The 72089-nt window shown below is 38.9% G+C and overlaps 4 protein-coding genes across 4 annotated transcripts in view; all 4 read left to right on the top strand.

Annotated features, from left to right (window-relative positions):
- Window positions 1-30225, top strand: part of LOC139727933 (sushi, von Willebrand factor type A, EGF and pentraxin domain-containing protein 1-like) — a 31545-nt gene extending 1320 nt beyond the window's left edge. Inside the window, exons 2-15 of the mRNA XM_071638904.1 lie at window positions 3341-3502; window positions 5321-5512; window positions 5973-6173; window positions 13331-13531; window positions 13934-14176; window positions 15745-15984; window positions 19700-19903; window positions 23999-24297; window positions 25270-25474; window positions 25866-26027; window positions 27151-27312; window positions 29033-29194; window positions 29621-29881; window positions 30212-30225. Of these exons, the coding sequence (XP_071495005.1) occupies window positions 3439-3502; window positions 5321-5512; window positions 5973-6173; window positions 13331-13531; window positions 13934-14176; window positions 15745-15984; window positions 19700-19903; window positions 23999-24297; window positions 25270-25474; window positions 25866-26027; window positions 27151-27312; window positions 29033-29194; window positions 29621-29881; window positions 30212-30225 (2610 nt within the window). The 5' untranslated portion in view covers window positions 3341-3438. The remainder of the gene's footprint in view (window positions 1-3340; window positions 3503-5320; window positions 5513-5972; window positions 6174-13330; window positions 13532-13933; window positions 14177-15744; window positions 15985-19699; window positions 19904-23998; window positions 24298-25269; window positions 25475-25865; window positions 26028-27150; window positions 27313-29032; window positions 29195-29620; window positions 29882-30211) is intronic.
- A 2266-nt stretch (window positions 30226-32491) lies between these two features.
- Window positions 32492-38813, top strand: LOC139727932 (uncharacterized). Its single transcript, XM_071638903.1, has 5 exons — window positions 32492-32748; window positions 33095-33305; window positions 34696-34846; window positions 35573-35785; window positions 38326-38813. The coding sequence occupies exons 1-5, from the start codon at window positions 32585-32587 to the stop codon at window positions 38811-38813; spliced, it is 1227 nt and encodes a 408-aa protein (XP_071495004.1). The 5' UTR covers window positions 32492-32584.
- Window positions 38814-54600: 15787 nt separating this feature from the next.
- Window positions 54601-64387, top strand: LOC139727931 (kielin/chordin-like protein). Its single transcript, XM_071638902.1, has 8 exons — window positions 54601-54607; window positions 56280-56408; window positions 58062-58184; window positions 58687-58724; window positions 61622-61720; window positions 63605-63656; window positions 64136-64307; window positions 64384-64387. The coding sequence occupies exons 1-8, from the start codon at window positions 54601-54603 to the stop codon at window positions 64385-64387; spliced, it is 624 nt and encodes a 207-aa protein (XP_071495003.1).
- Window positions 64388-65495: 1108 nt separating this feature from the next.
- LOC139727929 (BMP-binding endothelial regulator protein-like) lies at window positions 65496-67023 on the top strand. Its single transcript, XM_071638901.1, has 2 exons — window positions 65496-65730; window positions 66267-67023. Exons 1-2 carry the CDS (start codon window positions 65496-65498, stop codon window positions 66461-66463), a joined length of 432 nt encoding a protein of 143 aa, XP_071495002.1. The 3' UTR covers window positions 66464-67023.
- The last annotated feature ends 5066 nt before the right edge of the window (window positions 67024-72089 follow it).

Raw genomic sequence — 72089 nt, 5'->3', positions numbered from 1 at the left:
TATCGTAGGCAGGAATTTATTTAGCTGTTGCTGGGGAGGGTAAGCCTCCTGCAAGCTTTGTGGTTGTTAAGTTCAGATTTTGTGAACACACGCTACAAAGCATGCACAAGATGTGGATGCGTCACAGAACCGGTCTACTGTTTTAAGAGCTCACAGACACGCTTGGGTTTGTAATGCTCCAGTCACACAGTGCTTTGCGATGGGTTACGTCCGCCGCGGATAGATTCGGATGAGTGAACGCAGGGGGACGCAGCGTGGACGCAGGCATCCGCAGGGACGTATGTAGACGTATCTGTCCGTAACTCATCCGTAAAGAAACGAACAATGACGGCGCCAAGCCTGCGAAATTTTGAAATGTTCAAAATTTCGCAGAGGGATTCTACGGATGCAGACTTTCGCAAGTAACCGTAACCAAACGTAATTATCCGTAACTGAACGTAATTATCCGTAGCCTGGACGCAGACCATCCGCAAGAAATTTTACCTCCCGTCCGTTTTCGTTCCTTTACGTCCACCGTAAGTATCCGAAAGTAACCGCAAGTTAGCGTATCTCAACACTTTCGTCCGCTTACGGATATTTGTGGACAGTTACGGATGCTGCGGCCGATTACGTCCTTCGACGTTTTCCGTTTTCCACTCACATGGGAACACAGAGACTCGTGGGAAGCCACACAACTCGTGTTGCCAAGCTGCAGCGCAATTACCTGAAAGAATGCCACAACACAGTCGGAGCAGTGGAGAGGCAGAACCGCATGGTCAAATTATGACATTTCTCCCACAAAATGGTCATTTTAGGTGGCACCCATATACTCATGACATCGGTTGACAATTGGTGCTAAACTTTTTTCTTGCACTCTTTGAATGTATACTGTTTTCGAAAAGGCAATATTTTGGGTAGGGGATGGGGTGACAGCATTTCATTCACTTTTCTGGCCGGGAAAGGTGTGTGACAGCGATAACTATATACGATTCTCTATGTCAATGACATGTCAAATTCTTCAAACATCCTATCTTTCTTTTGCGGACGATAATAATGTGTTTTATCTGATTCTGATTCTGATCGATTATTGACACTTTAAACGGTGAATGAACGAAGTTACTCCATTGGATAAGAGCAAACAAACTGTCAATTAATTTGCAAAATACTGCAAAAAAATGCATGCTGTTCAGTAATTCGCCGGAAAATTTAGCAAGAAATGTTTTCCTGGAATGTTTTCCTAGAAGAAGTCTCTTCCATCAAATTTTTAGGTTTGATTCTGGATAATAAACTTACCTGGGGTTTGCATATTGATTCTGTATGTCGTGTTATTTCAAGGAATACAGGTATTATAAACAAAGTTAGATTTTATCTTCCCAAAAATGTACTTTTCATGTTATATTCTACTTTGATACTACCTTACTTAAACTATGGTATACTCCCATGGGGAAATACCTTTTCTACTTATACAGACAGAACATTATTATGACAGAAAAAAAGCTCTTCGTATCATTTGTCACGAATCGTGGAGAAGTCATACTAATAATTCATTTCACGAAAATAATATTTTGAAAATTTTTGACCTTTATCATTTGCAATTAGGACAATTCATGTATAAACTCACTAACCATCGTCTCCCCCTTGTGTTTGATTCCATTTTCTTAAAGAATGAAACTGTTCATGCATATCCAACCCGTCAATCCCATGAATATCATTTGCCTTTGACTAAGACGGTTTTTGCAAAATCTTTATTCTCCTTTTCTGGACCAAAATTCTGGAATTCTCTTGACAATAATATTAAAGAAGCCTGAAGTTTTGATACATTTTCTTTAAACTTATAGAATTATCTAAAAACTTCGTATGCAGCAAAATAATTCTTTTTTTTTTTTACTTTTGATTTTCAAAATCGTTGTTGCGTCGGTAACCTCACTACTCTTTGTTTATCAGCGAGCCCGTGCTTCTGTGCCTCCAGTGCCCTGGTTATGACCCACCATTTCCCTCTCCTCTCCCCCACCCCCCTTTCCACCTCGGACTTCCTACCTTCCTTACTATCTTTCTATCCTCTCATCAATCTTTCCTCATAAGAGAGCCGCTTTGTGTTTGTTAATGTGCGTTGGTATGTGTGCATGTATGTGTGTATTACTCTGTCTGTCTTTTTCTTTACTACCGTTTAGGGAAATTGTTGTTGTTGTTTTTTTTTTTTGCAATCATATCTTTTTCTGTGTGAGGGGACTGCATTCTACAAGCCCTGCTTTTTAGCAGTCCCCTCCATTTCCAGCAATATTGTTTCTGCATTCACAACAGTGACGTAACAGATATTTGTATCTCTGTTGAAAATTTACCTGTATCTCTTTTACAATGTTATTCTGTTCATCGCATTGTGGTACTGATTTCCTGACATCTGTGTATTCGAGTGTTTCATTGTATGTCTAATTATTTTGTTTGTTGGAAGTGAAATAAACCAACTTGAAAACTGAGAACGAATTTAGTATTTCTCTATAGTCTTACCCACTTTGCGCTCCATGGAATGTGCATTACATTTTTGGTATATATATTGTACTTAGATGTGGGAGGGGTGTTTGAAAGTCTTGATGTCTTTTTTTCTCTGGAAATTTGATAAGCATTGTTTTATTATAAAAATCGCCTTAACATAACCCAATAAGTCATGAATATCGCTGCACAACGACAATAACGTAACCACAGTTTGTCTATTCCATGACTGTGAGTAATAGTTTTCTTACTCTAATTCTTAACTTATCGATCTATATTGTATTATATTTGTGGTTTAATTATCTTATGTATTCTTTACATTTATGAAGTTTATTCATATTTGAGTTGCACAAATAAGATTTAAACCTCAAGTTCAAAATTTCATGTATCTTTTATCACTGTAAAGCAAATTAAAGGATTACGAATTTACTCACAACTTGTACGTAATTCAATTTCAGTTTTCCCCAGTCTTGCCAGTGCACAATATAAGACAGTCCACTATAAGATAACCTTGCTGTCATAATACACTGACTTGGCAGGGATCGTCACAGAAAACAAGACTGTCCATAATTATTTACAACAATCTGTAACTATCCGTAACTATCCGAAAATATCCGCAACTCTCCGAAAGTCTTCAGAACTATAATGTGCCAATTCGTAAGAATATCCGCAAGTGGACGCAAGTATTCGCATTTGGTCGTATTTGTCCGTATCGCCCGCATTTTTCCCGGTATGTTTCGAATAAATTTGCTAGTGACGGCAAAGGATCCGCGGGAGTCCGCAGAAAAAATGACTTTTTTGGACGTAACGCCGGACGCAGAGCATTATGTGACTGGGGCATAAGATTGATAACAAATGGTGGTGCTCTCTTTAGTTTGCCCGCAGGGTACGTATAAGTCGTCGTATGGCAACCATCCGTGTACCCCGTGCCCACCCCTCTCCTCAACAGTCTCCACAGCCAGTACGGACAGCATGGACTGCGAGTGTGACCCGGGTTACGTAGAGAACACCGGTATTAACGGAAGCAGCTGCCAACGTGAGTTTTTTTTTTTTAATTCATTGTAGAAACTGTAATTATACAAATCGATGGTTTAGATTTGGAAACTCTTTTTCATCATGATCAAACATGTTAGGGCATGGTCAACGTTCGCATAGACTTGTCGCCGACCTCAAGCAACCAAACATTTCTGGCGATTATCGACAACCAATCGGGGACCACACCCCAATATTTTTGATCGGTTAACTGGTTACCGACAGGCTGCTTACCGGTTGCCTACCATTTGCAAAGTCTTTGACGACCGGTTGGAGAGCGCTTTGCGAACGGTTTTCCAACAAAAACAAATTGACGATGAATGGGCGACTGCTAACAGAAAGGTTTATAAATGGTTGGCAACTGGTCGGCGACTGAAGGGGAAAAATGGTCGCCGATTAATTGCTAAAATTAGTTTGGGGCTAGGCAACCATTACTAATGGAATTCAAATTTGTAGGCACGTGGACACAGACTCTCTAAAGAAAATTTCAGGAGTAATTGTTATAAATTTTGCATGTAACCTGGTAGGCAACCACTTGACAAATTTTTTTTGGTTGCCGGCCAAATTTCTTCATGATAAGGGCCAGAAATTACTGCAGACCAGTCATAACGAGGTTAGCAACCAGTCGGCATCTGGTTGCAGATCTTTTAACTACCAATTAAAGATTTAAAAAAGACGTTTTGCCCTCCGGTTTCGTAGGCAGAAAGTTTTCAATGCGGCAAAAACCTCAAGCCGACCAAAAACCGTTCGCTGACAACCATTTTGTTACCTTAAAGGAGGAAAACAGGTATTTTATGACATGTGACAACCAACTGCCAACCAATGATTGCAGAGGCCGTAGAATGGTCGGAGACAGGTCTTGGCTTATTTGTGATCGTAGCTCTAAGTAACCCTTTCTGTGCTGGGGACTTTGAACAGTGAGCACAACGCCATGTGGTTTTCCGTGTCAATCGACACTTAGAGTACGCAGAGGGTTAAACCGTGAGCAACAAGATTGAATTGCAAATCGATACCATGTTTAAATTTACTTGATCATGGGGACTAAAATTACACAAAGAAAACTATGTGAAATTTTATCGATACCGGATAAAGAATGTCAGAAAGTGGTCGAGTTTCAAGTTTTCTTTTTTTTTTTTTTTTTGCATGTTAATGAAATGACACTGGTTGCAGCAGTGTATACTGATTCGATGAGGTGATTCAGTCAAAGCTCCTTTAGTCTTCTATTGGCTTTCACACAAATATTTCAAAAGTGTCCACAGTAATGTACTGTTTTCACAGTAATAACTTGTGTGGATGAGTAGGAGTGACTCTACTTGCTAAATTATTTCATAGAGGCGTGGCTTTGTTTAACCAATGACTTTATATCATTTGCATCATGTTATTAAAAGATGGGAAACTTTTCAGGATTTAGACCTTCTATTTCTTTGCCCGACTTTGCTGATATCTTTACTCAGTAAAAAAAAAAAAAACTCCAAAATTCATTGAGATGCAAACTCATGACACTGCTACTTTGCCTGAGGCCTTTCATCATCTAAATCACAAATAATGTCACATTTAGTGAAAGAGATACCCGATTAGGAAAGAAAAAAAAATGAAAGCATGATAACATTAAATACTTGCCTATCTGCTTTGAAATAAACCAATTTCATTCTTGCATTGTAATCTGTGCATAGATATTGCACACACAGATCATAAGCATATGACCACACTTGTAAGCAACACTTAGGAGTGAATTAGTCAGATGTTGTAATAATTATGCCTAGTATGATGGGAGATTTGTAAGACGATATTTTTTTTTCTTATCAAAATGTTTTCTACGTAGCTGTTGAGTGCCCAGCGTTCAATATTACCATCAACGACACATCCATAATGATGATACCTCCCGACTGCCAGAACACATTCGACAGCATCTGCTCGTTTCAGTGCAAACAGGGATACCGGATCGTGGGTGCAGACACGAGTTCCCGTTGCCTGGAAACTGGGGATTGGTCGGCCACGCCCCCGACGTGTGAGAGTGAGTGCACTTTTGAAGATGATTCTTTACGAAAGTTATGGCATACTAAAGATGAAATTAACTTGTCATTATGCCACATTTTGTTTTTTGTTTTGTTATTTTCGTTGACCACTAACTATAAATACATGAGATTGTTGAATCTAGCGTCAGGTAGTAATATCATAATATAAGAGGTCAGATAGGATCCCGATTGGCAGGTGTTTATTCATTTGTGTTCACGTTAGAAATTCTCACACCTTAGAATAATCTAAAAACTGTCCCGACACTCTAAATTTCGACTTCAAGTGGGAAGAATCAACATTCAGTTGGCATTCCTTGCCAGCATTTCGAGCAAATGTGCGTCCTTTTGTACTATATTTTCAAAATTTCCCATGAGTGCGGTATCAAAGAACAGACCTTTATTATTCAATTCGTTCATTTTATCTTCGGCAACTATTTTTGTGTGGTAAAACGTGAGCAGAAGTTACTTGCAGCGATTTGCCCGAGCCGGAGGACGGTGGAAGTGACTGCAACACGAATGATAATAGCATCGGGACAGTGTGTACCCTGAGGTGTGACGAGGGGTATCAGCTGGAGGCTTCAGGAGTCAATACCACCACCTGTCGGGAGACGGTCCCTTCTACCACTGCCGAATGGGACAGCCAGCTTGGTGCTTGCCAAAGTGAGAAGCGTTACTTATGATCTCTGTTGGTAGTAGTTGTCGTATTAAAGAGGAAATCCACCCCAAATGTGACAAAACTTCAAAAGAAAGAACAAAATACCCTACAGAATGTTCCCTAAATCGCAAAAATCGGATAAAAATAGGGAAGATGATATTATGACATTGTGAAATTTCATTTTTTTTAATATTTCTTGACCAGTCCTCATGAATGCTCACAGGAGCTAGTTGATGATGATGATGATTTTTTTATGTATGTTATATATGAAATTCAGAAAAAATGTTGGTTTTAGCTGATTTTTAGCTGATACATGTGAAAGCATATTCCCATACTAAAATATACCAGAGGTAACATTTGTTCCTTTTTTATTTTGTGTGGTTTTAAGGAAAGTTTAAATTCATACAGCAGAAATATGAGATTTTTGTCATTTCTGTATACGAAATAAATAAGAAACTGTGAGAACATGACATCATCAACTTGCTGATTTGAATATTCATAACAATTGGTCAAGAAGTGCTTTTTGAAAAAAAAATGAAATTTCAGAATGTCAATCACTTCCTTATTTCTTATCTGATTTTGTTCATTTTTATGCACTGCTCTGCAGGGATTTTTTTTTTCTCTTTCTCGTGAAATCGATGCAATTTGGGAATGGACTTCTTCTTTAGCAATGATTGTCTTCACAAATTGAAAGAAAAAAAAAATTTTTCTACAAGTCAAACGTCTTCACATTGCATTCAGGCCATGTCTTCTTTTTTTTTTGTTCTCCATATGTTAGAGTTCATGGCTGATGCAGTACTTATTAACAGAATTTAAACGACCCTTTTAAAGAAATGGCGATTGCTAATATTATGCTTTGTGCATCTATTGTTCGATGACCACTGGACTTGAGTTTGAATCTACACCAGGTCTAGTGTCCAGTAGACATGTAATTTATTCACACATATCTTTTTAGCCAGGAGTACAAATTTGCTGGATAATATAGTTCGATTGTCAGCAGAATAAATGATACATTTCAATGTAAAATGTGAAAATAAAATTGAGAAAAAAAAATAAAGATGTGAAAATGATACATAAGTATGCAAGGAGTAAAACACCATGGCAGAGTAGGTAAGGGTCTAGCCACCCTTTTTTCAGTTCTCTAAGACCAGGCGTCCACTAGGGCGCGGACAAGACGCGGACAAGCCCCGGAATGCAAATTTGGTATTCCGCACTCCTTCGGGAACCTGTCCGCACGTTCCTGAACGTGTCCGCTCACTGTCCTAAACATGTCCGGGCGTTTCCGCACCTTCGGGAGAGAGAAAAATTTCCGCGTCCAAATTTTGATCGAGACCAAAATTTGGACGCGGAAATGAACTTCCTGACACCTTCGGCGACTTGTCCTGACGATGTCCTGAGGATGTCCCGCTTGTCCGGAACCCTTCCGCTCCTTCCGCACACGCTCCGGAAAGGATCCCGCGGTGTGGGGAAGCTTCCCGAATGAAAGCGGAAGACACCAGGAATGTTTTAGGACAGCGCGGAGCCGATGCGGATCTATATATGCAAGTGTCCGGAACCGATGCGGAAATTTTGTGATCCAGACACGAAAATGTCGACACTTTCCGCGAGCGTCATGCCAATGAAACGCAAAATGAGCAAGAAGGGAGGCGAGGCCCCCATGCAAATATCCCCATCACAGGCACACCTTTCGTCTAGTGATGAAGAACAGGTAAATCTAAGGAATTTCCGGTCCCAGAAGGCAAAGAAGAAGGTAGTAGAGACTGTGCCAAAAGCAACCAGAAAGAAGTGAAATCAGCCCCCTAACTTCCTTGTAAGTTTATGTTGATTTGATCTTCAGAAATTATTTTTCATCTGAGTGACTTTCCTGGTTCCTATTACTTACTATGGTACATTTTCCTTTATGTTGTATTTTATTTGCAAACAAACTAGGTTGTCCCATGTGACAGCCCAGCTGAAAAATCACAAAAGTAGGTGGTGTACACTCAGAAAAAAAACACCATAGAATTTTTGGCTAAATGTTAATGTACTATATAAACATGATCAAGTTGTTATTCATACGTAAATGCTTTCTAATGATACAACATATTAGAACAAAACACAAATTCATCACACTAAAAAGCATGAATTCAATTCCAAAGATAAACCTGTGGTCTCATTACAATGTAATATCTTTGAAGCCCAAAATAACAATGAAAGATAAAGATGATGGGGGAAATGAAGAATTTTCTGTCACTTCAAAATTCAAGTGAAATGAGAGAAAAAGCAATAAATTATGAACTCGAAAAAGTGTTAAATTTCTGTCTTTCTTTTGTTTGCTTGTTTGTTTGTTTGCTTTTTGCTGAGTGTATATATTTAAATACACATTAACCATCACAAATCATTTCAGAAATATTCTTTACCTGAATGATTTCCGTAGTTGTTATTACCTAATAATTTTATCTTCTCTTTTTGTTTTAGTTGCAAATAATCTCAATTGTCCAATTTGACAGCCCAGTTGAACCCCCCCCCAAAAAAAAAGTAAATTAAAGTAGGTTAAAATATTTCCCCATTTTTACACTTCATTGACAATAGGCTAGTAAGCTCTAAGCATGAGAAAAAAAAAACTTCTCGGACTTGAATCATTGCAAAATGTTCAAAAGTGATCAAAATAAGAGAGAGTTAGAGATGTACAAGGGTAAAAATGAGAGAAAGAAGAACAAATTTAATGATTAGGATCATTTTGGCATGCTCTGCAGAAGTATCAGACAAAACATGTATATACTTCACGATGGATAAAGCACAGGTCTAAAAAAAGGGGATAAAGAATATAACAAAACTGCAACAAAGTTCATGCTGTATCAACCAACGGTTTATTTCTTGTGAAGAAATAAACCGTTGGTGAATACAGCATGGACTTTGTTGCAGTTTTGTTACTTATCTTTTTATCTTGCCAACACGTGGACTACCTTATCAACATTTAAATATATATATATATATATATATGTATATATATATATGTATATACATCTACATTTTATGTATATTATATATACATATATATATATATACATACATCTACATTTTTATGTATATTATATATACATATATATATATATATATACATATACATTTACATTTTTATGTATATATATATATATATATATATATATATATATATATATAATATATATATATATGGTTCAAAAAGTTTGCGAATATCATCCATGTAACTGTAGGCAGAGAAAAGATTGTTCTGCCAGATGAGAGAAATTAAAAAAAAAAATGAGTCGTCACCCGACATGCAGACAGTCCTATTCTTCGACTTTTTGGTGGTCACATTTATAAAATAATATTGACCAATCATATAATATAATATCAGCAGCTACTGCGGAAACACAACAAGGAGCATCAATGACGGCTAGCAGTCAAATGAGAAAAAGTGAAAGTCAGCGCCAAATTTATACCTTTCCATTTTCCTGGTATTGTCCGCAGTTTGTCCGCATGCCTAACTTGTGTTGTCCGGAAGGCATCCTGATTGTCCGCGTTCATTCCTGGTGTAATCCTAGATGTTTCCGCGCTGCCTGGCTACGATTAGCATATTCCGAGGTATTTCGCGCTCTTCCGGAGTGATTCCTAGGAATGTCCGCAGTCAGTCCGCGGACAGTCCGCGGACAGTCCTAGGAATGTCCCAGGACAAGCCGATTCACAAAGTTATTCCGCGTCTGTCGCGGACAGGATGCCGAAATGACAAAATTTGCTTCCGCAACCCTTCCGGAGCTTGTCCGCGCCCAAGTGGACGTCCGCCCTAAGGGAACTTGCTATCCAGGTTATAATCAGTACTTGCGTCATTGTTCAAGTTCAAATTTATTCGTTTTTCCACTATATATAAACATAAATCTCACTTTCTTGGGTGACAGAAACAATGCATGTAAATTTGTATAGAGAAAACAACAATAATAGAAAAAACTAACAGTAGCGATACATTGCAATAGTTTGCTGAGGTAACGAAAGTGAAATAATTGTCAATAGCAGTATATGCACTGTGTGGAAAAAAACGGAGGGACCCACTAAAAAGACAATGTTTGTAGAGCGTGGGCCCCTCTTAAAGCTCGATGCAAATATTGAATTGAAAACAGCAACAAAGGAGCTCAAAAAGTTGGGCACAAAAAGTTGGGCAGCCCACTAAGAGACAGACGAACAAACAGTTACACAAAACACAACAACAAACAAAGTAATGATCATGAGACAAGTCCGGGACAGCAACAAGACTAATTGTAGGAAAAAAAACCTGAATTGACGACACGAGAGGAAACAAGACTATAGCGTGACAAAGAGGTAACAGAATAGGAATATGGAACAGGGACAACGATCTTCGGAGGTTTGAGGAAGAAAGAAGAAGAAAAAAGAATATACAGCAAACCCTTTAACTGCGAAGTATAGGTTAAAGAAGATCTTATCGTAGTCAAAGCTTAGGCAACAGTAACAATAATTAAAAAGAACGGTAGCGCAGATTTTGCGGACGGGTAACAAAATAAGCCTATAAACTAATCTGATTCTGGGGTCGTCTCTATAAGATTGTAAAAGAAAAAACCTTAATCTCCTCTTAAATGAGTATATAGAAGGAGCAGAATTTATATCGTGATTCAGGGAATTCCAATAATTTGGTCCAGTGTAAATAAGTGTATTCTTTCCTAATTAGAATCGTTCGAAGAAGTGGTAAGTGAAACTCGTTAGAGCGTCGGGTGGGGTAATTATGGAATGATTGATTTTTTTTTTAAACAAAGAACCAAAAATAGGTGGGAGTAAACTGTTATCATACATATACATAAATTGGCCTAAGTTGAATAAAAATAATTCATTGATTTTTAATAAGTTATTACAGTCAAACAATGCATTTGTATGTGAACGTATGGGAGAATTGGAAATGATACGGAGGGCTTTCTTTTGCAATAATAACACTCTATTCAGCAGCGTCTGATGAGTATTGCCCCAAGCTAAAATTCCATAATTAAGGTAAGGGAGGATCAAAGAGGAGTATAACACAAGTAATGTCTTTTCAGAAATATTAAATTTCAGTCTGTTCATAACACCTATATTGAGAGAAATAATTTTGCAGATAATATGATCAATATGTATTTTCCAAGGAACTTTATTATCTACAAAAATACAAAGAAATTTAAAATATGACACACTTTCTAAATTACAATCATCCAGAGCTATTTCTGAATTCAAAGAATCAACAGTATTGCTGAAAAGCATATATTTTGTTTTTTGAACATTCAATAATAGCTTATTAGCTCTGACCCAGTTGGTCAATTTTTTCAATTCTGTATTCACTTGTTGAACAAGAACATCAATATCGTTATGGGCAAGAAAAACACTGGTGTCATCAGCAAAGTGTATAAAGGAAAGTACCTCTGAAACAGAGGAAAATCATTGATATATGTTATGAATGATAGCGGCCCTAAAAAATTCCCCGTGGAACGCCACATTTAACATCTCTTATAACTGAATTATTATCTTTAATTGAAACAAACTGTTTTCTGTTAGCTGAATAACTCTTGAACCACTCCAAGGCCTTCCCGCGTATTCCATAGTGCGATAACTTGTCGAGTAAAATGTTGTGATTAATTGTATCGAAGGCCTTTGAGAAGTTTATACTAATTAAATGAGAATGATTGTCAGTTGCATTAACAACTTTATCAATAAAATGAAGAACTGCGTGGATGGTACTATGTTTTTCTCGGAAACGAAACTGGGAATTTGTGAATATTTTGTGCACATTAAAAAATTTAATAATTCTGGTGTATATCATTTCTTCTAAAACTTTCGACAATGAAGATAATAAAGAGATTTGACGATAATTGCTGACATACAGATTACTTTAGCCAATTTCATTTTATCAGGAAACATACCATTAGAAATTGACAGATGAAAAATGTGAGCCAAGGGATCTGCAACTGATGATATAACACCTTTAAGGATACAATTATATATGTCATCATAACCGGAACTACTTTTGTTTTTTAAAGAGGATACAATATCGATAATCTCATGTCTATTTGTTGGAATTAAAAAAATAGAATTGGGGTTACACTGGCCTAAGAATTCAGTAAAATTCTGTTCTGTAGCCGGAATACCATGAGCAAGCGCTTCACCTGTTTTTGAAAATTAAGAATTAAAAACATTTGCAATATCAACAGGGTCATTAATTATTTCATCATCCCACTTTATTTCACCAATTTCTGCATTTTTTTGTTCGGAATATTCATAGCCTGCTTTAAAACATTCCATGTATTCTTGATATCAAACTTGAATCTCGACAGCTGCTGGGAATGATACCTTTTCTTTTCCAAACGTAAAATCCTGGTCAATGTGTTTTTTATATGATGTATATCTGTTCTTTGATCGTTCAGTTTTTTCCATTTTGTATTTATAATACAATCGTTTTTCTATTGATTGAACGAAGAATTGATTTTGAAATCCGTGGTAACCTAGTTGTCTTTTTATAATCAATTTAACTTTTTTTTTGCTTTGGAATAATATCATCCAAAAGAAAATTAAACATTTCCGTAAAGTTTTCAAATGACAGATTAACATCATCAGTTTCATATACTCGTGACCAATCAGTATTATCAAGAGCGGCATCAAAACTGGCTAACTTTTCACATGAGACTCTACGTTTGAATAAAGAAGATGAAGGTTTTGCATCATTAACTAAAGTTTTCAGGGTAAAATGAGTCATGATTGGGAAATGGTCAGTCACACCTGAAAGAATTATAAAATAATCGGGAAGAGGTAAGATATTGCAAACAAGTTGTCAATTAGAGTAGCAGAGTGATCCGTGACGCTATTCGGTTTGGAAATGAGTGGCAGAAAGGATGAAGACAAAAGTGTTTCAAGAAACTCGATTGGGATATAATCATTTCCAGATTTCAGTAAATCAATATTAAAGTCACCAAGTAGAAAGCAATCCTTATTTCGAAAAAGTGGGTTTTTTTACCAGGTCTGAAAGATAAGTAAAAGAATCTAAAGTATTTGAATTAGGAGGTCTGTATAATATACCCAATAACACATTGTCTAGACTTGTATATAAAGGATTTAGCCCGCCCTTTCACCCTATATCCACCAGGCAATACATGCCTTATTCCATCTTCTCTACCCTGCCGACTCTCTCTATCAGAGATATCCTGCCAAGGGCTCACCGTTACATATCCAATGACCATTAGACCAGTGGTCTGCCAGAGCTCTCCCAAGTACGGTCAAGTTTGCTCCTATGGTTGTCAGACCGGTTACACACTGAACAGCACTGAAGAGGCCTTCATCAACACGACGTGTCTTGCGGATGGAACTTGGACCAGCATTCCTCCGATGTCCTGTGAAGGTAATACTTTCGAGATAATGATTGATTGATTGATTGATTGATTGATTGATTGATTGATTGATTGATTGATTGATTGATTGATTAACCAACATACATAATATGTTGATTGATTTAATAATTGATTCATTGATGAAATGATGGATTGATTGATTGATTGATCGATCGATCGATCGATCGGTCAGTTGATTGATTGATGATTGATGGATGGATGGATGGATGAATAGAATTTTTTTATTCGTTCCCTCATTGTTTTTAATGTCATTCGACGTATTTATTGACAGGAACTTTTTTGCACATCCCTATACAAGCGACGTTGATTACGACAGGGATTTTTTTTAACGCGTGTCTTTCTGCCAATTGCGAGCTCATATTGTGTTTCCATCATTTTGTTTTCATCGATAGATAACTTGCCCCCTGAAGTGACGTGCCCTAGCAGTATCAATGACACCACCGATGATTTCATGCCAACACGAGAAGTAAACTGGATGGTACCAGTGCCGACTGACAATAGCGGCATAAGGCCGGATCTTGTCGGGAGCCACAACCCGCCGCACCACTTCCATATCGGGCTTACTGTCGTAACGTACGTTGCGACTGACATGGCGGGGCACACCGCCCAGTGCAACTTCACAGTGGAGATTACAGGTGACGAGTTCTCACTCAACGTGTGTATTTGCGATCAGAATTCTATTCTTCTGAATCAAGTAATCCATTGTAGCTTAAAGATTGTAACAGAAACTCCTATGGGAGCGCTGTGGCATAGTGAATAAGCTCCAGACTCCCAATCGGAGGACGCGAGTTCGATTCCCGCCCAGTGCTTACGTCCTTGGACGAGTTGTTTTTACCCACCATGTCCCTCTTGCTTGACCTAAGTGTATTTAACGGGTACCTGGCAACACTAGGGTAATAATAATGAAAGGGCCCTCTTCTAGAGCAGTGGCAACACTAAAGAGGCCTACCCTGGATAAAGAAGTTCTCTATTATTAGTGGTATTTTTATTTAGTATGATATAAAATGATATCGATGAGATAGCTTTTGTTCTTGCAAGGACACGTACGTACAGCAGAATTAGTGAAAAATACCCAGGTCATGACATTTATTGTTCAGGTGACTCTGTAGGCTCCCTTTGCACGGCTGACTAGGCAGGGGTTGTATGTGGAGAATGGATTCCCACTTCAAGTAGAATCCCAAGAAGGCCAAGATTAAAAATCATTTTCACAAAATGTGGCACAACCAGGTCACAATTTCCAAGGAAATTTGTCCAGGAAGGTCAGTGTAGTATATCACATAATTTGGTAACAAGATGAACTGAAGAAGTTGGCCTAAAGCAGCAGATAAAGGTATAGTAGAGGAGAGGAGTCAAGCAGCTGCCTGGCGCTGCGGCTCGACATGTAAGAAGCAAAACATTTCCATGTAACGGTAAACCAAATGGCCAGTCCTACGAGCTATCCCAACGAATTGTTTTCAAAGATATTCATCAGGTGATGAGCTATACCAACGAACTGTTTTTCAAAGATATTCATTAGGTGATATGCTATCAGCGTATCACCTATTGTGCTTGTCAAAATCTTCCTTTTTTTAGAATTGTTTTCTGCCAGTAATGACTGACAGATACCAAACAATGGAGCTTCCAGAAAAAAAAAAGTCTGCAGAGAAAGCCGCCGTTATCGGTGAAACCCAGTAGTTACGAATTATTCATTCCGATGTCAGTTGTTCTAAAGACTTTCAATAGTTCGTCTAAGCTAGGAACAAGTAAAATCTACTGATCAAAAATTATTCCAGTAGAGATACAGGTTTACAAAATCATTCTGCTCTGATTGGGTTATAATTTATGTAAACCAGAATTATGTTAATGCAGCCTACAGCGTTTGTAATCTAGGCCGAATTCCAGGTTCAATGAAATATTTCCTTCGCGCAACAACGCTGTGTAAACACATTAGTGGAATTATCTTTATATAAGACAATGTAGCAAATGGTTACCAGGTTACGATCATTGAAATTGCATGTACAGTGTACCTTTTTAGCGAAAATCACGTGATGAGCAGTTGACCAATCGGGTAGCAAGAATCCGTTTAGACAGAGTTAGATGTCGTATCAATTGCTATCTCATGTATATAGCCAATGGCGTTGTCGTCGTAGTTGTTCCGTTGTTTTATATTCATCCTAAGTAGAGGGGTAACTTCGTAATCTTTCCCGTAACCATGGTAACACAGATCAAGAAAACCCCAGAGTCCAGAACTGTTCAGATGACATCAACGAGCAGACTGCGTTGCCCACTGCCATCGTCACTTGGAATGACCCAGTGTTTGAAGACAATTCTGGTAACGTGATCATCACCCCTCCTGAGAACGCTTCCGGTTCAGCGTTTCCGATTGGCGAGCATGAGATCATATACACTGCAACTGATCCGTCCCAAAACGAGGAGACGTGTGAGTTTACCGTGAGAGTCACTGGTAAATGAAATTTATTGCATTTCTTATCAACCTTTTGACCAATGTAATGTCTTTACAGTTGAATATCATGTAAAAACCCATATGGCTTAAAGGGGATGGCTAGTAACTGATCAGTGGGAATCAGTGGGAATGCTGGGGAATGATTGTTTCAATCCTTGTGGGATTCATTTAAGAGTACATTATATATCTACTGTTGTGTGAAAATTGTTTTCTTCAGAACAGTCTCATATTCAACTAATGTGCAGTTTAATGCCCCGTCACTGTACAGGCATGCTAATCTGGAAACATTAAACTGAACTACGTTGGGTTCAGGCTGCAGTTCCTTAGAAAAGCAAAAAAGAGTACATGTACTGAAAATATAAAAGTTGATGACAATTAAGACTGCTGTTTGCAAGCGATAGCAACAGATATTATTTTCTAGAAATCGGATCACAGGCACTCCACAGGATATCAAGACAATTTACATTATGATATGCTATAGTCCAGTTTACAAATTTCTAATGGAGGGATTTAAGTATAGCTACCGTTCGTAGACCATTCGTAAGTTCGAAACCTGGTCGATTGTCTTGTCCAAGATTTTTTTTTTAAACTTAAGCTACGGTCACAAAGGTTCATACGAACGATGCGTTCGTACGAATGTCACTCTTCGTACGAATTCTGGAGTTCGTAGAGATTCGTAGATGGGGCACAGATTTTTAAACGACCTTATTACGAATTTCGCACGAACGCTGTTAAATTCGCAAGAACAACTTAAGACCTTTTAGAGAAACGAAATGATTTATGGTCCTAGAATTCTTACGTTTTTCGTGAGAATGTCTTGAGTTACTCTTTCGTCAGACCTACTGCCATTTTACGATTTCTTTTTGTCGTAAGATGGTAGTACGTGCAACTCACGGCGCTTTCAAATCATTTGTAAAAAGATTTACGATTTTTTTGTATATATAATTGTCGGGTTGTGAAAAAGACGTTGCCTTGTTCTGTCGAAAATTCTGTAACAGTTGAAAGTTTTATACTCCAAGATGTCAGTAGTGCCAAGGAGACTACAACTGCAGCTGCATCTACAAGTAGAGGAGGAGGAGGTTGTTACTCCAACTCTCCCCCTCTCACTCCTTCCTCCTCATCTCCCTCTTTACTATTATTCCCTTTCCTCTTTTCCATTTGATTGCCTTCTCTTTTGGTCCCATATTCAACGGAAATGCTCTCTGGTCGAACACCTAAAACAAAGTGAGGATTTGAACTTCGCACGATTGGCTTTATACCCCTAAAACTCAACAGTTGCACAAATATTGTGTACTACTCCTTACGAGTCCCCTACGAACGCCTTACAAACTGGAAGAGGTGTCCGTAAGAACGCCGTACGAATCTCCGTTCGTAAGGCATTCAGACTTAAGAGCCCTCTATGAACGACTTAAGGCGTTATTACAATCATCGTAAGAATTTAAGACTTCTACAAGTTGTCTCTCGACCCTGCAATATCTTGCGCAGTTCTTACGATGTTCGCACGACGTTCGTACATCCGACTTGCGAAGAGAGGGTTTTGTACTAAAGGCTCGGTCACAAATGCCTTTACGAACTGCTACGAACGCCGTACGAACAATTTTTAGACAATTTCGTAAGATCTTCTTAGGAAGGCCGTAAGAAACCAGCGTTCGTAGACCGTTCGTAGACCGTAAGTTCGTAGCCTGGTCGATGGTCTTGTCCAAGATTTTTTTTTTAACTTCGTACGAAACACTCTCTTCGCAAGGCGGATGTACGAACGTCGTGCGAACATCGTAAGAACTACGCAAGATTTTGCAGGGTGGATGGACAATTCTAGAAGCCTTAAATTCTTACGATGATTGTAAGAACGCCTTAAGTCGTTCATAGAGGCCTCTTACGTCTTTCGTAAGAATGCCTTACAAACGGAGATTCGAACGGCGTTCTTACGAACAACTCTTCGAGTTTGTAAGGCGTTCGTAAGGGACTCATAATGCGTAGGGACACAATATTTTTGTAACTGTTGAGTTTAGGGGTATAAAGCCAAACGTGGGAAGTTGTAATCCTCATTTTGTTCTAGATAGGTGTTCGAACAGAAAGCATTTCTGTTAAATATGGGACCAAAAAGGGAAGGCAATAAAAGGGAAAAGGGAAGGGGATGAAAAGAAAGAAGGGAGATGAGGAGGAAGGAGTGATAGAGGGAAAGCTACTTGAAGATACAGCTGCAGCTGTAGTCTCCTTTGAACTACTGCCATCTTGAAGTATAAAACTTTAAACTGTTACAGAATTTTCGACAGGACACGGCAGTGTCATTTTAACAACCCGACAAAAGATTATATAAAAAAAGATCGTAAATCTTCTTCGAATGACTTGAGAGTACCGTGAGTTGCACGTACGACCATCTTACGACCAAAAAAAAAAAAAAAAAAAAAAAAATCGTGAGATGGCCGTAAGTCTGACGAAAGAATAACTCAAGGCATTCTCACGGAAAACATAAGAATTCTAGGACCATAAATCATTTCTCTAGAAGGTCTTAAGTCATTCTTGCGAATCGAAAACAGCGTTCGTACGAAATTCGTAAGAAGACCGTAAGAATCGGTGCCCCATCTACGAATCTCTACGAACTCCAGAATTCGTACGAACAGTGACATTCGTACGAACGCATCGTTCGTACGAACCTTTGTGACCAAATCTTGGACAAGACAATCGACCAGGCTATGAACTCACGAACGATCTACGAACGGTCTATGAACACTGATTTCGTACGGCCTTCCTATTAAAAGAAGATCTTACGAAGTTGACTTAAAATCGTTTGTACGGCGTTCGTAGCAGTTCGTAAATGCATTTGTGACCGAGCCTTAATTATGCCTAACCAAAAAAACAAAAAGTATTGTAATGATTTAAGCACTGACATAGCAACGCACCTGGCTAATTTCGTAAGCCATTGAAAGTGCTTTTGTTCTTCTTTGCAATTCCTCCCCCCCCCCCCCCATTATGACCGCCAGGCCATTAAACAGTGCTCTGAAGTCGAATTCATCTGTAGTTATTAGAGGATTCTTCTCTACTCTGAAATGACACACACACACACACACACACACACACATACACATACACACAAAAGCTGCATGTGTACTTGATCATAAGTAGTACGCCTACCCATGCCTACTTATCATTAAATTTTATATAACGCCTGAAGAGGTCCTTTTCATTTGATTGGTTGTTTAACATTGATCATTCGGGCTATTTCACTATGACGTGCAATTGTGGCTCCATTTACCGTGCAATTTTTGATCCATGCGATTTTTCCATTGCACGCTTGCTGAGAGCCCGACACACGACGCGTGTAAAAACGCTTGCGTTTGCAGTGTGTATGCGACAGTGCGCTAGAGTCAAGCGCTCATATTAGTGAGAACCCTCGCAATCTCAGATTCTCTCTTGTTTCTAAATTAACAAAACATCAAAAGAAAATGACAAGGATCAACTTTAGGCGTTTATATAAAACAAATAATAAATGTTTTTTTTTTTCATTCGTGCAATGAACAGAATATTTCTTTCGATGAAAAATGAAATGTTTGATCCATTCAACAAGGATGCGCCTCGTTGAAGGGATCATCATTTCATCTTTCACCTCATGAAATTTTTTGTCCATTACACTCATGAACATTCATTATTTGTATACTAGTCGTTTGTGTTGGACTTTGAGATCCATCTCCCAGGCTCTTGTTCTTTGCAACCTCAGAGTATTCATGCCCGCCCTTTCCTCCACCACTCAACGGAGCCGTAGCCTGCACCCAGCAACTCGGAGGACAAATTTGCAAGATGTTCTGCAACAGGAAGTACAGATTTGTGGAGTTACCGGAACGATATTACAACTGTAGCCAGGGGAAGTGGCTCTCCGCATCAACCAGTACACCAGCTCAGATGCCGTGGCCAGACTGTTCACGTAAGATATTTCTGGTACAGTCTAAGAATTAATCTTGGGGGTGTACCACCCAAGAGTTTTAGATAGAGCATTACCAGACTTTCTATCTTATTATATGATTTTTAACAATAAAAGGACTCTTGCACTTTACAGAGAATGAGACGTCGACCGTACAGTTCAGTGCAATTTTGTGGTGACACCTGGACACAGTTTTTTTTTTCCCCTTCCACAGGGTTCCTTTATTGAATAATATCATACACACAAATATATACAAAAAGAGATATGTATGTACATGCAGATTTAACACATGATATTCTTGGCCATTCTAAATACAATAAGAACAGCAAACAGTTACAAAAATCAATTATAAATTGCAAATTCTTTTCAAAGTGTCAGAAAATTACCTGACAAATCATTTCATAAGAAAACACAATCAGAAACATTTAGTAAAATGTAACCACTTTTTCATAAATTCCTTTTCTTTCAGATTTGTTTTACATATATACTTTTCCATATCATAATAACTTTTTATCGCTGACATGATTTGTTCAAAAACTGGCAAACAATTTTTGCATTTGGCTGTAAAAATTTCTTTCCTTACTATAATCATAATGCAATTGAGGGCACTGTTATTACGTCCATAAAAACCAAATAATTTATTTTGATTTGTAAGCTTAATATGAATAGCATTACGGGACAGCCAAAGCTCAAGCCTTGACCATATCTCGTTTGAATATATACAAGAACAAAATATATGCATAATTGTTTCTTCGCTGTTATTACAAAAAGTACATAAGTTATCTGTTACTAATTTAAATCTCAATAAAGCGTCTTTCATATAAAGAATTCTATTTAGCATCTTGAACTGAAACCATCTCATGTTTACATCAACAGTTGAATAAAAGGGAATTTGGTAATAAAAACTCCAAATGATATTGTCAAAATCAAACTCCTGTTTCCATTTTATAAGACTTTTACATTCCTTTGTCTTATGTTTCAAGAAAGCCTGGTAGATATGTGCACAACCTTTTTTCACTTTCAGTATTAAAAGCAATGTTTTAGGGATAATACATGTAGGTTCCATAATCTTAGGTATGACATTTTTATTATAACCAAATCGAATAGCATTACACAAACCATAATATTGAAGAAAGTTTACTTGTACATTGTATTTACGTTGAAAATCAAAATATGAAAGAAATTTTCCATCTGTTTCTAGAACATCGTTAACAAAACGTACCCCCTTAGCACACCTGGACACAGTTATCATAATTCTTCGGATCCACAACTGCCGTGTCTAACAATGCAAGTAATGGGTTGCATTTTCCTTGGGCCAGGTAAAAATACGGTCATTGACCTTCTGATAACAGCGAGCTTTAGACTTGCGACGCGGATGTTCATAGATATATATTAAAAAAAAACTGTTCTGCGCATGCGCAAGATCGCTTTTGAAAATCGATCTTGCGTCGTCTGAGTTTTCACGACGGTTCTGCACCAAATTCACGACGCAGAGAGCTACTGGCAGCAATTCTCGCTATCGCCAATGACGTAAAAAGTACCCGGATGTTGATTTAAGCGTCATTTACGGTGCATTATGGGATAGTCCGGTAGCAAAGTCACTTCCGTTCGTACGCGCGTGATACGTGACTAATGCTATTTACACACACAACCGACTGTATTCTACGTGTACTTCCGGTTTTCTCGACTTGAATTACAGCTTTAATATGATTTGAAATTTCTCCATTCTTAAGAAATTGCTGTTAATACGACTATTGGTTGTTGCTGCGAAGCTGCCATGTGTTGTTCGCACGACAATAAATGAAAAAAATCTGCAGATATAGGACCCTTACTGGCATGCGAGACGTGACGTGGCCGCGTGGGTGAAGTTTGCGGGTGACTCCACAGCGCAGTACGTGCACGCGCGACTTACTAGTAGTGGTAGTACATGTATTATAGTAGCACTAGGTAGTAGGCCTAGTGCCTACGCTTCATTGTACGTACTTACTTGGAAGAAATTGCTTCGGAGACAGGATAAGTTCGAGATCACTGTTCGTTCCCGATTGCGTTCGCGACATTTCGACAGAGAACAAATGAAAAAAAAAAGATGGGCATTCCATGACGATAATTATACTGTATATCCAGGTGGGTGAATATTTTCCAGCATATTTTCAGCGTATGCAGAGATGACTGATCTGTGATGTGCACATCGATCGCATGATCAAGCAGTACGCCGTACCGGTATGTGTTATGTACAATGTAATTAGCTTACTAGTATGCGCTGCGTGCAGTGGTGCATGTTGACCGAAATATCGGTCTGTATCTGTCCGTCGGGGAATGTTCCGCGGAGACTGCGTCTGGCTTCACCGATCCCCTCCGATCTCCGATCTCCGATCTCCACTCTTTTAGGAGTCCTCCGGACAGACGGATCTTTCTGTCTATGGTGCATGCTAATGCAAGGCCGGCCACCGACGGGGACTACAGTGTACGAGTATGACAGGCCTGGCCAGCGCCACTCGCTGGGGATGGCTCGGGCGGTACACATGCAGCGGCCTACAAGCTACTGTACTACTATCCGTGGTCGGCGCTGCGCTATAGGTAAGGTACACGTACGCGCACGCTAGCGTTGTGCAAATTATGCCCCGCGCCGGAAGTGCCCTTGCTACCAAGTGCACTAAATCTTGACGAAAAAGCCACATCCGGGTACTTTTTACGTCATTGGCGATAGCGAGAATTATCATGTATTGGAGCGCCATTTTACTTTGTGTAGGCTGCACCTATACATGACGCAGGGATAGAGGAGAACGGCCAACGCAATCGTCGTCTCAAACGTCTTCGTCGCAAATCTAAAGCTCCCTGTTCGAAAGTTAAACTCCAAGTGTCACTGAACTGTAATGATAAAAAAAAATGTCCTTCATCCTAATGGACAGACAACAGAAAAGCATTTCTTTACTCATGCACAAGCACATCACGTCTATACGAAAACACAAGATAGGTAACTGACTTTTCACACATACACACATACACACACACACACACACACACACACACACACAAACACTTATAACCATCATGAATAGAAAACCCCAAGGTATTATCTAAGTGATGTATCGACTGTAGACACAAATGCCCGAATTCACGAAGGTGGTACAAATGAAACCATGGTTTATTAAACCATGGACAAAAACTACGGAGCGCCAAGTGTCGCTTGGAATATTTCGTTACGAAATCAGTCATTTCGTTGATGAAATGATTATTTTGTAACGAAATGAAAACATTTTGTAACTAAATGAACATTTCGTCCACGAAATGATAATTTCGTCCACGAAATGATAATTTCGTCAACGAAACGGTCATTTTGTCGACGAAATGACCACTTTCGTAACGAAATATTCCTTGCGACACTTGGCGCTCCATAGTTTTTGTCCATGGTTTATATCATGGTTTCAGTTGTACCACCTTCGTGAATTCGGGCCATAATGTTAAGACAAATAAGGTATGTTGTCATGCCAACAATAACTCATAGTAATACTTCCCTTGACTCAATTATTTAACCAGTATTTGATTTAAAGTTTTTCATAACAAGTAATCTCACACAAGATGTAAAGATAAATGAATACATTGTTTTAATCTTTTCCTTTTTTCTTTCTAGTAGATAAAGATGTACATTAGCAAATGACATGTATTAATAATTTATAGCGGGTTTTACGAATACCTGTCTCAAGTGGTTGTAGGATTTCATTTCACCTACCAACACGTGACCAGTATACATTTCAATTTTTAATGAACTCTCATCAACATAGAATAAATACTTAGTCAGGCCAGGGAGGTAAGACGAGGCCTGTGAATACAAATAGTACTGCATGCGTGCGGTATTTTTTCTATAATACCATGAAAATTCGAAGATTTGACTATTCAAAATATTTTTTTTTAATTGATCAAAAGCAAAATTGCCAAAAAAATACGATGTAAAAAAATTCTCGTAAACCTATGAAATCCTGATATCAGAAAATAATGACTTTCAATCCTCTCTTACTTTCAAAAGAGAGAAAATCTAGTACAAAAACAAATAAAAACCAAGTTGAGTTTGACAGTGCTCTTGCGCTTTATTTCTACCAGAACCGCAAGCTAGAACAGCGGAAGTTAGACTGTCGGTCCAGTTTTACCGTGGCAAATGTAAGCGGACGTCTTTGGATCAAATTACGGATAAATTCGGGAAATACTTCCGCAGTTTGTTGTCGGAACTTGGAACAACTAGCACGTCCTGTGGTCCTCACTCCGTCTGCAATTTTCAGGATCTCAATATCACGTGTGGTCAACGCAATCGACGCAAACGACAGGCGATTACTGATGACATATTAACACTGACTTTCACGTCATCCGTGACGTCAAACACAAACTTCGCAGACGTGGACGAGGTACTTCAACAGGTTTTTATAAATTAAAGTGTTTGCAGGACTGGGGACAATCGTTATAAATTGAAACATGTCACGGACAAGAAAATGCAACAATCTACTTTATTTAGTCTCTATGTGATCTATTGGATTTATATGAAAAAAAAAAAGTTTCCTAAAGAAATCCTGTTTTACCAAAGTTCTTTGTACATTGTATTCTTGCAAAGAAATAAGTTGCTGAGTATATAAATTGCACTGAAATTCGTATATATATATATATATATATATAATATATAATTAAAGATATATTCAAGATATGTTATCGAGGAGAGAATGTTGGTTACTCGCTAAAGGGATCATTGGATTTCATTACAATACTATTGTACTATTGATTCAATCATCATGATGATTCCAGGGCACAAATCGGGTTCAAGGCTCTTCGTAAATGACGTAATTATGCCAGCAGTATCATACCACCAATCTTCTTTTCTTTTGCTCAAAATTTGTTACAGTCATAGCAATAGCATTTTGAATTGCCTAGTAAAACTTCGATGCTTGGCTGACAGTGATGTTTTATGCTCTAAGTGCAATAATTACTGTCAAGATCGTAGAGTTAGGGACTTGCGTGATTTGACAACTGGTGACAGATGCTTATAAAGTGTGCTATACCTTATCTTCAATAATTTTCTTATAGGAGTGCGAGTTGAACGGAAGATCGCAATTAACTATGCGTTAGGAAATAACGAATGTACCTTTCAGCCGAGAGAAGACAAGAGTCTAAAGTTTCCATTTCATTCCCTGTACTACTGTGCATTTATATTTTTCAAAGGAAATTGTACAGATAAGTTCCGGGTAAATAGTCATTTGGAAGAACTACTTGCCAAAATAGGTTTGACATGTCGACTATTATTAAGTACTTAGTAGTTGACTGCCGAATGTTACAGAAGTAGACGAAGACCTAACACAGTGGTTGGTATTAAACATCTGTCTATCTAGGGCGCACCCACAGCACCGCCGATCTTCGATACTCGAGCTACTTTGGACTTCCTCGTTACGTCGATACAAGACTTGGTGACATCCGGGAACTTCACTGTTACGGTGGACGACGTTCCGTTATTGCCTGCCGCAGAAACATTCACCGTCGGCGAATATTACTCAGCCCCTTGTGATCCTGGCTTGGTTTTATCGAATGACTCGTGCTGTAAGACCAGAATCTTCTTCTATTACTTTTACAAGCAGGGGGTATGGTCTGTCCAAGTCTATTTTTTTTTTAAATGCAGTGGCAAATTAATTTTAACTCAAACTCAATTTTTAGAAATCATGGACGATATCATGCATGCATGACACAATAATGTACGCAGTATTGTGATGAAAATGCATTTTGCCATAAGAATACTGACATGCGTGATACAGATGCGTCATAAAAAAGTCCTAACTGTGTGAAAATAAGTTAACATGAGTCATCTGTTTTCCTGTTCTCTTTTGTTTGTGTGTGTATGTCTTTGTGTTTGTGTGCTGTTGTTTATTGTGTGGGTGTGTGCTTGTGTGTGTGTGTGTGTGTGTGTGTGTGTGTGTGTGTATGTGTTATACAGTGCCATGCGCACCGGGAACAAGACACAACCAGACATCTGATACCTGCGAGAGATGTCCCGAGGGAACTTATCAAGACGAGTACGGCCGGACAGTGTGCCTCAGCTGTCCCGAGGGAACTTCAACGGCCGCAGCGGGAAGCAGAACGGCTAAAAAGTGCAAAGGTTGGAAAGAAATTAGAGTTAATTCAGCCAAATATCCACTCAACACAAATTAAAGACTGCATTTCCACAAAATGCAATAGCAGCTAATTCCATATTGATGTAAACACTGGAATGCGCGAAACTGCTGTGCACATTGGTCACTCTGTAGGTATCATATTCAAAAATCTATTTCCATGTTTTCCAAATACGATCATCATAAGAATAATGCTGAGAGGTCAAACTAGACAAAGACAAAAGAATAACCAATGCCAAAAACCAAGACATATGAATCTTGATGCCCTCCTCATAACAGAGACTTGAACATGACTGCAATGTACGTGATGCATGGCGTTTTCTTATCTTTTTTTTTTCGCAGGACGAGTCCCCAGGTTGCGAAGATAATGTTGATATCGTAATAAATATATTCATCAAACTATTCATCATTACCAGTGTCCATGTCGAAAACTCCCCATTCCATGACAACCCTTTACAATCATGCGTAATGTTCCAAAATTAAGTATCTCGATTGTTGTCCAGCTCAGTAGAAAAGGGAACACTAGGTCGTTATCATTCTATCAGCGTCCGTTTGCAGAGTAGTTCAATATAAGGAAAATGAAAAATGAAAAAGAAGAAACAGAATATTTTTAGAGCGGTACACCAAAACACAAGTAGTGATTTACATAGTTAAATGCAAACATCTGAACATACACTCAATGAGAAATCCACGGCATTATTCATTTCTGTGAATTAGGAATGATAATAGGCCAGGTCTTAATGGACTGAATATGGGTATTATTTCTTCTTCTCATAAGTATCCTTTCAATGTTCATTGTCCCATTGAATGCGTGTCAATACTTGGAATTTAGTTTTGATGCAGAGCTGGTAGTTGTATTATAATATTATATCGTGACAGGCTTCTGAAAAACGTTTCCTGCTTTCAGTAACAAATTTTGGTCTAAATAATATTTGTCTACATAATGGTTGGCCTGAATATATCAAATGCTTATATTCAAATGTGTTGACCAAGTCTGTCTCTCAAAGAGGACTGTCAAAGTACACTTGGTACCACCATATTGGCCACTCTGTCTGCGAAATGAAATCATTATTTTCCTGTCCAATATCTCCCCCACATTATATCCCGCAGCCATGTGTCAGCCAGGTACCTTTTCGAGGACGGGAATCAAATCGTGCACTGCGTGTCCCAAGGGCTCGTACCAGCCGCATCGCGGTAGCACGTCTTGCATGGCCTGCCCGGATGGCCTGACCACCTGGACAGTCGGCGCCTCTTCCACAGATCACTGTACAGGTAGTTTGTTCATGGAGCTGCTACCTATGGTTGTCTCTTTTTAGTTCGGCGTGACCTAAGCCCCATCAGAGCCAGTCCCGTGTCCAGCCGGGCTGGGCTATCTACATATGTGGCAAAATGCGTATTTTTTTTTGTTGTTGTTTTAAATAGAAAAGAAAATAAGAGAGAAAAAATGGGACCCTATAAAAACTAATAATTTGCCCCAGGCAATACTGACATACAAGACTATCGTACTTACATCTTAATCAATTCAAACATTATTATTAGATATACAGTACAATGTCTCGACGAGGGAGCTCATTTGGGATGTCTCCACGAGGGAGGTCATATTGGATGTCTCCAAGGGGGAGCTCGGAATATCTCCACACAGGAACTTATGCAAATTTTAATCATTACGGCAATATTTAACAATAAAAATAGTCATATCTCCAAGAAAGATCTCTGATAAGTGGATACTATAAGGGGAGAGTATCTACGCTGATGAATTACCTCACTTCCATCACACACACACACACACACACACACACACACACACACGTAACCACAAACACATATACATAGGGATCAGTCCAGAGTGATGTTGAGAATATGGCATGATAAAGTTTTACCGAAAATACACACATTTACAAATATGTTTTACAAGATAGAGGAAAAATAAAATACAATACTGCGTATTCTAACAAAATCTAATCATTTTGATTTTAAGTAGCGATCCCTTGATCATTTTTGCTGTGGTGTTTAGATCTGCCTTCAAAATCATGTCCCGGCCCTAAGGAATATCGAATCAGATCCGAAGTTTTCTTTCCCTTTTTTACCCTCTGCCTGTCAGATTTTTTTTTTTCAGATCCTTCAAAGGTATTTTTATTCTTTGTTATCGATATAGATCTACATGTAGTAATCATTAATATTTCAAGATCAGAGAAATCTATACACTTCAGTCACACCGTCCTGCCGTACAATGTGTTCGTGTGCCTTCGGGTATTTAGTTGTAGATATACTCATATTTTTGTCTTATTACGGCGTACAATCGACGCCGACAAGAAAAGCAAAAGGTGAACGTCATAAAGCAGCCGTCTTTTCTGTATTTGTTTTTCAATAAAAGTGAAAGCAGCATCTATAGAAAAACCACTCAATAATAGTGATGCTCATGATAATGATGATAAGAATGGAAATGATGACAATAATGATGACACTGATAGTAGTATTTATGAGAGTAATACATTATGTTTGTTTCCAAGAACAAAAACAATTTGGGGAAAAGAAGAAAGGAAAGGAGGTAATGAGAGTAACCAAAGAAAGAAATGAAATTGCACTTAACTAGACAAAAATATGACATACGGTCAAAGCTGCCTTAGCTGCCACCTGTCTATAGCGGTCACCTGCCGTAAACAGTCACTTAAAACAATTCCTTCGAGAGAAAAAGCCGTGTTGAAAACTCTGTGTATAAGGCCAATACAACAATACTCCCGGGAAAAAAGCCAATGTTCGAGACCCTGTGTATAGCGGTCACCTGTTTATAAAGGCTACTCTTTTTCAGTCCCCATTGGATAGCCGCTATGGGCGGGTTTGACTTTGCATCAGAATGTAACATTAAACGGATAGGTTTCATATAAAGGCATTTTGCTCAATACAAAAACTGGCGGGTGATTGATTATAAAAAAGGACGGGTTTTTAGAAGTAACTTATTACGCTGTTTTTCTCCAACTTTTTGCGTCATCAGAAATCTGTCCACGAGGTTCTACGTCTCTCACCGGCTTTGCCCCTTGCACGCCGTGCCCTCGGGGCTCGTACCAACCAGCTTCCCAGCAGACTGAGTGCATACCTTGCCCTGATGGCACATTCACTCACGAAGCTGGAGCACATGCTATCCAGTATTGCCAAGGTTTGAAGAAAACGATACTGCTTGCTAGCCTCGCTAGCCTCTTTGATTCATACGTCAGATTTTAAAGATTTAAATTCTGCTTGGTTTCTTTTATTTTTCTTTTGTCGATTTACTTTTCGTTTCTTCTAATTTGTAAATGCCGATACAGTTTAAATATCGCTTGACATCGATCTGAGATGAAGTTAAACTGCGTATGTGATGAAGTAATATTTATTTTTCTCTTGTCAAGTATAGGGGTTATCTATTAGGAACGACTGGAGATGTATTGCGTTGATATGATGTGAAAGTAGATAATTTCGTTGATTATGAACCCACTTCCCAAAATATCAGACTGAGGACTCGTGAGTTACACCATCGCACTCACATACACTTATCCCGTCGTGCTGAAATGCTTCATTTTTCAATGAATTTATCCGCCGTGTCCAGCCATCAACGAGTGCGACTTCAACGGACGCAACCCCTGTCTTAATGGAGCGACGTGTGAGGATCTTCCACGGGGGTATCACTGCGCCTGCCTGCCCGGCTACACCGGCCAGAACTGCGAGGTAAATATCGACGAGTGCTACAACAACGATGCGTGTTTAAATGGAGGCACTTGCGTGGACCTAGTCAACGGCTACCAGTGTAGTTGCCCTCCGGGATTCCATGGCGTCAACTGTCAGAACGATGCCGATGACTGCCTTGGAGGTGAGAGCCACTTTCATTCACAAGTCATATCGCAACATTTCGACCTCATCTGCTCTATTTATCCACATATCACAATCTTACACAGTAACACACACAAATGCAAGTCGACACAAGCACAAATCGACACTAATACCTTGCCCAACATATTGCGTAAAGGCATCTCATTTCTTGAATATTGAAGTTTCACATTTATCCCAGGAATGAGATTGGTGTTTGGTGTTTTTTGCAAACATGTTTACAGATTTCCTATTTCTTTCCCTTCTCTGCTGAGGTCGCCAATCAACTCTAATTCAGTATGTTATGGTGGCAGTCTCCTTTATTTTTTCTCAGGCGCAGTGCAATAGCTATTATTATATCAATTCTTTCTGTGGCAGTGAAAGAATATTATAATTTCTTTCCTCACATTCATGACATACTGTGTGGACATTCTCTGTTATCCGGCCAAGTCGAGAACGCACCCGTCCGGATAACTAATCTGGTCCGATATTCGAGAAACAATGTTTATATAGGCCTACCTTTGCCTGTAACTGCCGACCCAGGGGTATAGCTATACATGCTATTGGTTCGTAGCGTGGTGTGATCTCTGCTATCCTATTAAGATGGTCACGGAAATCAAAACATTTTGAAATATAAAATTCACGCAAGGGTTTTTTTTTTACATTATAGGTAAATCATGTGATTTTTTTAGGAGTTTTAATTGAGTGTGAAATTACTTTTGTTTCTTTTTCGTTTTCACTGCGTGTGAACAAGTCCGGATGATAAAGAAGTTCGGACAAGAGATAGCTGGGTAATCAAGGTCGGGCTGTTCATGGGAGAAAGCGTCTGCATCATTTTTTTTTTCGCATTTGTTTACTGATTTGGTCAGCTGATTGCCGTTTTGGTGGAAAGTGTGTCGATGGGATCAACTCCTACACGTGCCGTTGCCAGGACGGTTTCACCGGCGAACACTGCCAGATTAATCTCTTTGATTGTGCATCGGATCCTTGCCAGAATGGGGCCTCCTGCATAGACCTCAAGTCGGTAAGCATTGCTCTCAAATCAGGAGGCTTCACATTCTCATCTTCAAAAAAAATATATATTTCTCACTTTGATATTCAGATGTCGTCTGTGTTACATTAGTAGAAGAATAGGGCCAATCTGTACTACAGACTTACAGTATCTTCATTGTTGTATTTGTAATATGCATTTATACGATGAATTGCGCTAATTGCATGTACACCGGGCATATTCAATTTTGCGTTAATAAGTTAATACAAATGTAATGGTAAAAGTTTAATCCTATTCAATGAAGTAAATTCAGACATAATGTGGGATATCGCATATTAAATACTTTTGCCTATAAAAGTTAAGTTCTTTCGTTCAATCACGCATTTCATTCTAAAAGACGGGCTTATCTGAAGAGAACGATGCATTTTAGCCCAATTGATTACAGATTTTTGATAGGTTGTAAACCGTTGTGGTACTGTAAGCCAAATGGGCATAGTCATGATAATAACAATTAGACTTTGTACTTCGCCGAAGCTTTTTGTCTTTGCTGCACGTGTCAGTGGCACCTCAGTTTAGTGAAATTAATTACTTTATATTTTGTGTCGAAATCGCAGAACTTCACGTGCTGCTGCCCGCTCGGATACACTGGCCGTTATTGCGAGTTAATAAGGGATTACTGTTTGTCATCACCGTGCTACGGCAACGCTACCTGCTCCTCATCAAACACCGGCTACGCATGCGCATGCCCCCCTGGGTTCGAAGGTCACGACTGTGACGTGAATATTGACGAATGCCACACAAGAAATGTCACCTGTGAAAATGGCGGAATTTGCACTGATGCCATCAGCGACTATTATTGCATCTGCCCACTTGGTTTCGATGGCGTCCATTGCCAAACAGGTACAGTTGAAAAAAGTATAGAGCCGAAAAGTATTCATGTGGAGGACAAGGTGACAGTCAGCCGTAATTAGCATATGTATACATTTTATACCCGATACCAATTATAGTTAAGTGCCATAATGTATGTTGTATCACAGTTTACTGAAGACAAATAGCAGAGTAGGCCCTATAGTTTCGTCCTCTCTGACTTCTAAGTGAATATTGTGATCTGTATATATATACAGTGTATGTGTTTCTATCAAACACAGAGAAGTCTATACCCACTGATTCAGTTTCTTTTCTCGATTACGTTGACATCGATGGGAACATGCTGTTTTAAAGTATATGCAACAAATGATCAGATACCGCGACAGTCTATAGACTTCGAGATATTGATAACCATACATTTGTGTGCCGTAACCCGCATGTTATCACCATCTATTCCTCTTTAATTTTCTGTTACATGTACAGTACAGGGTATCACTGTGTGATGCTCACCCTAACTTTTGTTTCATGTTTGTAATGTTTATGATATCTATGCTATGGTCATTACCTTCTCGAATAAGTAGTAGTAGTAGTAGTAGTAATAATAATAATGATAATGATAATAATAATAATGATAACAAGCCAGTTTTATTCTTCGTGATTTAGTTCATTACTAAAAACTTTATTTCAAAACAAGTATTATAGGCTGACCCATAATGTTTTATATCACAATTGATAATTTCAGAACTTTCGTCAGATTACGATCTTCATTTTGACATCGTGAGAACTGTGAATAGAGCAGAATTAGAGGGCGTCCTCCCAGACCTCTTCGAATTCACATTGGCCTTCTGGATGCGCACGTCGGACCGGGTCAATTTTGGTACACCAATTTCCTATGCAGTGAGAGGGGCGGAAGGTGAAGAGGATGTTGACAACGCCCTCACGCTGCAAGATTACAACAACTTCGTCCTCTCCGTGAACGGGGAAAGTGTGGCGACCTATGTGTCGGCGAATCAGTAAGCTGCATGCTTGCCATGTCAAGAATAATTTTAAATTGAAGTCAATCACATCATAGGTTGTTTCAAAATCGTATTATGCACGGATACATTAGGTAAGACCGTTTGACACAAATACATATATACTTACATGTAAAATCGTGTGCTGCTATGTTAATTATGTTTCGTATTTTTCAGTTTCAAGGGTCTTAAGTTTTCGTACACATGTTTGCAGTGCATTAAGATTGTAGAGACATCTTGCTTTGACATCCAAATAAGCCTGCATGGAAATACATTTTTGGTGTTTGAGATTATTTTTCTGTAAAAATTGGTCAGAGTCGTGTTATCTCTTGAATATCTCTCTCAGAGATGACCGCTGGTATTTCATCACCGTCACCTGGTCGAATCATAAAGGGGCGTGGTCGCTTTATCTGGACGGGAGACTAGAGACATCTGGTAAGAGGCTCTCCAGTAAAAGACCTATCAGGGGGCGTGGCATGTTTGTCGTCGGGCAGGAGCAGGACAGTTACAACGGGTCGTACGTCCCAAAAGAGTCATTCCTTGGAGCGATTACACAGGTGAATATATTCACATAGGAAATATTCGTTATTCCTCAAAACATCCCTTGGGATCATATCTTACTTCTATGGCAAGCCAAATGTCCCGTAATGGAGAAAAACAAAGCTTATCGGCAATAATTTATCGCTCAAAAACTGAGTTTATAGATCGATAAACTTAACTAATTGACGGAAAACTCGGTTTATCGGTCGACAATACCATGTACATAATATATATATATCGTGATAGAACTGAGTTTATCATGATAAAGTTTTATATCGAAAACCTAATATATCTACAAAATTTGTACCTATAAACTGATTTATCGGTGAATAAACCGAATTTTTCAATTTATGGGACATAATTATATGACAAGCCGAATGTCTCATAAAGGTGATAAACTGAGTTTATCGTGGTTTATCGCCAGTAAAACCCAGTTTATTGGTCGATAAACTAAAAAACACGAAGTTAATCACGAAAAATGGAGTTTCTCTCGAAAACCTAGGGTTTTTTTTCGATTTATGGACATTTGGCTTGCCATATATGTGACGTGAAAAACCCAATAGCGTTCATGGGTCTCCCGATTTCTTCCCCGCCCATCGGGGTTCATTCGAAAGCAACAAATAGCACCGATTAGAGAATAATGATTATTATGTGCATCGAGGCGTACGTTCATCGGTAACGGTCGACCCCAGTCGAAATTTTTTCGGCTGTGTTTGTACCAAAGACACAGAGATCAGTGATAAACCTGTACACAATTTGTTACGTAAACAGCGCGATTCTCGAATAAATGGGAGCAGTACAGCCATCCCACTTCGTGTTATCTCCTTAAGACACTGACACCAAATTTAACTATTGATTTCTGTATCGTCGTAACAAACGGAAGAGTTACCCAACATCGCAAGGAATGATTCATGCAAACTGGATTCCATGTATTAATTACGTATTCAAAACTCGGGAATCCTGTGAATGAAACTGGAAACTTTCTTAAATATCAATGTGTACGTTGCAAGGAATAAACTTGATATTCGTAGAAATTATTCAGTATCATATATTCTTCTTCTACTACGACATCATGAAGTATTGTGAAGTTCCCCACTACAAACGAAGGCAGCACATGGAATTGACCGACCTTTAGGAAGGAACTCATGACTTTGAAGTGATTGTCTCATTTCCTGCTAACTTTCAATGTGTGAATGCTTGTTTACATTTGGAGAAACTTCTTATTTTAAACAGCCGGTTAGAATTCTCAAAATGAAGATGTACACAAACCAATTTATAAGACAGCATGTTAATTTAACGAAATCACATGAATACAGACGGAAGTACATATCGAAATATCGAAATACTTTTTAAATACTGAATTATTGTTTCTGTTGGTTGTTACCAAATGTCAATGCCGCACATTAGGTCAATATGTGGGACTACGCCATGGACTTGGACGAAATTCTTAATCTCCAAGCTTCGTGTTCTCCCACGGGCAATGTGCTGTCCTGGGCTCAACTGTCGACGGGAATCAACGGCGAGGTCCGGGTCCAAAGCCCATCGCGACAGTGCTCCGGTAACCTCTCCAGATCCCTTGATGTTTGTTTTCGTGTGTCTGTTTTTGCGGTCATGTCAAAAAATCGTTTCGTCGAAATCAGAGTCTTGTCCGAAAAACATCGACTTATCGTTTTGGCAATAGCATATGCAGTATCTAGATTGAACATCTGCGATAGCAAGTCTGGTATGATGTACCGATCAATCCATTTGAAAATTAAAGTTGGTCAACATGTTATAGAAATCCTGCCTGGACAGGAATTGAACCAAGAAAATACTTATGAATCGACGTCATACATCAACTTTGCACATTGTTTGTTAATTTCATATTAATGATCACACACGTGAGTGATTTGCACAACTCCATATCTGAGGTAGAATTCAATGATTGACAACAAGCATACTGGGTCCACTTCTCTGGTATGATAATGTCCCTTTTTATGACAGGTCATGGGCACTTGTGAAATGTGACATCAAAGGTGACATATTATATCAAACGTGGGAACATCTTCGTACAATTCATGGAGTGTTCTAAAGAAATGTGAATAGCACAAGACCGCTCAGAAATTAATGACGTGTAAATGGATGAACTTGATATGCTTACAGATTCACACTAAACCAAAAGTAGTAGTAACATCCCCTTATTAGTACAATAAATGCGTGGTCACGTGTCATCTCTGAGCCAATCAAATGCTCAAGTCTCTTGTCTGCATTTTGATCATGACGTCTTGCATCCGTCTCTCAATAGCACTGGATGACTGTGCTGCGGCACCGGATTACTGTAGAAATGGCGGCACGTGCGTGGATTCTCACGACGGTATCTCCTGCAAGTGTTCGCCCGGTACTTACGGACCGACGTGTGAAAACTTGGCGATACCCTGCTTGCCCGACAACCAGTGTCTTAACGGGGGCAGCTGTACTCCACAGGGCGATGGCTGTCTCTGTCCCCTGGGATTTTCAGGTGAGATGATGCTGAATTCGAACCAACTTCTTTCTCTTTTTATTCTGTTTCTAAACATCATTCCGTTATTATCGTTTATTTCATTGTCGGCAACATTGTTGGAAGTAACTCTGATACTGCTGCTTTGGTAGTATTGTAAAGCCTAACTTGATATGCTATCAGGGGTGTTATCATTATTATCATTTCTAGATTTTTTCATCATCGTTATCTTTGTTGCTATACGACAACTACGACTAGGACTGTTATGATGAACATCACTGCCGTCCTAATTGATTGTCATTGCTATATCAGGGTCAATGGGGTCCACAGCCGTATCAACTTTTACCAGTGTGCTCCTATGGATTTAAAAAAAAACAACAACTTTGTGTGTGTGTGTGTGTGTGTGCGTGTGTGTGTCTGTCTGTATTTGTCTGATTGATTGACTGATAATTGAGTTATTCATGTTGAAGAGACATTAATTGCAATATACATTGAAAAATGTACTGTTTAGGTTTTGAATTGTATTTGTATTGTTTTTTGATAATGATACACCCAGATTGGGTTAATTCATGAATGATTTGAATGAAATAAATAACGAGGAAAAAACAAAAATGTGTGGGCGTGCTGATGTGTGTTCACGCGTTTGTTTGATTTTTGTTTTCTTTTTTATTTATTTATTTATTTATTTCTAATCTTTTGTCAGGGTAGTCCATTCACCAATAAATAGTGGTCTTCCATGGAGCCCTGAATAATATTGATGAACATATGTACATTAAATAGCAAAAACGTATATACAGAAGATGACATAATACAGTGTAGATACATACCAGCATACTGTACATTGCAAAGTAACATAAAAAGTACATGCCACAGCAAGAGTTCACCAGAATGCCGAAATAACAATTAAAAACGCTATTATACAGGAATGATAAAGCCCAGAATGAATTTCGTGTGTTACTTACAAATAGCAACTTTGCTTAAACAATCTCTTAAATGAATATATGGAAGAAGCTGATCTAATTGAATGATCTAGCCTGTTCCATTCAAGTACAGAGGATACGATTGGGCTGCACTTGTGACAATCATGTTTGGCACACATAGATTTCCACTGTCTATTAGCCTTGTATGATGTTCATGTACATCAGTAGGCTTAACTAAGTGCACCTGAAGGTACGAAGGTGCTAAGTTATGGACGCATTTATATATCATCATAACGCGGCTGAAATCAAAACGTTTGTCTAGTGTCATCCATTTAAGACTTTTGAATAAATCAGCCGACGGTGTGTCATATGTTTTGTCCAAAATTATTTTTGCTGCCCTCTTTTGAATTTTTTCTAGCTTAGTTGTATGGTATTGAAATCTGTTTGACCAAACAACAGAACAGTAATCAAATTGTGGTAACACTAGACTATTATAAAGTAATTTTAGGGATTGTTGGGGCAAAAAGGCCTTCGCTCTCTTTATCATGCAGACACTTTTTTGGGTACGTTTACATACATTTTCGATTTGTTTAGACCATTTCAGTTCTTCATCTATTAAAACACCTAAACATTTAGTGAACTGAACTCTTTTAATCCGACTACCATCTAATGACATACTGAAATTTTCAATTTCCCCGAGATTAGCACGGGAGCCGATAATCATGACAGAAGTTTTGTCAGTGTTAAGGACGAGCCGATTTTTCTTAATCCACCCCATTACTTTATTTAGTGCAACAGTTATCTTTTCTTCCAAAACTGTTGTGTCATTAGCCATGGCTCGACACTAACTTTTTTGTTTGGTGGCCCGATGGGCCACCAAAATCCTAAATTTCAAATTTTTGGTGGCCCGAGAGAAAAATTTGGTGTCCCGAAAAAAAAAAACATTAAAAGTCCTTTTTTTTAATGAGTCAAATATTTAAGTTTTATGATAGTAAGAATTAGAAGTTGGACATACAGTGTATCTACTCATAAATAAACTTTAACAAACTTGCAACACTCACTCTCAGGCACTCATTTAGTCCTTTCATCCATCCTTTAAACAAATTTAACTGCTAATTTCTGGCGCAAAAAGTTACGAATTTATTGACATACTTTTCAAAAAATTTTGGTGGCCCGAGGCGGGAGTAGTATTATGATGTCTCGGGTGCCATAACTTAATTCTATTGTTTAGGACAATAGAATATGAAATATGAATATGAATATGAATATGATAGATCGATGAGTTATGAAATATGAATATGGGATATATAAATATGAAATTATGAGTATGAATAAGATATAAAATCAAATTAAAAAATTAATCAAATAAATAACGTGATAGGAGAACTGGAAAATGAATGACGTCACTCATTTAAATATTCATAATGACGTCAGGAGCTTTATTCATTTGCATAAATGACGTCATAGGTTGTTTTGAGAAGAGAAAACAATAAAGAAAAAAAGAAAGGTGTATAGTGAATAGAGGGTGAACGAGTTGGGGCATGAAAGTGACGTCATGACATAGAACGCTGCATGAAGGTGTATGTCAGGAGGATGTATAAATTCTCGCAGTCGACCATACTTGTTATCACTTTGCAAAAGGTTGGTTTAGTCATAAGAGGTATATCATGTCTCAGTCTGACGTTGATCCTGATAGTGAATGTTGCAAGGAGTTTCAAAAAACTGCGGAGAAAGCAGACCTACTCATGCTGATAGAGTACCTTACGTTGGTGGAATTGTTCAAGGAACTGAACAAAACCCCATCGAGCTACATCGACCAGTTAGTGTCGGACGACCCACAACTGAAAGTTCGACAAGCGGCTACGTACTTGGACCCTCAGAAGGTAGCCAAGTATTATCCTCATGCAGCCAGGGTGATGTGGATGAATCCAAAACTGATGGATCCATGCATGTTTACGGAGTACATGAAATATCTGCTCAGGAACGAGACAGTGGAGGATCTGAAAGAGAGACGGGAAAAACTGGCTCGTCACCTCGAAGGACTGGACGCCGCTGTGCGCGTCGTGTACCGTGCTATGGGGGAGGAGAGCGACCTGTCAGACAGCGTCATGAAGACATCATCGCTTTAGATACTTCATGGAGGGATGTCTTGTCAATCATCATTCGACAGACTACTACAAAATCCTGTTTAAATGTGGATATGTCAAGAATATTTTCCACTAGTCAACGCATCATGGCATTGGAAGAATTTGAAAACGTGGAAATTGTCGAGCTAGAACCAGACGACTCATTCGAAGATTTCGTTAAGATTATACTTTCAAACTGTATTGGAAATGAGACACGAAAGAATGTACTGGAACGTGGAATGACAGCCGTTTGTTATTTCTTGAAAATGTATATGCTTTCTAACCTGGAGGAACGATGTAAAGATGAACTGTTACTCTTGTTCACGAATGAACTGCGACGATATGATATACCATGGCCCTGTAAACCCCCCAAACGTAGTAAATTGCACCTGATAATGCACGTTATATTAGATGGGTTCTGTCAATTGTATACTGTGGATGTAAACAGAATAGCAACTTAATTTCATGTGTAAAACATTTATACGTATATTTCCGACAACTTGACTTTTTTATGTAGACTAGGTGATCAATAAACACATAGCATTAATGTACAAACACTTGCTTTCTTCATCTTTTTATATTCAGTGTCTTTTAAATGAATGGGGTGAGTGACTTGCTGTTCATTGATGAGTTTTGTCAGAGGAGAGAGAAGACAGGAGCATGGCGTCGTTAGACAACTTATTACGTAAAATCTATTACACGGCGTCAAACCAGGGAAGTTTTTGTGGAGCAACTAACTTGTGGAGAGCGGTTAGAGAACGAGGAATTGAGAATGTACCTCTTGAAACTATCAAAAGGTGGTTAGAAAAGCAAGACACGTACACACTGCATGCGCCTGCGAGAAAGAGGTTTGTGCGAAACAAAGTTGAGGTGAGAGGGGTCGACGAAATTTGGGAGGCTGATTTAGTCGATGTTCAGAACTTGAAAAAATATAACAATGGATACAGATACTTGTTAACTTGTATAGATGTGCTGTCAAAGTTCGCCTGGGTCGTCCCACTCAAAGATAAAACGGGGAAGAATATTGTTCAAGCTTTTCAGAAAATTACCAGTGGCGATCGCGTTCCCGAGATGTTACATACAGACAAGGGAAGTGAATTTATGAATAAAGAAGTCAAAAAATTCCTTAAGAATCGAGATATCCATTTCTTCACCACGGAAAATGAAACAAAGGCATGTATTGTGGAAAGGTTTAACAGAACCTTAAAAGCACGAATGTGGCGGTATTTCACTTTTTCTAATTCATTCAAGTACATAAACATTTTACAACAACTGGTCAAGGGGTACAATTCTACATTTCACACTAGCATTCGGATGAAACCGCTGGAAGTAAACATTGAAAATCAGCAACAAGCCTTGGATGCTCTGTACGGGGACAAACGTCACAGACGAAGAAATGTCATTCCCAAAGCGAAAAACTCTTTCCAATTCAAGATTGGGGATCAAGTTCGTATAAGTAGAAATAAATTGCGATTCGAAAAAGGATATGAAGCAAACTGGTCTGAGGAAATATTTACCGTCAGCGCTCGAAAGTCAAGGCGGATTCCAGTGTACAAACTAAAAGATTACAATGGAATTGAGTTAGACGGCACATTCTACCAAGACGAAATTGAAAAAGTGTCTAAAGCAAAGTATGAATTATATTCCGTTCAAAAAGTGTTAAAGACCCGAAAGAGAAAAGGAAAGAAACAATACCTAGTTCGGTGGAAGGGGTATGGCAAAGAATTTGACAGTTGGGTAGATCGGATTGAAAATCGTTAAAAGTTAAAAGTTTCGCATACAGCCCTCATTCTCTCTATTGCGAGTGAAAAAGGAAGGTTGACATGGGTTCGCAATTTTACATTACTCTACCGAGTAATAGCTCAATGAAATATTTTCCGGAGAACAAGACATGCAGATATTCAACTAAATTGCACAGACCACTTACTCTAAATGAAGACTACGAGGTAGGGTTAGCTGAAATACAGTTTCAAAATTCATGGTACAACGTGAGAGAGGACAACAATTGGTTAGAGATTGTTACTTTCGACGAGAGTGACGGAACAGACACAGCCGTCCCACTGTCGTTCCGAGTAAACATACCAACTGGATACTACTTCACTGGTGACGAGCTGTGTGATGCGATAAATGATGTTTTGCCAGACCGACTTCAAAGAAATGTTGAATTTCATTACAAGAAGAAATCAAGACGCTGTAAAGTCGAAATACGAGAACACTTAGAAATATTGATGTCATGTCATCTGGCTATGATATTGGGTTTTGAACGTGAATGCCGAATCACTGAAACAACGATGAGTCCGTTACCAGTAGATGTCCATATGAATTTTCATACATTTTATGTCTACTCTGACATTGTTCAGTTTCAACATGTGGGTGATGTAGCTGTTCCCCTTTTGAGAACAGTCGCGGTGGTACCCAATAAGAGGCATGAAAATATTGTCAACACTTACGCCTCTCCACACTACGTTCCTCTGAAAATTTTCAGTTTTGAGACTATTGACATTATATTAACTACTGAAACGGGTAATGTTGTTCCATTTGAACGCGGGAAAGTCATAGTGAAACTACACTTTCGTGAGCGCTCTTCGAATCTATCTTGAGAATGGTGTATGTTAGATCATTTGGAAGAAGTGTCAATCATTTGTCTAGACCCTTCCATTCATATCAACGTGGTATGGGTATTCCCGTCTATAAAGGAGCTGCGATACAGCGAGGTCATGGACTGGGAAGTTTAGTAAAAGGCTTATTTCGTTCCGCTACCCCATTACTAAAAAAAGGAGCAATGGCGTTGGGACGAGAAGCTATGACAACGGGAATGAATATAATGCAAGACACATTAAGCGGTCAATCGTTTAAAAAAGCTGCTAAAAGAAATGTTTCAAAAGCAGGCAAGAGAATGGCTCACAAGGCTCTAAATGGTGTAAGAAGGAAGGTACAGAGCGGAGGAGGTAAATTTATTTTGGTTAAAAAGAAGCAACGAGGTCGGAAACGTGTCATTCGAGTTAAAGGAACCCGTGCGAAAAGACGTCGTCTTGATATTTTCGATTAAACCACGCCTATATCCTTCGTGTAATAAGCAATCATCATGTCTCTGCTTCACGAGAAGAGCGACGCCTGCTGCAAGTCAGAATTGGACATTTTTTCTGTACCATTCACGCAGATGAGCATCGTGAAAGGACCGTGGGTGGAATATCACCCAGTAAGCAACATCACCGACTCCGGCCCCATCGAATTTAATATCGCCGGTACTGCTGAAGAATATGTGGATTTGTCACAAACCATGCTCCATGTACAAGCAAAAGTAGTGAACCCAGATGGAACCAATCTAGCGAACGATGCGCAAGTTGGACCAGTCAATCTGTTCCTGCCTTCACTGTTTAGTCAGGTAGACGTGAAACTGAATGAAACTTTAGTGTCACAGCCATCAAACACAAATGCATACAGAGCGTACTTGGACGTGATAACTCACTACGGACCCGATGCATTGTCTTCTCAGATTACTCAACAACTTTTCTACAAGGACACTGCTGGACATATGGATGTTGGGAACCCTTTTGCAACGGGAGGAGATGCTAATTTAGGACTGAAGAAAAGACAGACGTTCATCGGCACGAGTAAACCGGTCTCTTTAATTGGCCCGATATATGGAGATATCTTCTTTCAAGAAAGGCTTTTACTCCCAGGAGTGGATATCAAAATTAAACTCATTCGTAATAAGGATGCCTTTTGCTTACTGTCTTCACAAGCTGTGATCAAGTACAAAGTTATGATTGAAAAGGCCTCCCTCTACGTTAGAAAAGTAAAAGTAAATCCATCAGTGATGCTCTCACACGCCAAGATGATCGAGTCTTCACCTGCGAAGTATCCTATCAACAAAGTTGATGTACGCTCTTTTACAATTTCATCTGGAAATATGTCAGTGAACAAAGATAATCTCTTTCTAGGTCAAATTCCAAATCGGATTATCATTGGATTTGTTGACAACGACGCCTATAATGGGAGTTACATGAAAAATCCCTTTAATTTCAAAAATTTTCATCTAAGTTACATTTCAGTTACTGTCGATGGTGAACCCTTACCAATGAGACCCCTCCGCCCTAGCTTTGGAGAGGGAAATGGTCAAAACTTCATCGAGGCGTACAATACTCTGTTTCTAGGAACAAATCGTCTATTTACTGACAAAGGGATTGCTATAAATAGAGAGGAGTATGCTAAAGGATATACATTGTACGCGTTTGATCTCACCCCTGACTTAAGCGACGGATGTCACTTGAATCTAGTCAAGGAAGGAAACGTGCGACTTGAAGCTGGATTTGACCAAGCTCTACCCAACACCGTAAACTGTATCGTGTACTCTGAATCTCAGGGACTGATTCAAATCGATAGAAGCAGAAACGTCGTCTACGATTTCAAAGGGTGAAGAAAGAGAGGGGAGGACTATTACATCAAATCACCTTATCTGTCATGGATACCCATCAGATTACCTACGCTTTGACTCGTCATCAAGCTACCAAGGCGTATTTCAGGGGAGTTTATGCCCTAGATGAGATTCCCCGTGTATTAAAGCGGGAAAAGAATTGTTGCATCGTGAATTCAGACACGAGTGACAAAAGCGGTTCCCACTGGTTAGCGGTGTATTTTGATGGAAACAAAGGACAGTTTTTCTGTTCATATGGGAATCCGCCCTCATTTTACGACGATCGCCTAGAAAGATTTATGGAGACATTTGCAGAAAAGTGGAACTTTAATACAAAGAGGCTTCAGGGAACTTTTTCTACTGTCTGTGGTCAATATTGCATTTACTATTTAATCAAAAAATGTGAAGGGAAAAGCCTGCGAGACATTGTTAATGTATTCGGTAAGGATTTGCATTTAAATGACGAAAAAATTAATTCGTGGTTTAATCGAAAATACAATTCAGCCTTTCCAACGCATGATATTGGTTTCACATTCACTCAATTTTCCCGTAGTTTTGAAGATCGAGAAGTCAATACTTAACACACGCACACACACACACACACACACCCAATAGTCACAGATGCATGTATTCAGCACGGGCTCTAACTCAGATTCATTCATGGCTGTGGAGACACGTTATGAATTCATTCATGCATACTAAATATCTATTCCGTATTAAGAGGTTGAATTCAATACACAAAGCTGTCTCTTTAATAACGAAAAATATGAAAATATTTTTGTATGTAAATGTGCTTGTACTTGTTTTTCTTTTTTAATGGTATGAGATTGTTGGAAAAAGTGTTGTAAATGTAAGTTTACATCTTTGAGTATACTACGTAACGACCGTAATAGAATGGTACATAATCCTTTCACATCCGTGTTCTATTCATCATTTATTTCAAACGTAATGTAAGAGCTAGTCACTTAATCACTGACCATGTCAATATTCTATAAGGTCATCTTAGAATATCCACATAGGGTTACTCTCTTTTCACCTCCTTGTCTCATGCACTATCCATTTCAAACGTAATGTAAGAACTAAATAATGATAGCATGCTCTGTAAAATAAGTGATATCAATTGTACTGAATATGATTTCACTCCGAAACCAATAATCACATGATCAAATCTTAGAATATGGACATGTAGGCCAACTCTTTCTTTCACCTCGCTATTTCATGCAACCGTACACTCATTCCACTCGTAATGTAAGAACCAAATGAAGGTAACAAGCTCTGTAAATCATTGTATTGAATGTGATTTATACTCCGTTTACAATCAATAAATATTACATATTATCCCAATCGATGTACAAAATCTTGTTATTTGTTGTCCTATATACATAGACATAACGAATTAATGAGAAAAGTAAAAGAACAGACACACAGAAGATTATTTCGAACTAAGTACAATCTATGCAGGAAAGAAAAAATGTATCTAGGTATCAACCACATTCTTATAATCAATACAAATAACTTTAAGCATTATTTTTTTTTTCTTTCAAGATGGTCTTGTGCATACTCCTTTGCTAATTATAATGATGCACAAATAATTCGCAGGAACAGACACACACAATTGAATTCTCAATATATTCCTCATAATTTCAATATGAGATAAGCCCTCACAGCAACGATTTGTAAATACAGATAGCGAAAGGAAATGAAATAGAAAAAACAAAAAATAAGCAAATCAATCAATAGATAAGCCTTTCACTCATTTTACGTTTACAAAGCTGATGCCTCATATAATACATAAAAGTCAAAATTTAAAATTATTGTAAGTCAGTTCATCATATGATTCAACATAATATGAAGATACTTTATCAGTCTACCTAATGTATCGTCTGACCATTTTTAATACTCTTCCGGTCATTTGGTCATTCGGCCTTTTGGTCATTTGACCATTTGCTCATTTGGTCATTTGCTCGTTTTTGTTTCAGTGTGAGTTATATGGGAAACTGAAAAATATTACAGTCTCCATCACACATTTTCAGAGGAAAAATATATACATTAATCAATCTAAGTAATAGTAAAAACTATATCTATTTACAATCAAAATGATATCACAATATTTTTCAATCCGTTTATGAATATGCAGTCATATTCACCATAAACAGAACCCCTGTGTAATGGGGTCTAATCCTCATGGGATTAGAGAATAGAAGGGGTGACTGAAACCATTATTTATTAGGGGGATTAGAAACTAACCCATTTTTTGCTTTGAGAAATACCACTTAAACTCTCACGTTTAGGTTTGTCTTTTGCACTACCACGTACTCGCGGGGCCACCCTTTCTTCACGATCTACCCGACTTCCTCCTTCGTCTGCGCTGTCCATACGCTTCCACCGTTGTAGGTCCTGTCTCCTCTTAGGATTAGTGAGAAATGTTTCTGGAATATTCATCGCTGCCAGTATGCGCATGAATTGTTCGCTACCTGTGGGAGAATATCCTCGTCGTTCACGGAAAATATCGTACATCAAATCGCAAACATTACTCCCACGAATTGTGCGCCCATCTATGACAAGCTGACCCGCAGAAGTCCAACCAATGCTAGGATTGGTTTTCAGTTTCTGTAAAAGATGAGAGGCTCGGTTGACGTAAGATTTTGGAATATGTCGAATAATTTCCAGTTCAAGCGGATCAGGTTCAATATGTTCGGGCTCAGTTTCTGTCACAGTCGATGGTTGGTCGGGAGAATCTGCGGACGAAATGTCTCGAACCTCAATAGACAATGGTTTCCTCGCAATTTCGCCCGACTTTAAAAAATTCTGTAGATATTGCGAATACATATTGGCTTTCTCATGAACGTCCAAATCATTCCTCTCTAACACCAAGCGCATCTTTTCGTCCAGTTCATTTCGGTGGTGGTTCGATGACGATGAAGAAGCTGCTTGCAGTGTTTGTAACATATTAGGCGGAACAAGGACCATTTTGCGTGTGTGTTCCATGATTGTCTATACAGATTATTTCTTTCCGGTAAATGCTGTCGCTAGTGCTCCCACCGCTGGAACCACGAGTCTCATCAATAGGGGTAAGAGAAATCCACCGCGTTGAGTTAGAAGTCTCTTCCTTTCTCTTAATGACGTGGACCGATCAGAGAGCTTTCGTAACTTCTGTTTATGTTTAGACAGAGTTCGCTTCTGTGTCGGTGAAATTTTGATATTACCGTTAATGACGTTCACGATGCATTCGCAAATGGCGTCTATCAACCCTCTGTCAGCGGTTTTCAGCAGGGCCCTTCGCTGTTGAGCTGTACAGTGTGCCAATGTCTTCAGAAGAACCGCATGTGTCTTGATACGACGAGACATTTTTAAAAAATAACGAGGTTAAGATGGGATCGTGCTCTTTATACTTTAGGAAGATATGCGAACTGCGTTTCTCCAGGAAAAATATTAGTTCTCAGTCTGAAGTCTTCTGGCGTGTCGGGTTTCAGATCAATGAAAAGGTAGCCATATTGTTCGTGGGTAGCATCGGCATACGCATCCTGGAAATACTTGGTGCGGCCTGGATACATTTGACGCCCTAAACATGATACTTGCATTTTATCTCTACTATTCTTAAACAAGCAATAATACTGAGTATTTAAGGAAATTGTCCTAGACTCTTTTCCGTTTCTGTACATATTTTGGGTTAGATAAATCAAACTTACATTTCTATGGTGACATCCCTTTGTAAAAAGAGCAGCCACGTTTCTACTATCACTAACAACATCCATCAAATCATCAATTATAAATAACGTGGGTCGTGCGTTGTCAGTAAATGCATAAAAGTCTTCTGGTAGGTTTTCGTGAAATTCAATTTGAGGAATCTCATGCATCATTTCAGCATAATCCTTTTGAAATTCCCCATAAAACCAGACAATTTTTCGAGGAGCAGGGTTAAACATACGCTCACGCTGTTTAATTAGTCTTTTGACAAAAGAAGTCTTTCCCGAAAAAGTTGGTCCGACAACGCACATTGTAAAGGGATGTTTTAGACGGACATCCATGGTAGATCTGTAATCAAAATCAACACGAAAATACTATAAGAGTGCAAACATTAAAATACAAATATTTGAGTTCAAAGTGAATGCGATGTATATTTACAATATAGAGATGTGGGTACCAATATTCGTGACTTAAAGCTAGGAGCAGTTAAAACAATTACACATGTAACTACTGTCCCCCATCAGGAACGTCTTCACATTCATCCAGCTGAAATATAACTGACGCTTTCTTCAGAGCTAGAAGTGTTTAAATGGGATAAAATTACAGTCGAGTTTGTCATGCCTTGTTTCTCAAGAAGAATGTCGAGAGAAAAACTGACAAAAATAACAACTATCAGTAAAATGGTAATCAAAATATTCATACGACACGTGTTGTACGGAATACGCCTCACAAAGTCACGATGCATTCTTAAAAAAATCATACTATCCATTTTTTTTTTCAACACTATCTCAACCTCAAAAATAATACAACCTTACAGATCTAGAGTCGGGGACTAAATGAGGCAGCATTTTTTTACACCGGTGTATATAAAATACTGGTTATGAAATATCCTTATGGCCATATGGTAGGGTTTTGGTTCCATCTCCAACTCGAACCCTTTTAGTAAAGACTACCCTGTAATCTTTTTTAGATTCGATTGTGTGAATCGTCTTGGTTTTGGTGTCTCGGACAATTTTTGATTCATGAATGGTGCGTATTTCATCGCTTTTGGACATAACGAGTTCTTTGAGTGTGTCATGATTAATGACCATAGAATTAGTGTGGTTCAACGTGAACCCCCGCACCTTGCACACTGTGTTTCCTTTGTTAGTTTTGTAACTGTAATTCTTCGGTCCACCACACACCCACGTGTGAATGTATTCATCATTAGTGGGGTCGATTTCATTTGTGAGATCACCTAGGTAATCGCCAGTCTTTGGGTCAAAGGGTTCGAGGGACTGATTCGTCTTAAAAACAACACTATCAGTATCATAATAGAGCGCCCTCTCTTCTAAGATTTCCAGAATTGAATACAGCTTCAATCTAGCCATTGCCGTTGTAAAGCTCGCTATCACTATATTAGTATTAACATTTTGCTCTACAAACCCGCGGGCGTTATTGTATTGCACTTCTATCATGTCTTCATTGATAACCCACATGTCATGGACTGTAACGGAATCATCTCTAAAATACCGTAATAGTTCCGCTGGTGTTTTGACATATTTCGTTTGCTTATGATTATTCTTTTCAGCAAGTTTACCCCATAATGTATTTAAGAGCAATTTTGAAATGGCACGCATGCCCGGATTCTTCTCGATACGGTCAGGATCTAACGATACTCCTTCGTGATTGTGATATTTTTGAATGTAATTTATCCTATCGGATTCTGTCTCGACACTAGCTGGATAGCCCGACGACTCTTGCTTTATTTTCATGAAAGTATCGATATATTCCGCAAAAAGGCCCCCCTTGCATTCCCGTTTGTCATACTTGGTATATCGATCGAAGTGCCATACTTCAGAAATTTTGATATCGTAGTATCCTTTTTCTACTGCCTTTTTTACTTCTTCTGACACCCAAACGCCTTTAAGCGCTCTCTCGCGGTCCTCGTGCGTGCACCGAGTTTGGTTCAATGACTCTGCGCATGTAGCACACAGTGGGAAGGTGAGTTTACCCGAGGATCTGTAGGGGAGGACAGGGTGATACAAATCTTTGGGAGGAGTTATCTCACACTGGATGAGGCCAAACATTTTCTCGAGGGGTGGAAAGTTTGAGCGGATGATTCGAGGGTGGCCAATGGGGTACTTTCCAAATTTGTTTATGAATGGATACAGAGAAGTAAAATCATAGTATAAAATTTTTTCACCCTGTTTTGCCTCATCAAAAAGTGAGCATCCATCAGTCCTACCACCAAAAAAAGAATCTCTTGGATTGAGGGGATTTTTGAATTTTTCGTGAAGATGCTGGACGCGGGCTTTCACAGCAGGATCTTTGATCTGCATGTCCCATTCATGCTCCCAGATGTAATGTACTATGTAACCTGCATTTCGGAGACGGTAGATTCTTTCCATAACTTCGTTATGGAGTTGACTCATTGATTTGTTACATCTTTTGTTGATTGTGAAGGGGTTAAAACATTGACTACATCCATGGTAAAAACAACCTAGAAATTCAAAAATGTGCTTTTCCTCCCCTACCTCGGCATACCCGTCCACATAGCGGCCATGAACCTTGCGCTCCCCACCAGTAAATGCATATTTGATATCGATCCCTCGTTCCTCAGCTTGATAATGTAGCCATTTTCCAGCTTTAAGCGAATGACGCTTAGGGTTAGAATAACCGTCGTGCGGAATAAGGGCTATCTTGTTCGGTTTTAGAAAATTACTCCTGTAGAGATAATTACACGCGCTCGGAAGGGTGAGGCTGCGTAAGAAGGGATCGATGCCATCGGGATTAGCTTCTGTGGCACTTATTGTCTTGAAATGCAGGCGAAATAATTTACAACTTTCATGCAGTATTTTTACATCGCTCTTGCAGTACCCCAAAATTTCTTTTTGAAAATCAAACACAAAATTGTCAGGAAGGCTATCGTACCATGCATCAAATTCTGTCTTCGCTTCTTTCATCATGGTGTTTGTCCCGAAATATTTCTTATCGGGAATGGGACCAACGTAATTTTGATTATCTTTTACGTTAAACAGATGTGGGAAATATCCCTTCTTCAGCTCTTTGATACCGAAAGTTTTTGGAAGTTTGGCCAAGCCCATTTGGAAGAAGTTTAAGCTATCTTTAATTACGATTTTGGGGTCTTGTGTGCTCAGACACATGATCTTTCCTCCATTCATTATGACTTCGGGGATTATCCCTTTACGAACGAGGTGATTAAGAAGGAAATATGTGTCATACGCCTTAGCGTTGTGTGCAATAGCTATTGCCTTGTGGTTATCTTCTGACAACAACCATGTACAAAATCGTTCCAGGGTGTCCTCCCCCTGAAAAGTGATCTCTCTTCCTTCATCTACATTACCGCACCAAAGACAGCCCCACCCATCGGGAGTTACACCATCCATACAGTTACTACAATCCCAGGTAGCGTGTACTAGATTAGGAACATGAGAAGTGGTATTCTGGGTACATTCAAAATCAAAGAAAATATATCTCTGTGGGTCTGGCAAATCAGCTTGCGTGGTAGGTTTTGATTTCTTTTTTTTTCTTTTTCATAGCTGCAAGTTCTTTCTCAGCCTCTGTGGGGACGTAGTATTTGCTTTCTTTTGTTACTTTCATGTAGCATTCATGGGTGGGTCCATCGACATAATCTTTACATGTTTGACAAAATATCTTGGAACAGTCATGTTTATCAAATATGCCTGGAAATACTTCCGAATCAAACACGCGCGCACATTTTAGGCATTTACGACGGGTCTTACAGGCAGTTGATCCCTTGAAAATTGTCACCGAATGAGCTTTAAAGCATTGCTCAGTGAGGAACGTCATGTTACAATCGGCGCACGTTCGAGGATCGCGTTTAATGGGGTCAGTGCGATTGCAATTTGTACTGAAACAATCGTAGCAGGTATTACAACAACTGTGAGTTCTGGGATCGTTGTAAACTTCATGGCATTCTTCGCACAAATGCTTGACACACAAGAATGCAGAAACATTTTTGATGACATTATAATGACCGGATTCAGTCAAATACAAGTACAATGTCTTCTCAGCTGGGGGGCCTGCATATATCATGGCATGTTTTTTTCGACCTCTGTATATGATCAATCTATATTCAGGTAGTAAGACTTGTTGAAAGGCGTCGTACTGACTCGAATCAACCTCTCCTTTAGGAACGCCAGCTAGATCGTGAAGTTTTGCGGCTTCATGAAGTAAACCCTTTGTGGGTGGTCTGTTAGTTCGAGACCAGGTTCGATATTTTCGATCATTATTAACGTAATAGCGCGAGATGACAATTGCGCTTGCAAAACAGGTTTTTTCTTCTTTGCTGGAGGGAACGGTGATGATGGAAGTTTTTCTTATGGATGCCTCGTCATCAGGCAAGCCATCCATTTTTCGCGTATATCCACCAGTGGGGTTTTGCACATGGTGAAATCTGATAGTAAAACCAGGTTTGAGGAAAAAGTTCTGGTTACTATTGAGAACTCGTTCTATCCGTTCTAATATAAGCGCGATGTCAAAGTGCCTGACCACTGCCCAGGGAAAAGCGATCGGAATATTCAATTGGTCCGAGACTAGCACCAGTCGCACATAGTCTCTTTCATTCGTATCGTGAAGAAGGAGCGTTCGTACCTCCTCGAGAGATGATCTAATATAGTCAAGAACATGTCTAATTGAAGAATGATCGGGTATATCTCCGACAAAGTCGTACCAGACTTCTCGTACGCCGAAGCGTTTATTAATTCGTGAATCTATGAATTTCCATTGAGGTGAGGCTGTTTTTGTAGTCTCATTGCTCTGGCTTGAACAATCGCTCTCCGATTCATTTATGTCTGACGAAGAAGTCAGTGGGGGGCGAGACTGATTGTGGGGTGGGTCTAAATGCTTTGTTTTTCTCTTTCTCTTGCCTCCGTGCTGTTTCGTCTCAGAGGGAAGATCAGAATTTTGTCTATTTCCTCCACTTTGTACATGACCACATGGAGTATGATGACAGTTGTTATCAGAGTAGTCAAAATCATCGAGATCTTCGTCATCGTTATCATGATATCGGGTAAGGGGAGGAGGGGCATGTTCTGGTACGTAATTTCCGGGGGTACCATGAAAATGTGAAGGGCCAGGAATATCATAAATGTTATTGTCTTCTCCTTTTTTCCGTCTTGACCTTTGTCGGAGACTCAGTTTCGATCTTTTGAATTGGGAACCGCTTCCGATGTCCATTCTACGCTTCATTCCTCTTTGTTGTTTTGGAGAAGAGAGAAATATTTTTTCTTTTACAATTGGACATTCCGATCGTTTTTTGTTTCCTTTCAATGAATCAGACACACGTCTTGCTTCCTTTCCCTTTGACTTTCTTCTTTCAGCAATTAATTCGGATTTTTTCTTTTTCAAACCACCACCTTTCCCTCTATTAGAGCGGGGTTTTCCCGCTTTCTAACTCGTGACTGTTGTGGATTAGGATCAACAAAGTCATCATCATCAGACCAATTGCAAACGGAACTAACAGGAACATTTTTTGAAAGTAATATTGGTTTCGACGAAACTGCTGAAGCGGCAATAACTTCACTTGTAGAGGCGTTTTTACAAATACCCACATCTCTATCTGAACTAGGAAAAGAAACATCGCATTCACTTACCTCATTTTGATCTGCCGGATGAACGCTAGGAGCACGACGGACTAAATCAACTGTTCTGTTCACAATCCTTTGAATTTGAGAAGACGTGAGGTCGTACAAGTTTGAAATCGTGTTGGTTAGATTGTTTCTAAGAGTAGAACTGCGTTGTGAAGGATGGTTTTCATCCATTTTACGGCTTAAAGTGAGTAACAAGTTAACTCTAAAAAAGTGCAAACTTGACAAGTATTCAAACGCTAAATACAGTCATAATGGTTTCAGTCACCCCTCTTGGCGTCTAGATTCTGTATAAACGTAAAGTTACAGAGCAATGACCACACGATATAGCTCGTGTATAAAATAGGAAGAAATGTGGAGAACTGGGTTTTGCTCAGGCCTTTTTATCTAACTCTCGCTCCATTTTCCCGTCACTTGTCAAAAGATTTTACTTTCAAGCTGAGACATGTAAGTCATCGGGAAGGACCGATCAATAAATAAGGGATTATTTTCTCAAGTGGAGGACAAACAATTCTGTACTTGCGCATAGGTCCCGCATAGGAAGTTCCATCCATTGTTCTTACGTAGACCTACTTGGAAGAATTCTTTTGAGTAAGGATTAACTTTGAATCGTTCGACGTTAATGGACTGTGGACAAAGGTGTTTTTCAGTCCGGAGTTCTCTTAATGGAGAGACAATATACTTGCACTTGAGTCCCCGAATAACAGTCATCGTTCTTTACTATTGTACCTAACAAACTTTCTTTACAGGACGTATTAACAAATTTTTTGAACTACGTTAATGGACTGACGACTTGGACTGTCGACAAAGGTGTTTTTTAGTCCGGAGTTCTCTTAATGGAGAGACAATAAACTTGTTCTTGAGTCCTCAAATAACAGTCATCGTTCTTTACTATTATACCTAACAAACTTTCTTTACAGTGCGCATTAACCGATATTTGTACTGCGTTAATGGACTGGGGACTTGGACTGAAAAACACCTCATCTCTTCATCATGCATACTCACTCACTTCCCCCCTCCTCTTCTCTCACTAGCATGCAATTCAGTACATTTTGATCTTAGAGGCAAACAAATACCCATCCAAACACATATGCTCACTCATAGTTATCCAATCAATGTCTCATAGTTATTTTTCAACGAAATATCTATAAGGAACAACGTAATAAGGACGGTAAAATGAAACAAGTTCTCTATATGATGTATTTTTTATTATTATTCCTCATTCTCCTTTGACATTGACATTAAAAAAAAGAATAAAATAAAATAAATTGTTTTTTTTTTTTTAAATCAGTTAAGTCCACATAATTTCTCCATCGGTCTCCTGAATCTAGGCCTTTATTTTCTGTATTCATCTTGATTTAAAATAATCTTTCTTGTATAGCCTTCCTTTTTTTCTCCCATCGTTCACCCGATCCACTTCACCCTCTCACATGTTGCCCTTGAATGGCGTCGTTGATGTTCTTAATCACCGATGTAAAAGCTCTGAATTCCTCCATGGTGAGCGTGATTCCCTTCTTGGTAGGTAGTTCTTCGTGGTTTTTCTCAAAGTACTCACGAATGTCAATGTAAGTCTTGCTGCGGAACGTCTTGGCCACGATGTACTTCAGGCGGTCCGGTTTCACGCTGATGGACACTTTGCAAATAATTTTTGAATCATCCTCATCTTTCGTTCCTGGAGTATGGCTCGTAGGTTCGGGGTTCCCCGTGGTCTTCTTTCCTTGCACGTTTCCACCTCCTCTCATTCTTTTACGTGAAAGATCAACACGATGTTCACCTTCTTCCATGTTTTTCCGCTTAGACGACTGGGGAAAACATGTTCCCTCCTCCATATATAGACGGTCTGGAGAATAGTCCACGGTGCAATCACTCCCGACTTCCCCCTGAATACTGCTCATGTCTTGCGAGCCTTCAGGCGATGGGGCTGATGGCGTGTTATACACGTAGTTGTAATAACTCTGCTTCATTTTTCTCTCGTTCTTGTAGGACTGTTTCGTCTGGTTGACAAAATTGTGTCTGTTTCCTTCTCAGAGGGAAGGAGTATATATAACCATATATATATATATATATTATACGAATGCACTGTATGTATAAATCACACGTACTCCTGCACACCTTCATGCAGCGTTCTATGTCATGACGTCACTTTCATGCCCCAACTCGTTCACCCTCTATTCACTATACACCTTTCTTTTTTTTTTCTTTATTGTTTTCTCTTCTCAAAACAACCTATGACGTCATTTATGCAAATGAATAAAGCTCCTGACGTCATTATGAATATTTAAATGAGTGACGTCATTCATTTTCCAGTTCTCCTATCACGTTATTTATTTGATTAATTTTTTAATTTGATTTTATATCTTATTCGTACTCATAATTTCATATTTATATATCCCATATTCATATTTCATAACTCATCGATCTATCATATTCATATTCATATTCATATTTCATATTCTATTGTCCTAAACAATAGAATTAAGTTATGGCACCCGAGACATCATAATACTACTGGCGGGCCACCAAATTTGCCCTTTTTTGAAATTTGGTGGCCCGACTTTCATTTTTGGTGGCCCCGGGCCACCGGGCCATCGTTAGTGTCGAGCCCTGCATTAGCACTGACAGTGAGGGTCGTATCGTCAGCGTACATATCTATAACACCTTCTGAAGTACACTCGGGTAGACTGTTGACATATATTGAAAATAAAAGGGGACCAAGAATTGACCCTTGAGGTACACCCAATTTAATAGTTGAAGGGTGGGACTTGGCTCCTTTGAATTGCGTCACTTGCTGTCTGTCACTTAAATAGGATCTAAACCAATCTACAGTCGTCTTACTACACCCTATACACTTTAATTTATGTAAAAGTAGGTCATGATCTACAGTGTCAAATGCCTGTTAAACTGTTTAAGATAGATACAACACTGAGATAGCAATAAAAGGAGCAATAAATGTGTAGGCCTACTCGACATAATATGTGACCCTGCACCTCAAAACAAACAAATAGTCGCCAGACATTAATTTTTAGTTAAGACCATATTCTGAAAGAGTAGACTTTAAGCTTTAAAATAATGTATAACTCAAATCAAATGGACTCTCCTAACCTATCTAAATATTGGAAAGAAAGCACAAACTCACGAAAAGTGTGAAAAGAGGCTCTGAGGTACAGTGTCTATTCAAGCGCTTAATCTTTACCAAACCGTGCTGGCTGTGCGATGAATGGGACAAAAAAAAGGAAGTAAACCACCAGAGTAGCAACCATGAAGGGATTATCAGATTAAACTGAAATTAAACATGCCTCATTAACACATTCTGTCCATAATCAATGCCAATTTTTAAAGCAGTAGCACTATCTTTTCAAAAGTTATTGTAGTTGAAAGTGAAGAGTGTGGACAAGGTTTTTCAGATTTGAAAAAGGGATTCTAAAGACACACCTTATCACACTATTCTACCAAAAATGTTCGAGATAAACTGCTAAAAAAACACACTTTCCTGCCCGTTTTATGATACCAAATTTTAGCATGATGTAAAAGAAGACCCGCTCTTTCAGAAAATATGAAAAAGTCAACATCGGCTAGGTTGACCCATTTCACTTATTTTCAGTCCTCACGCAAAATCAGTGTGTGCGACTTTATGTTCGTTTTGAGGTGCACGGTCACATATGTACTGCCGCATCCACTCTCTTCATGATTCGTGAAAAATGCCGGTGTTTATATTGTTATGACGATGATTTTTTTTTTTCTGTTGACTTTTAGGCCGACGCTGTGAGGATGCGATAGCTTGTGCAAACCGCAAATGCAAACGCAGAAGCAAATGCACTGTAGTCGATGGGCGTGCAACGTGCATATGTCGACCCGGTTTCACGGGTAGATTTTGCAAATACGGTAAGAACTACAATGCCTACTTTTTCTTTCTTAAAACAACAACAACAACAACAACAACAACAACAACAAATTGTAACCATACATAATAACCTTAAATAATCTTTGCTGTGGCTCTTTGATACTTCATTAGCGTATTCATTATTCATAATTCAGATGCCAGTTGTCATTTATTCGTATTCCACATTTTCAGATAGGTGCTAACCAGCTTCGGTCTCTTCCGCATGCCATATGTACACACGACATGGAGAATGCGGAATGCCAAAAACAATCCTATCATTATCAATTACTTTTTCTTTTTTTTTCTTTTTTTTTTTTGGGGGGGGGGGTAATTTGTTAAAATCGTGCATGCGTTTGATTTAGGGCCTACCCCTTTCTACAGTTCTAAGTGTTTATATTCGGACAGGTAGGACCCTGTTGAAGCACGAGCAAAGCTTACCTTCATTTTGTCCAATTGGAAATATAAACGGATAATCTATTTTTTGTTTTCAGATATAGAATGGTAGGCATGGTCACATTGGCATTTCTACAAATGTGATGATCACTTGCGTGAGACGAAAAAACGATATGTATTTCACCTGGGTTGTTTTGTGATCATGAGTAATTGTAAAATCATATCAGATTTGACATGAACATCATTTTGCGACGAATCATCATCATTGACGAAGTCGCACTATTATATGTGTAGTTCAGCTCCCAATTTTAGCAAAGTTGTAGTCACGACTTTTGGCGAGCTTGTTACGAGTGCCAAATCGCAAGAAACCTTTGAGTCCTAAGCACGGTTCCCATTTAGCCGAGTTACAGTGCCGAGGTTTGGCAAGTTGTGGCGAGTTGCCTCAAAGGGGCACTCGCGCTAACTCGCGTAAAGCTCTTTATGTAACTCGGGATAACTCGCGACAACTCGCGTAACTCGTAGTCAATATGCACAACTCCCCGTGAACTCGCGAGTGGTTCAAAAAGTTTTCAACATGTTCAAAATTTTCCCTAACTCGAAGTAACTCGTACCGAACTCTTTTAAACTCGTAATTTTACTCGTATTACTCGTAACAAACTCTCAATACTCGGACGAAGCTCGCGATGAACTCTTCGTAACTCGCCACCTTCAAGTATAAACGCGAATTCTGCTCGAGTTTTATGTGTAAGGGGGAGTTGCCCTCGAGCTAAGTGCGAGTTTAGATCGAGCTCTGCGACATACAACGAGTTTTGTGTTCGCTTATTCAGAGTGCATTGAACTGACCTTTTGATATGGAATTATTCACATTTCACAGGGATTGCACGAACTCATAACGGACTCGTAACGGGCTCGTAATGGGCTCGTAACAAGCTCTTTGTAACTCGATGAAAGCTCGATTTAAGTCGTACATAATGTCATCACAACTCGCCCCAAGATCGGTGTGACTCGTATCACGCTCGGATCACTCGTACCGCTATCGTAGTAGAGTCGATGTTGCCTCGTAGATCACTCATGCGTAGCTCATTAGAATTGACAAATTTCACGCGAGTTCACGCGAGTTCACGCGAGTTCAAGCTCTTGCAGCTCGGCACAAATCGGGACTCCAACTCGGCTAAGTGCGAACCTTGCTTTAGTTGTTGTTCGCCCCTTTCTTTCGCTGAAATTTTCAATTAACACTCATTCATTCCCATCGTTGAGAGCAGATATAGACGAGTGTTTGGCGGACAACGGAGGGTGCGAGCATTCCTGCCAGAACGCAGCTGGGTCGTTCCAGTGCTCCTGTCGTGAGGGATACGCCCTGCAGGATGACGGCAAAACATGCATCGGTGAGCAGGGCCCTGTTTTATGAAGAGTCATAATTGATTATATAGTTGATTTCTATGGTAAGTCTATGGCAGCCTGTGTAGTAAGGGAATTTATAATCAATTACTAGTATATCTTTTGATAAAACGGGGCGCAGGATAAACTAATTGGTCAATCATTTATTCATTTGTTCAGTAATTCATGTTGATATAATTATATTATGTAGATATATATATGTATATATATATATATATATATATAGAGAGAGAGAGAGAGAGAGAGAGAGCGAGAGAGAGAGAAGATTGGCAATAGACCATGTTGAAATAGCTACGTCCGTTGAACGATTCACCTTCTCGCACTGTATATAGATATATATAATAGATATAACGGAATATATAATGAATAACATAACATGAGACATTACATCTGACTGTCTGTACAGACGAGTGTCAAATCTAAGCCACTATAGTGGTGGGAAATTCAAACCGTCTAAATTTGTGTTTTCTTTTCGATTCTGTCAATTAGATACGAGTTTCTGCAGACACCATGGCACTTTTTATTCGGTGAGTTCTCTGTTTAATAATGCTTACCTTGGCATTCAGCAAAGACTGAAATCCCGTAGTCGTGCGTTTCAATTTCAAATAGGGTAATTACAACGTTCACACAGATGATTTTACCCCCCAAAAAATCGATTTTTGGTGTTCGGTAGCCCGCTTTCTTTCTTGTTCCCCTCAAAAGGCTCATAGGGGAATGTGCGGAAGGGCCTTATCGGAGAGCATAAGAGACGCTGCTCACGAACTTTGCAAAATGAATGCGTAATTAGGAGATGCCATGCTTGTGTGTGGAGACTTCAGTAAAACAGATTCCACATACAGAGGAGAAAAAAAAAGTGGAACAGGTTGATGATAATCAACCTTGTAATGTTACTCCAATGAGCCGGCAGACGGACAAGTCAAGAACTGTGACCTGCAGTGTTGTAGATTAACCACTCTGATATGTAAGTTTAAACATTATTAGCCAGCTGACATGAGAAAAGGTCAGTATGATCCATTACATAATGTACTATTATTATTATCATACAGTATGTCCCCAAAAAAATTGCAATCAGATTTTTGCATTGATAACACCCAGTATGATTGAACTGTTTATATGCTACTTCAGGGTCTTAAAATATAACATCTTAGATGTATTTTGCAGAAAATCCCAATCAATTTGGTTAAGCGGTAACTGAGAAATGTGGATTGTTGTAAAGCATGTCATGAGTCTGACTGATTCTTCCAAGTTTAGCACTTGGATGCTCTTGTATGTGAACACAATAGACACAGCTTGGAGGGAAGAGATTCCTGACATGCTCTACAAAATTCCTCATTTCTCTCTGACCACTGAAGCAAATCGAATGGATTTTTCTGTAAGATGTGGGCAATGAGTTATAGTTTCGTATCCTGAAATTGTATTTGGATTGATTTATTGTTTTTAAAGTTATCATTGCGGAGGGTCCCTTTGTATTTTTTTTTTACATACGGTACACAAATAAACATTGCATAATAACGGTTTAGGAAAATAAAGGGCAAACTACTGAGCTGAATGTGCTACAATACGTAGGTAGCCCTTAACGGATCTAATTGCCCTGGATCCACGTCAAAGTTTGCGCATCTTCCACAATAACGGCATTCTCCACGTGTATACACCCCTTTTGTTGAGGTGTGGTGTGCATTGTGCACAGTATATAAATATGGCCAAACCAGCACCCAGCGTCGTCTGCTAGTGTGCTTATTTATACGATTTATACAAGCAGCATGACGTACGTGCAACGAATGTGGCGAAATGTCCTGCGAAAAGAAGCACAGTCTTGCATGCTCTAAAGCAAAACAGGCACTTTATTTCAAAAATTTTCGGGAGTTATATGCAGTATTTTTTTTTTCGGGATCCTATTTCAGGATTGCTATGGGAAAGATCTGAAAACTAATCCTAATTGAAAACATTTTGGGTAAACATATAAAAGGGACCCCCTATTTCAAAGAATTTTCGGGATTTTTCTTCAGCGAACTGATCCCTTAAAATATGTATAACCCGTTCCCGAAAAAATCGGGAATGCTCATACAATACAGATGATCGTCTGGGGGGGGGGGGGGGATGAGATATACAGCGGAAAGTAAACCAGTTCCTGTAGTCTGTATGTATGTATTGTTACATATTCCAAGTTTTAAAATAAACCATAAACACATCACAAAGTCTAATGAGTGAATTTACGAATACAGCAACTAAGACAATCAAACTTGTAAAATATGTGGAATCTACATAGAAGCATTGCTTGAAGGGCGAATAGATTCCCAAAATACAGATTTGAGATAGTATTCTTACATGAATTTACAAATTGAAAAGAATTACAAATTATGAAGTGGGGAAATGCAGTCGTCGCAGAATATAAAATAAGAAAAGAAATGAAATGAATGTCCGCTACACAAGAGTAGACATGCTGGAGACGAAGTGTAGAGAGTTATTGTGTGATAAAAAAATGATAGAGGCGCGAGTCACATGGCGGAGATGCATAGTATGCACATAGATGCCCAAATTCACGAAGGTGGTACAATTGGAACCATGGTTGAAACCATGGACAATTTATATGGAGCGCCAAGTGTCGCGTGGCATTTTTCGTTATGAAATCAGTCATTTCGTCGACGAATTCGTCGACGAAATGACTTACAACATAACAACGACTGCAAACTTTTTCCAATGTCTACAAACATTGTCTGTTGTTAACTGTTAACCCATGTCTGAATGAATTCCAAAAGACGTGCTGTCGGAATCAGAGAGAGTAATATGTCAATAGCGTAGAATCAAGTGAATTACCGTTTCACACCATGAATTCATGATCTAGATTGTAAAGTCGGTATGTTCCAATTACCGAACAATTCTACCGGGGTCACTTTGGTATCAGCATCGTACTTAAAACTCTGTAAGCCATCACATACTTTGTTCTCAATTCTGACCAGAACCATCCTCGCGGAGGCAGGCGTAAAATCGCGTGATCGATTATTCATATTTTGATCGATCACTCTCAAGTTTCTGATATCCCGTAATGTAACTACAAAATGCAGCTATGAGTACTCTGAGATTTTATTTGCAAGGTCGAATAGGCCCATAGCTTACCTTATGATCATAATCCAGCAGAATTATTATAATAATCTATCACAATAAACGATATGTAATGATATGATATGACAAGATATCGTGATTTTTATCATTTTAATGTTTATATTATATTATGTTATATTATAGAGTATTATATAATATGGTATATTATAATATTATAGTATATTATAGTATATTATAGTGAATCACATTATATTATGACACATATCATATTGTACTATACTGTATTATATTTCATTTTATTGTGTTTTGTTACATTTTATTATGTGTGTGTATCTGCCGTCTGTCTGCCTATATTTCCATGTAGAGGGGAGCTGTATGGGATTCTGGTTGCGATTCGTGTGTCTGCCAGAATGGACAGGCTCAGTGTACCCCGAGGGAATGTCCATCCATAAGTTGTTCCCAGGTGAGATCATGAGTGATATTTAGAATTTTATTGTCTTTTTTGAAACGAAATTTAGAGCTAAGCCTGTTTAGGAAAACATTCCCATCTGCTGCAACCATATGATATGCAAAGTAAAATCATAAGTCTTTAATCGGTTTGTCCACTAAATATTGTAAAGCACCTAATGTTGAACATATGATTTTAATCATCACAATTCCCTCTCCCGTAGATGTCTTTTTGTCAGTAATGCAATAGAAATGTATATAAAATGTCTGTCAATGGGAGACTTTAAAGTCCTACTACCTTCACCTCAGCTATTGCACAATAAATTATTTTTTATCACTGACATCATTTTGTTTTACCTTCATTGCTTTCCTCCATTTCAAAGCGGAGGGCCCATTCTTTTACTTTAATGTTTCACATGTGTAGTTGCGATTGCTTATCCTTTTTATTGTCTCGCCCACCGGAGGTGCAGGCGAGACTAAGGGATCCAAATGGCGTCCGTCCGTCGTCCGTCACAAATGTTAAAGTTTACCTGCAAGACTCTCTTATGATGCATAACTTGGCAACTGTTACAGCAACGGCAGCCACACTTGGGTGATAGAAGCACTAGGGGTATCTTCATGTTATGGTGTTGTCGGAGGTCATGTGATGATGTCAAAGGTCATTTGAGGTCATATATTAACGAGTATGTGCAAGACTCTCTTTTCTATGTTAAAGTTTACCTGCTAGACTCTCTTTTGACAAATAACTTCACATGAGTTGCTTGGATTACAACCTAACTTGGGTCATAGATGCACTGGGGGTACCTTCATGTTATGGTGCCGTAAGAGGTCACATGATAAGGTCAAAGGTCATTTGAGGTCATACGGTAAAGTTTACTTGCAAGACTCTCTTATCACACGTAACTCAGCACATGTTGCTACAATGGCAATCAAACTTGGGTGATGGTAGATGTCTCTTGGGAAGTTGAAGGTAACCACAAGGTCAAAGGTTACAGACGGGGGTCATCGAACTTTTAGGGCCCAATATTAAGTTTTTAGGGCGCATTTCGTTTATGGCTTATAACTTTTGATCCCTTTGTCCGTTTGTGACCAAACTTGGATGGAAGATGTCCCTTGGTGAGGTGAAGGTCGTCACAAGGTCAAAGGTCACAGACAGGGGTCAGCAAACTTTTAGGGTTCAATGTTATGTTTTTAGGGCGCATTTTGATTGTGGCTCATAACTTTTGATCCCTATGTCCGTTTGTGACCAAACTTGGACGGTAGATGTGCCTTGGGGAGTTAAAGGTCATCACAAGGTCAAAGGTCACAGAAAGGGGTCAACAAATTTTTAGGGCCCAATGTTATGTTTTTATGGCGCGTTTCGATTATGGCTCATTACTTTTGATCCCTTTGTCCGTTTGTGACCAAACTTGGATGGTAAATGTCCCTTAGGGTGTTGAAGGTCACCACAAGGTCAAAGGTCATAAGCAGGTCAATTAACTTCTGGGAGTTATAAAAAATATTAATTCCTTGAATGCGAATGGGCGAGACACAATTTGGCGATTGCCTTGTTTCATTTTTTCCTCATGAATCAAGATAAATAGTTTTACCCTCTTTGTATGTAGAGAATGTGCCAATTATACGTTGCTTTTTTTTATTACGGAAATTAACTTTCCATATATAGACAGTCTGAAAAGACCGAGATATCACGAGACGTTAAAATAAAGTACGCGTTTGGCTAGCAAAAATGCGAAATTACTGCAGAATAATATATGCTACTAAATCTTATCCTTCTGCAATTCTTGACATAAATATCTCCAGTCTCCCCCCCCCCCTTACATGGAGATTTGTTCCGCAACTTGGCTTTGTACACAGATGTAACTTATTTTAATTTTACTCTTTTTTTTCTCTCGTAATATAGGAAGAGACGGAAATAAGGTTACCTGGTGCTTGTTGCACATCATGTCTTCCAGGTAATACAACAAAATCAGAAGAGAACCAAATGGAACAATATTATTTATGTTATGGAGGAGACGAAATTATGGGCTTTAGTTATTTCACAAAGACTCTTATCCGGGTCTAGAACACGCCATCAAATAGTTACAATGCTTTAATCGAAGGATTGTCAAAAATTGAATGGGAAAGAACACACGAAAAACTCCTGCAAGCGTTCCGTACTTAAACATTAAAGACAAAACAGCACCACAATCTAAATCGCAGTAACTAATACGTATGTGATTACATGATAATTTACAGATATTCTGCGGAGTGATGGTGTGGCTTTGCTAAGCAAAGTTGAATTAATCACGAGACCACTTAATACAACGTTAAAGCAATTTTCTTTGTGTATATATCGTGCGTGTGTGTGAGTGTGTGTGTGTTTATATGTGTGTACGTGTGTGTTTGGCGATGACAACCAAGCCTTTATTTATTTTCATGTCCCCTCATTTAGAACTGAACACGTGCTCAGTGGATAGTCGGGGCCTATTCATCACTTTCGACGGGTATTCGTTCAGAAAGATGGGAAACTGTCGCTACATTCTCACCCAGGACTGTAGCGGCGTGGCCAACTTCGAGGTGCACGTCGAGCACCGTCAAGGCAGCCACGACGTCGTGACTTATCAGCCGGTCGTCTACATCTATATCGATTGCGTAGAAGTCAAAATAGATGCAGATGGTACTGTGTACATCTTTGGCGAGCTAGTGACCATGCCGTATCTTCACGACAGTCCACAATCTGTACATATAAACTCAAGAGGACCTTCGGACATTTTAGTTGCAACGAACAAAGGAATGTTCGTCGAGTGGTCTTCTGAGAGGGGGGTTATCGTACATCTTTCGTCGCAGCACAGTTCGAAGGCGTGCGGCTTGTGCGGGAATATGAACGGGAATCCCGAGGACGACACGTTGACCAGGCAGCTGATCACAAGCCAAACTACGATGGAGCTTCTCCACACCTGGAAAATCGGCGGCTACAAGTAAGTAATTTCACCTCCCCCTTCCTACCGTCAATTAAGACTCGACAACAGAGAAACAAGCTTCTCATTAGTCACCCGTAATGAGTGAAAAGACAAACTTATCTTTCTCTTCTCTTTTTTTTTCATTTTACCATTACTATGAGTAAAAATCATCTCCTTGCATGCCGTTGTTTTCATTTCATTTCATTTCATTTCATTTCATTTCGTTTCGTTTCATTTCATTTCATTTCATTTTTATTGTTTCCGCATGGTACAATACTAGTAATCAACTATGATCACTTTCGGAAATACACACATGGTTCATCATTATTCATGGCTATTTCGCTCATGAAAGGGTAAGCAAACCATTCTAGACAGAAAGCAGAGATATAATTAAAAAGAATCGAAGTACCATACAGGAGGATCCCCAGTAAACCGAACTTAATATTTTGGGGTCTCATTGAATACAAAAAGAAATAAATAAACAGTAATTAACCAACTATCGACTTAACTACAACCAAAACAAACTACTTCATACAACAAAATATACATGGTCATGTACACAGGTGATGCTAAGAAAGAAAAACAAAGAAGAAAGGGATGGTGATAATGGAAGATGGTGAGAAAGAACAGGAGAGAAAGAAATAGAAAGCACCGATGCCATTTCTTTGCTTTACTTGATTTGAAAGAGATGAACTCCACCGTCTGACGTAATTGCATCTGTAACACTTCTGGTCAATGTTTTTTTTTTTTTTTTTTTTTTTTTTTTTCAACAGGTACTGCAGGCCAGTGGAAAATCGACCTCAACAAAACGCTCTGAAATTTGGGCGCATCACAACGGAAGCCTGCGGTCTCATGAACTACCTAGACTTCTGCCGGGCGAGGGAGAAGTGCGGGGTGTTTCGGCACGAGCAATTTGCAGTGTGTCACGAGCGAGTCGATCCCACGTCATACATGGCACTGTGCGTCGAGGATGTGTGTACGTGTGGAGTGACGGAGCCGTGTCACTGCGAGGCCATCTCCGCGTACGCCAACGAATGCGAGCGCAACGGCGTGACGATCGAAGACTGGAGCGCCATGACGGCGTGCCGTAAGTAACCAGTGAACGTCAATTGGTTGGCTTGGTTTGGTTTGGCTTAGCTTGGTTTCATTTCTGTATTTTTTTTTTCTTGCCAGGTTCAGCAACAAATGGATACCAACGGATGCAAAGTTTGCAAAGAAAGCAGAAAATAATTTGTGCTGTAATAGTAGTAGTAGTAGTAGTAGTAGTAGTAGTATATAGTAGTATATAGAAGTAGTCGTCGTAGTAGTAGTATTGTAAATAGGAGTAGTAGTGGTAGTAGTAGTAGTAATGATAATAACAACAATAACGATAGTAATAATTATACTAATAATGACAATGATAACGATAATACACACTTCTTTGTGTAGCGCATTTCCAATCAAACATAAACCGCGATTTACACGGTAAAAATCGTCTCAATGGCGAGATCAAAAAGAATATCAGAACACGTGATAATTGTGGTCGTACATGAACAGATGCTGCGAATCCGAGGACGTCGAGAATTGTTCTTATTGGTTATTGATATGCGTGTGTGCGTTTTTTAATTGTGGTTTGTTTTGTAGACGTGACCTGTCCGCCGACCATGATGTATGATGACTACGGCCCACCATGTCGACCGACCTGTGGGGACCCACAAGGAAGGAGCTGTCCGTTCTCCAGCAGTCAGTACGTCGCGGGTTGCCAATGTCCGGCTGGGAGAGTTCTGAACAATTGTCAATGTATCACCCTGGACGAGTGCCCGGAACTGAACGGAGACTGACGATTGTGTTCCGAATCGACTTCCTATTCTCAGAACATTCTTCTTCAAACTCCCGATATACGACAAACTTGACTCGAGAAAAGTAATATTCACCTCACCAACCTCCTTCCCCCACACACCACCCCCTTCCTATACGAAAGAACTATCCTTAACCGTTGACAAACCACATCAGTTGTAAATGATAACTTGAAGCCGCTTGGGATTTCTATAGCAGCAAAAATATGAACTTCACTGAACATTATGTAGGACCTACAGATGAGGCCATCCCATTTGTTAACAATCTCATGAATTAGGTATGAGAGTGCCATTAGACCCCCTAACTCACTTAGAGGGAGGGAGCCCCACTCAATCAAAACCTGAGGAACTTCTTCACAGGAATGCCAAACGCGCATCAAATCCAAACACCTGTATATGGAAGAAGACGTGAGCATGATATTATTATGATCTATGTGGCGGTGCTTCCTCTGAATTGGAAAGCACTATTATCCCTTACGACTAATAAAAATTGGAAGAATCTGATCTTATATTCATTCAATATTTTGATCCATCTAAGTTTAAGGTTGTCAGTGAAAGAAAATAATAACTCAATAACTTCTGAAGTGATGATTTCAAAGTCCTTGGTTTAATAGCTTGGGTTGGAACCAGGTGAGGGCATAGCCACTCAGGCCAGGTAAGGTTGTTTAGAACCAGTTTCCATGGCGATGAATGGCTATGACATCACACTCTCGTACTCTATACACACAGTCATGTATATGATTATTAGTGAACTTGAGAGCTAAACTTGAGAGATAAGTTTCCAGCCCTTTTATATAGACGACGTACTGCTTACAAACTTCTACTACTGTAATGAATGATCGAGTTGAGTTGCTGTTTCTAAAATAGGCAACAATCAGAGTCGTAACGAGTTAATAAAATCTTGGTCTAGTCAACTCGATACTTGTTGTGTCATTGTTCATTCATTTCTAAGTTACGTAATGCTCTGATGCTGAGTGTGTGAAATGTAAGAATTCACTAGAATTCTATAATTATTTGATACTTCTCTCAATACTCTCGGATCGTTACTCTCGCTACGTACAAGCTGTTCACGTTGTTCGAAAGTTTGCCTTTCTCCAGAAGCTATGCATAATGTGAGCGGCAGATCCGGCAATGAACCGCGACCTTTAACCTTATCTAATGTATCGGAGATCCTTTTAACGGGATGTTTTGACAATCGGATCGCAGCCTTTGCACATCTTCTGGATGTCACATACAACCAAGCGGTGATCATCGTGTACACGTAACTCCTAGCTCCAATGCCCGGAATGCTCCACATCTATCCAGACGCCCAGACCAATGTTGCAGGCCATGTTATGTTATTAATAGCAGACGAAACGCGACCTTTTATACGTCTAATCGCTGATTTTCCTTGTTCTTTTTTTTTTCTTACGTCAATATAACCACTCCGCATAATTTTATGCAGGACCGCACGCAGTTGTTTCCCTTTACGTAACTCCGATAAATTTGTTTCCTGCTCACCACAAACAACCCAATTGGAACATTTCGGATACAGTTAGCCTTTGATATAGTGCAATCGATATTAATGGTTGCATCTATTGCTATAATAACCAGAAGCGTAATTAGCCTGTCACGCTGTATCAATCACGGAAGGGACTGATAGGACTGACAACCCCTCAAAGAGCTGCTTACATGTCTTTGCATCTTGACCATCGCTCATTTTGGCCTACTTCTCGTAACTATCGTAAGTGAAATGCAATAAGTGAAATCCCATCTCAAATGTTAAAGATAATTTACAATTTTATTTATACGCTGAATGTTGTGACTTGTCTGTGTGAGGTTTTTATAAGTTTAAAAAAGAATAAAGTTATTACCCTTTATTTACAAATTGAATCTTACAAAAAATCCTTTAAGAGGAATCTATTCGACGTGATCATGTAATCCGGGTTTTTTTTTATTAATGTCAATAATATGGTTGAATGGCGAGATGGCCCGATATTAGCACGTCTTATCTTGCTTGCTGTCTTGCTGTGTCTATTGTTATGCAATGCGCATAATGCAGATACATGCTTGCAGGTAGATGATTGGTATGATATTTCGTCTAAGACAGAAAAGTACCTATGGCTTCATTTTCATTGGCATCAACAGCATAATCATTTGGGGTAATATGCTAGATTTGTTTTTCTCCCTTTTGGCCTGGTATCAAGCAGAACCTCTTAAACAAGCAAATTCTATTATTTGAAAAAAAAAATAACCTCACGAGGGTATTCTTTGGTGATACAGACATAATCTAACGGCCCATTGTAATGATGAAAGGATTACTTGCATAACTTTTTTTTCCATCTCTTTGATGGGTAAATGTATTTCTTCCCGTCACTGACCCTTGTCGTTTGGGTTTTGGATATGTTTTGTAGGTATTTTGTGGTACCAGGGAGGTAGGAAGAATCCACCTCCCTGGTGGTACGGTACACGATATATGCATATTTTCTTTTCTATGTCCTTGTTCCGACTTTAAGATCCTACCATATCCCCATATCGTTTGGGTTTGTTTTAAACACAAGGTATATCCGAGATAAAGGCATTTTTTCTCAATAGTATTTTGGATAAAAGACTGCATTATTGAATGGATAGGAGATTTTATGGTATATATGCATATTTTCTTTTCTATGTCCTTGTTCCGACTTTAAGATCATACCATATCCCCATATCATTTGGGTTTGTTTTAAACACAAGGTGTATCCTAGATAAAGGCATTTTTTCTCAATAGTGTTTTGGATAAACGACTGCATTATTGAATGGATAGGAGATTTTATGGTAACACAGTGTGCAGATTTGTCACTGCAAAACGAGAATGGTTTGAACAATACCTGCTTATTTTTTGCCCAAATTCAGTACCAGACACGAAAGTAATTAAAGATTTTGATCGGGAGTGCCTAACTCTCTTTGTAAGGCGAGTATGCAGGTATGTTGATCAATGCATATCTGCGATCTAATTCCAATTTTAAGTTTACGTATTTTGGTATGACTCATGTAGGATAATACTGTTTATAAATATGAAATATTCATATGTATTGTATACGATGTCCAGATAAACAAACAGACGAGTAGCTAATGAATGATAACCGTATGTTCATCTGAGTAACCAGACTTTCCCTGAGGGAGAAATTTTCTCTCCTGTTGTTTTTTTTTCTTTCGCTCTCACAACTTGTTACGCTACACAAATTATATTTGCTCCATTTCATGTGTATGTGTGAATGAATATCTAATTTTGTAAAAAACTCAGTGCTTTGGTGGTTACCCGTGCGCTGCTCTTGTCTGTTGTTTGTTTGTATCGGACTTAGTTTTCTTGTTCTTTTATTTCTTGAGCTTGTAATCCGTGACGAGTTCTATATGACATAGAGCGGCTTGCTTCCGGGGGCGCTGGGTCCATTCTATGTATGGATTTAGTTCTCCCGGGAGTAAGCTCTTCATCTGTAGTTCGGAAGCAAACCGTTTGTCTATATACTATCAACAACACCATCTTGAGATTGGTGTTGGTATTGTAATCTATTGTTGTTGTTGTTTTTTTTTCATTTCCTATTTCTAGAACTCGGGTACATAAAATCAATTTGTGCTATTGCACGTTCGCATGCCAATGAATGCGTCTCAATTGCTTCCTACTCCACTCCACCCCCACCCCCGTTTGATAAAGACGACCATTAAGGTCTACTCAGGTGCCATTCAGTTCCATACTCAATGTTTGACATGAATGAATGATTATTAGCTGAGCGCTTAGTTTGATCTGGGGCTAATGGTCATGCATTTACGTGTGAACCATGCTATATGAAACAATATTTCATTGGATTATACAATGTCCAGGTTTATACTTGACATCAGCTCAAGAATGATATGTGAATCTATAAGTGTATTATATCACCAGTTTTTCATCCAAGTAACCACCTCTGTCTTTAGAGGCAATCCCTATATCAATTACAGTCTCATATATCACAATATTTTGCCTCTTTAGGTGAACATTTTGTTGTAGTCTGCTAGAAAAGCAAGTTTCGAAATATTGTTTATTGGAACTCACTGTGATCTTGCTGGTTTCTTTTTTTTTTCTTCCTAGTAATGCTACTGTCCTCTTGTTTGATTGCATATTTTGGTTTGTTTGAATGCTAGTGATAAATAAGAGGTTAAAAAACGTAGTTTGCTATTTGGAAGAACGAATACGCAACTGAGTAGTTTGCTGTTTGGAAGAACGAATACGCAACTGAGCCCTTAACACATGTATAAACAGCGCCACCATGTGGCTGGAGTATCTCCCGATGCCCGGATATGTTGAAAAAAAAATAGTTTTTGAATGTAAATAACATTATGCACGAAAAAAAAAAAACAAACAGACAAACATATATCATATTTTTTCCCTCTTTATCCCTGATAAAGACGATTATCAATGTTCATCTATGTTACATTTTCCTTCTAAAGAAAATATTTGTTTTTAAAGGATAGTCCATACCTTTTAATACTCCTCTGATCTGAGTGTACGAATTCTGGGCCTTTACCCGAGTATCCGCAGTCTTCCCTTGTGAGAAATGTACTAGTGTATAGAGCATGAATTATGTAACCCTTTCGTATTTAGCATGTAGGATGTTCAGGTTTATGTATAGAAAGGGTACACAGGCAGCACATAAATACACATCCTATGGAAACATAGTAATGATAAGATTTCTGTACCACCAGTATTTCTGTCCTCTTTTTTTATTGCCTATGTGGATTTTCAAGGCGCCATTGCCCGTTTTACTCGCAGTAAATTTGCTACCGATGTGTATACCAGTCATTTGTCTGTATATAGCTATGTTTTTATTGCTTTTGTTACGTCACTATGCCATAAATCTGGCTTTTTCAGTTTTCATACACTCATTTCTCTCTCTTCTATTCTGCTCAGCCGAACTTTTTGTGTACGTATATCTTTTTATTATTTATCGGAAGCCCACCGAGACACTCGAATCTTCGCTCACCTGTTCTGTGTGTTCCTTGTTCTTCTCTCTCATTGTTACTGACCCTTCTAGCCCAATTCATTCTGCATTCTTTTACTCCCAGTTCCCTTCCTTCGCTACGATCCTCTATTTATTCAGGTATTTACGCAACCCATGCACATTGCTATGTGCATCGATTATTTCCCGTGCTTTGTCACATTCCGTCTGCTGGTTATTCTCCCTTTGCATAATACATTGGCACTTCTCCATTGCACCTATACTGTTAATGCAGGTTTATATTTTAGGCAATCTCGTCTTTTGCTATGGTTGATCTCTCGAATGCACCCTTTCATTCCGTGCCAAATGATGATTTTTTTGAATTGTGTAGGCTCACAACATCTGAATCCGACTCAGTTGATGAGGCACCAATTACTCAAACAACTCCTTATGACAACTTAGTTGCCGATAATCTTAATTCAGCGGTGAATGAACTGCCTTATGATTTTACTAATGATTTAAATTTGAATATGTCATGTAATTACGTCACAGTAAATCAATGTAAAGATATGTACTTTAGTTTCTGTAAAGACACATTTTCTTTGTTGCATTTAAACATAAGAAGTTTGAATAAGCATTTCGATGAGTTAAAGTTTTTATTAGAATCCGATGCTAGCCAG

The sequence above is a fragment of the Diadema antillarum genome, unplaced genomic scaffold, assembly GCF_040938485.1.
Source record: "Diadema antillarum isolate AM-2024a unplaced genomic scaffold, OU_Dant_1.0 seq00000160_RagTag, whole genome shotgun sequence".
Taxonomy (NCBI): Eukaryota; Metazoa; Echinodermata; class Echinoidea; order Diadematoida; family Diadematidae; genus Diadema; species Diadema antillarum.
This window is presented reverse-complemented; position numbering and strand designations above follow the sequence as displayed.

Excerpts from the sequence above, each read along its gene's own strand:
- LOC139727932 (XM_071638903.1), top strand. The coding sequence starts at position 32,585 with ATGCGCACGTCGGACCGGGTCAATTTTGGTACACCAATTTCCTATGCA. Across the intron at positions 32,749-33,094 it reads ACCTATGTGTCGGCGAATCA|AGATGACCGCTGGTATTTCA; the intron begins GTAAGCTGCATG and ends TATCTCTCTCAG. Across the intron at positions 35,786-38,325 it reads CTGTCCCCTGGGATTTTCAG|GTTGGTTTAGTCATAAGAGG; the intron begins GTGAGATGATGC and ends ACTTTGCAAAAG.
- LOC139727929 (XM_071638901.1), top strand. The coding sequence starts at position 65,496 with ATGAACTACCTAGACTTCTGCCGGGCGAGGGAGAAGTGCGGGGTGTTT. Across the intron at positions 65,731-66,266 it reads GAGCGCCATGACGGCGTGCC|ACGTGACCTGTCCGCCGACC; the intron begins GTAAGTAACCAG and ends TTTGTTTTGTAG.
- LOC139727931 (XM_071638902.1), top strand. Across the intron at positions 56,409-58,061 it reads GGGTAGATTTTGCAAATACG|ATATAGACGAGTGTTTGGCG; the intron begins GTAAGAACTACA and ends CGTTGAGAGCAG. Across the intron at positions 63,657-64,135 it reads TTGCACATCATGTCTTCCAG|AACTGAACACGTGCTCAGTG; the intron begins GTAATACAACAA and ends CCCCTCATTTAG.